The sequence below is a fragment of the Glycine max genome, chromosome 11 (genome assembly GCF_000004515.6).
Source record: "Glycine max cultivar Williams 82 chromosome 11, Glycine_max_v4.0, whole genome shotgun sequence".
Taxonomy (NCBI): Eukaryota; Viridiplantae; Streptophyta; class Magnoliopsida; order Fabales; family Fabaceae; genus Glycine; species Glycine max.
Genome location: NC_038247.2, coordinates 17571365 through 17642232, shown reverse-complemented (window position 1 = coordinate 17642232; position 70868 = coordinate 17571365). Strand labels below are relative to the sequence as shown.

The 70868-nt window shown below is 32.7% G+C and overlaps 9 protein-coding genes across 16 annotated transcripts; 5 read left to right on the top strand and 4 right to left on the bottom strand.

Annotated features, from left to right (window-relative positions):
- The first annotated feature begins 16996 nt into the window (after positions 1-16996).
- Positions 16997-19387, top strand: LOC100793738 (uncharacterized). 2 transcript variants are annotated; one of them, NM_001255513.3, is made up of 4 exons: positions 17036-17631; positions 17723-17807; positions 18986-19027; positions 19135-19387. In NM_001255513.3, the coding sequence occupies exons 1-4, from the start codon at positions 17128-17130 to the stop codon at positions 19206-19208; spliced, it is 705 nt and encodes a 234-aa protein (NP_001242442.2). In that variant the 5' UTR covers positions 17036-17127; the 3' UTR covers positions 19209-19387. The 2 variants fall into 2 exon arrangements, with proteins under 2 accessions (XP_006590305.1, NP_001242442.2); XM_006590242.4 differs by lacking the exon at positions 18986-19027 and having other exon boundaries at positions 16997-17631; positions 19135-19355.
- Positions 19388-28217: 8830 nt separating this feature from the next.
- On the top strand, positions 28218-35597 carry LOC100793198 (beta-galactosidase 8). Of its 3 annotated transcripts, none has more exons than XM_026124418.2 (19): positions 28218-28456; positions 28911-29006; positions 29370-29482; positions 29561-29627; positions 29708-29800; positions 30312-30455; positions 30620-30708; positions 30849-30954; positions 31051-31138; positions 31349-31467; positions 31949-32107; positions 32255-32457; positions 32545-32639; positions 33667-33776; positions 33895-34008; positions 34170-34271; positions 34536-34747; positions 34857-35187; positions 35301-35595. In XM_026124418.2, exons 2-19 carry the CDS (start codon positions 28911-28913, stop codon positions 35406-35408), a joined length of 2349 nt encoding a protein of 782 aa, XP_025980203.1. In that variant the 5' UTR covers positions 28218-28456; the 3' UTR covers positions 35409-35595. The 3 variants fall into 3 exon arrangements, with proteins under 3 accessions (XP_025980203.1, NP_001357951.1, XP_014619539.1); NM_001371022.1 differs by having other exon boundaries at positions 28219-28802; positions 35301-35597; XM_014764053.2 differs by lacking the exon at positions 28218-28456 and adding an exon at positions 28699-28833.
- A 959-nt stretch (positions 35598-36556) lies between these two features.
- On the top strand, positions 36557-37819 carry LOC100792674 (fasciclin-like arabinogalactan protein 12). Its single transcript, XM_003538164.5, has one exon. The coding sequence runs from the start codon at positions 36655-36657 to the stop codon at positions 37528-37530; it is 876 nt and encodes a 291-aa protein (XP_003538212.1). The 5' UTR covers positions 36557-36654; the 3' UTR covers positions 37531-37819.
- A 1506-nt stretch (positions 37820-39325) lies between these two features.
- LOC100817693 (uncharacterized) lies at positions 39326-41345 on the bottom strand. The gene is made up of 2 exons (XM_003539162.5): positions 40742-41345; positions 39326-40244 (listed from the first exon to the last, which is right to left on the bottom strand). The coding sequence occupies exons 1-2, from the start codon at positions 41211-41213 to the stop codon at positions 39505-39507; spliced, it is 1212 nt and encodes a 403-aa protein (XP_003539210.2). The 5' UTR covers positions 41214-41345; the 3' UTR covers positions 39326-39504.
- Positions 41346-47502: 6157 nt separating this feature from the next.
- On the bottom strand, positions 47503-49618 carry LOC100817164 (uncharacterized). The gene is made up of 2 exons (XM_003539161.5): positions 48914-49618; positions 47503-48406 (listed from the first exon to the last, which is right to left on the bottom strand). The coding sequence occupies exons 1-2, from the start codon at positions 49383-49385 to the stop codon at positions 47667-47669; spliced, it is 1212 nt and encodes a 403-aa protein (XP_003539209.1). The 5' UTR covers positions 49386-49618; the 3' UTR covers positions 47503-47666.
- A 1845-nt stretch (positions 49619-51463) lies between these two features.
- Positions 51464-57473, top strand: LOC100816625 (serine/threonine-protein kinase GRIK2). Of its 4 annotated transcripts, none has more exons than XM_006591082.4 (14): positions 51487-51865; positions 52054-52235; positions 52350-52732; positions 53372-53446; positions 53542-53586; positions 53729-53803; positions 54068-54097; positions 54197-54284; positions 54400-54524; positions 54766-54861; positions 56327-56393; positions 56487-56635; positions 56813-56891; positions 56973-57473. In XM_006591082.4, the coding sequence occupies exons 3-14, from the start codon at positions 52412-52414 to the stop codon at positions 57113-57115; spliced, it is 1293 nt and encodes a 430-aa protein (XP_006591145.1). In that variant the 5' UTR covers positions 51487-51865; positions 52054-52235; positions 52350-52411; the 3' UTR covers positions 57116-57473. The 4 variants fall into 4 exon arrangements, with proteins under 4 accessions (XP_006591148.1, XP_006591146.1, XP_006591145.1 ...); XM_006591084.4 differs by having other exon boundaries at positions 51489-51865; positions 56487-56602; XM_006591085.4 differs by lacking the exon at positions 54068-54097 and having other exon boundaries at positions 51464-51865; positions 56487-56602.
- A 5836-nt stretch (positions 57474-63309) lies between these two features.
- On the top strand, positions 63310-65596 carry LOC100792139 (F-box/kelch-repeat protein At5g60570). Of its 2 annotated transcripts, XM_041007030.1 has the most exons (3): positions 63310-63558; positions 63751-63804; positions 63891-65596. In XM_041007030.1, exon 3 carries the CDS (start codon positions 64116-64118, stop codon positions 65307-65309), a length of 1194 nt encoding a protein of 397 aa, XP_040862964.1. In that variant the 5' UTR covers positions 63310-63558; positions 63751-63804; positions 63891-64115; the 3' UTR covers positions 65310-65596. The 2 variants fall into 2 exon arrangements, with proteins under 2 accessions (XP_040862964.1, XP_040862963.1); XM_041007029.1 differs by having other exon boundaries at positions 63751-65596.
- Positions 65597-67385: 1789 nt separating this feature from the next.
- On the bottom strand, positions 67386-68693 carry LOC102662343 (uncharacterized). Its single transcript, XM_006591081.4, has 2 exons — positions 68537-68693; positions 67386-67913 (listed from the first exon to the last, which is right to left on the bottom strand). Exons 1-2 carry the CDS (start codon positions 68687-68689, stop codon positions 67602-67604), a joined length of 465 nt encoding a protein of 154 aa, XP_006591144.3. The 5' UTR covers positions 68690-68693; the 3' UTR covers positions 67386-67601.
- A 358-nt stretch (positions 68694-69051) lies between these two features.
- On the bottom strand, positions 69052-69708 carry LOC102665296 (F-box/FBD/LRR-repeat protein At5g22700-like). The gene has a single exon (XM_006591554.1). It carries the CDS (start codon positions 69706-69708, stop codon positions 69052-69054), a length of 657 nt encoding a protein of 218 aa, XP_006591617.1.
- Positions 69709-70868: the final 1160 nt, after the last annotated feature.

The following is a 70868-nucleotide window of genomic DNA, read 5'->3' as shown; positions in this document are numbered from 1 at the left end:
CATCGTAACTTTTTCTTTTCCCGCAGAAACTCAAAACTTTCTCAGTAAAATTACGATTTCGGATTCGTTAACCGTTAGATTGTTGTGAAATTTTGATATGTGGTTCGCGATTATTTATGCACATCTTCACCATTGGGATATGCAAAATAATGTTTGTGAAGGGAGAAATACTCATCACATATAGACAATAGAATGGAGGCTTCAATCCCTTCTTCTTCTCTCTAACGTTTGAAAACCCTATTAGAGCAATTAGAGAAAAAACTTGAGAAATCTCAGGAAATCACTAGAGATGATGTTATCACTGTCACAATACACACGTGAGCCTACTTAAAAGTAAGGGATGAGTTTATTGCATTTGGGGTTAGAATGAACATGTATAGGGATCCTTAGAGGATTAAATTGGGGTTTATTTTGGAATGTTTATTGAATTATAATTTTTTCCTGATTATAAATACAATATTGATGTCCTGATGCGAATTGGTTGATAAAATTGATTGTTCTTGGTGTTTTCGTTTTTTATACCTATGATTTGGATTAATTGATTTTGATATAATTGTGTGAAATTATTTGAGGGGTTTTACTCCCCATGTTGTGATAAACCTTTTGTATAAATTGTTGAGATTATGAAATGGTGATTCAAATTGTGAGTATGTGATAAATTGAATTTGTGATGAATGGTGAAATACATGTGTATTGAGATATATGTATTGAGTTGTGAGCTATGAACTGTGCAATCACACAATTTTAAGATCCTTTAAGGGCGACGAGTTTTTGCACGACGAGTATTGTGATGTGATCCAATGTGCGGACCCGACGAGTTTAATCACAGACGCGACGAGATAAAATTATTTTAAAAACAATTGAAGAGTCGTGTGTATTGCATAATTCATAGGTAAAGTGTATATGATTCATGAGGTGTGATAACATGTTAAATTGGGATTATACCATTGTAATTGAGATCGAGTGTATGTGATAAATTGAGTATGTATTGACTTGTAATATATATGTGCATTGAGATGTTGTGTTCATTGAGACGTTGTGTGCATTGAGTTATGAGTTATGAATTGTACAATCATAGGACTATAAGACCCTTTAAGGGCGACTAGTTAATGATAAGACCCTTTAAGGATGACGAGTTAATGATAAGACCATTTAAGGGTGACGAGTTAATACTAAGACCCTTTAAGGATGACAAGTTAATGCGCAATGAGTATTGTGATGGAAACCACTGTGGGGACCCGACGAGTTTAATCACAAGCGCGATGAGATAAAACTATTTTGAGAACAATTGAGGAATCGTGTGTTTTGTACAGTTCATAGATAGAGTCTATGTGCTAAAATGTTTTTTAGGTTGGACCTGAATCAGGAGGGAGAAGCTCTAACAGACTCTTCGAAATGTGGGCCTTGGGGGTAAATAAATCTGGTTTGAGTGTTCCTTTAAGCCTATGTTAATCCCATATAATTAGAGCATTCTCACAAAACAGCGTGACCCTGACTGGTCTCCCTATGATTTTACCTAGTGAGAGTGACCTGACTTGCTAATGTGTGGTTTGTCTTGTCATATACTCCTAGGCGCCCGACGAGGTTTTTCACTGACATGGTATCACATTGCATATAAGATGGAGTCTTAGTGTATATGTTGCATAATGCTTGTGTGTTGATCGATATTGATTGACTCGGTGATATTGTATTTTGATCCTTTAATATGTGAATGTTGTGAAAATGAATGAGACGTGGGGTGTTGTGATGTGATGTTGGGCGACAAAGTGGTGAAATGATGTGAGCTATGTTTAAGTAAATTTTATTTTATTTATATGATACTTATACCTATATGTTGTCTTGTTTCCCTCCATTAGTTAGGAAAGTGATAACTCTCTCCTCATGTATTGTTTGTGTTTGGATCATGTGATGATCTCGAACTTTGTATTTGTGGGAGTAGATGACTAAGTGAATTGCTTTAAGAAACCTTGTGTTGAAGAACGTCATGACACAATGCTCTGATAGGACATGACATTGAGGTATAGGTTTCTATATTAATTGCATTAAGTCTTGGACGACTTTGTTTTGAGCCGAGATGATTTTAGAATTTATTGGACAATTCATTTTATGATGTTAGAAAAGTGAATGTGAGTTTTTTATCCTTTTGAAAGACTTGTATTTAAATGTGTTTTAAAAACTTTTAATTAATTCTGATTTTTTATTCCTTTTATTATTAATACATATATGTGAGGGGTAAAAGACGTCACAATTTTCATCATGCTTCAAGTTTGTAAAAGGGGCATATTTGTAAGGACTCTAATATAGTCAAGTTAGTTTGAACAAAATAACAATACTAATATGTTAGATTGCATAGCTAGTTTATTTGGTTTAAGGAGTTTTTATCCTGGTTCATGCTAAGGTCTTAACCTTAAGTGATGATCAGTTGGTCCTTTCAGCTAGAGTTGCAGGTCTCAAGACAAAATGCTAGTCATGGCATGCATAAGACTATGCAAGTGCATGTATTGCCTTGATGTGATCACATGGGTGATGATAATGATGATTTTGAGCTCCCGAATTCCAGCTGTACCCACGTTGTGGACGTGGTAGTGATAGATGGAATTCCTAAAATAATATTTATACTTAAGCTTATTGTATTGACAAATGTGAATAAACAACTTTTAATTCTTAAATCGTCTATAACAAATTAAATTAATATAAAGGGAAGACTCTAATAAATTCTTGTAAATTTAATCACTTATCATCTTTAAAATAGTAATAGTAGATTATAAAAGAAAAATACTATTGAAAGAAAAAATAAGTGATATCTGAATATTTTATAATGAAAAAAATAATTTGAATGAACTACAAAATGATGAAAGGACCTAATTTCAATCCTAATTTAGCATTAGAAATTCAAATTTTTGTACTAGTTATTAATAGTCTCTTACATTTATAAGGTGCTTAATAACACAAGAATATTAATCTATTTTATTCAATAAAATTATGATGACACCATAAAAAATAAGAAATAACTATTTGTTTTTTTTTAACAAAAGAAACCAACTTAATGACAGTGCTCCTTTAAATTTAATTTATTTTTAAGATATTTTTTTTTAAAAAAAAAAAGCATCACTCAAATTAATTCTTAGTTTTCGTTGAATAATAAAAAAATTAGAAAAGGGTGACACACGTGCCACGCACCACATAGTAAGAATGATGACCAACCTTCCCGGAAACCACAATTCAATGGGATAGGCATTTTTGAACGACCCAATCTCCATTAATAATTTTTCCCACCAAATATTATTCATATATTAAAGAATAATAATATAATATATATTACACTGTTAATATAGATTTATAATATTTATATTAACAATTTAAATTTAATAAACAAATATTATATCACCAAAATATGCTAATATTATATTTTAATTTTTATTAATAAATGGTATTTTGTTAAGTGCTAGCAGCAAATTAGTGGTGTGCTTTAATATAAGATAAACCTAGCTAATAGGAGAAATGATTAATGGATCCAAAATCTGCAGATAAACCTGACTAATAGTAGTAATCTTTATAGACAAATAAATAAATAAATAAATAAAGTAATGTTTAGATATCCAACTTGATCATCAAGATTAAGATCCTACTTAGTACCATTCAAGATCTTTAATTGGCTGACTGACCTCGATCGTGTTTTTCTGTTTTTATGCCAAACACCTGGCACTCTAACACAATAAATGGAACAATAGTATTCAACACTTTCCATTATTCAAAGTAGGTACATATACATCGATCTATTGATGATCCACTAAGATAGGATTATTTTACTTTAATTAATAATTTTAAATTCAATTTTTGAATTTTTCTAGACAATAGATATTTAATATGCGTATGTGTTAAACATTTAATAATATACAGTGTGTATGTGTTAAGCATTTATCAACAGAGTTTTATTTTTTATAATGGTTGAAATTGGCTCAAGTATAAATAAGATTATATCTCATGTAAGAAAATGAGGTGCATCTGATTATCATGTTCGATTTAATCTACTGTAGAAAAATAATCATCTAACTTTATAAGCTTTATGACAAAATATTTAAAAATAAATAATTACTTCACTAAAAATATAATACCAAGGAAATATATAAGAATTAAATCTAACAAATTACGTGGATAAAAAAATAGCAAATCGCAATTTAGATGCCAAAGAATCGATGTACTACAACTATTGTATAAAAACAAGTGTGAAAATCAAGATATATTAATATTTATATTAAAGGATTCGATAATCACATTAAATAAACTCACGAGTCACGAGTTTTTTTAAATTTATGTGATTTTTTTATAGGTTTTTAATTTATGTGATAGTAAAAGTTAAACACAATTCAATTGTATAATCGTATGTTGCAATAAAAAAATTGTAGTATAATCGTAGGTTTGAATTATTTTACTTTGCTTGATGCAGACAAATTGTTACTTCGACAGACTAAGTAATTAATGCCAATGCCAATTGACTCAATATATCGATTTTTTTTAAAATTTTTACAGTGTAATATGTACCAAATATTTAATTATTTTTTATTAAGAAAAAGAGTAATAACTTATTCGAAATCTAGTCGAATTTTAAAAAAATCTCTATTTAAAAGTACATTTTGTTGGAAGAATTTAGATCATTTTCTCATAAATTCAGTATTTTAATCAAACTACATCCATTAAATTAATTAGAGACTCACTATTTTTAGAGACTTTTTTCTTTTAAATCATTTTTTTATTGGAGATAATATTTAAAGAACCCGAGCTTAATAAATAATTTCACTCAAATGAATCATGAATGCAATGTTAATTAGTTCGAACATTACATGTAAAATACAGAAATATATTGTAATTAATAGACGTTGATTTTAAAAATTAAAGGTAAAAGCTCACGTTCATTTCATTTTTAGTAAAGAAGAAAGAAAATAAATAAATAATATCAAATAAAATAAAAATAATGAGACAAAATAAAAAATTTAGTTGAAATATATTAATAATATTAATTTTTATATTATTATTTAATTATGAATTGATATATAAGTTTACATTATAAACTTGTGAAATAATTATTTAAAAACTTACGATACGATAATTGTTAATCAATTAATACTATTGTATAAGTTTTTAATTGATATTTTATCAAAATTAGTTTATTTGAAAATATACTATTTTATTTTGTGAATACAGTTTTTTGAAAATATACTATTATCTCAATATTAATAAATATATTATTGCTATCTGGATAATTATGGTTGTGTGACCGTGTGCCACGTATCTATCAGGCGATCACTCGCCACAATCACTCTCAACTTTTACAAGACGCCATCATTTCAATGGTTGACGTAACATAAAAACATCCCTATATGCCCAATTCTTCTTTTGTTTTATCTGTGTGGGAGAAGTTTTTACGTATCTTAATTACTATTTACATCTCAAATTAATTATCATCTTAAATAATATTAATATTTTATGATGAAGAAAAAATTATGAATAAATTAAAAATAATAATTTTATAAAATTAATCTTACTTTATTTTTTATACATATTTCTTTCTTTGAAAATAATATTATTTAAAACACAATTGGACATTAAATATCGACGCCTCTTTTTATTTGCTTGATTTATTACCTTATGAAAAATTAGTCTTTTTTCTAGACTCAAGCCCTATTGTGACACCAACATTTTTAAATTTTTTACTTCATTAATATATAAAAAATAAAAATAATAATTAATGATACACTAAAAAATTAAAATAATAGTTATTTTAAGATAATTTTTTATCTTATATGATAATTATAATAGAATGAATGGAGTAATAATTTAAAATTAATTCTATTAAAATTAGTTCTACTGAAAATAACGTGCCTTAAGCCTCATCATTAACAGAAGTTTACATGCTAAAACCAAAAGCAGCGGCTGAGTGAGTCAGAAAATATAACACCATGTGCAAGTGGAAAACACACACACGAAGAAGCTTACTAGAGAAACATTCTGGTGCAACCGTGCAAGCTAGCTTGTTTTGCTTGTCTTAAAAAAAGCAACTTAGCAAACCCCATTTAAGGTTTTTTTTTCCTTTTTAACTCTATCCTAAAGCATTTGCTTCAAGATAAGTAGTAGTAGTGGCTTAAGAAAACTTTTTGCCTTTAAATATAACAAGAAAAAAGCAACAAAAAGAGAATCATTTCCTTGTTGGTCGTGTTCGTTCTTTAGTCTTTACCCAAAAAGGCAATGAAAGCGACACAGATACTGTTGGTTGGTTTGCTTTGGTTCTTCTGCGTTTATGCACCTTCTTCATTTTGCGCAAATGTCACGTATGATCCTGACTGGTATCCCTGTGATTTTACTTAGTGAGAGTAACCTGACATACCCATGTTGTGATGTGTCTTGTTATGTACTCCTAAGCACTCCAGGGTAGTTTTTCACTGATATGGTACCACATTGCATATAGGCTTGAATCTTAGCATAACTGTTGCATACGGCTGCTAATTGTTTATTATGAAATTGATATGTTATTATGTCTTGATCGGAGTGTGTGACTCATGTGTAATGTGATTGATGATTGAAAAGTGAATTTTAAATGACAAAGTGGTGGAATTACGTGAGTTATGTTTAAGTAAGTTGTATCTCATTTATATGATATGTATATCTAATTGTCTTGTTTCTAGTTAGGAATGTGATAACTCACTCCCTGTGTGTTGTTTGTGTTTGGATCCTATGATAGTCTTGAACTTTGTGTTCGGTGGAGCAGATGACTAGGTAAATTGCTTTAAGGAACCTTGTGTTGAAGGACATCGGGACACGATGTTCTGATAGGATGTGACATTGGGGTATAGGTTTCTATATTAATTGTATGAAGTCTTAGGCAACCTTGTTTGAGCCAAGATAACTTTATTATTTATTTGGACAAGTTTGAATATGATGTAAAAGAAAGTTAATGTGAGTCTTTTACCCTATTGAAAGGATTTTATTTAAATGTGTTTTAAAAAATTTTAATTAATTATGATTTATTTTCCTTTTATTAGTACATATATGTATAGGGTAGAGGGTGTCACAACTTTCCTCCCTTGATCCAATCTGCTTCTACAAAAGCCTTATAACTGAAATTATTTGAACAACCAGCTAGAATAGATAGATGTACCTTGAGTCACGAGGAATGAAGGTAAGCTTTTCTCCTAGATTGGTCCAAACGGAATACACAAATAATAACAGCTTCCGTTTGATCTTTTGCAAAGGACTTAAGTGTGGTTGTAGCATAATCAATAACACCAACTCCATCATGTTTAATATCAACAACTATATTATCAAGCAATGCATCTAGTGAGCCAGAATGCACATTTATTTGTCCATTAAGAAGATACTTCTCTCCTATTAGATGGATGGGCTACAAAAAAGAAAAAATATGGAAGAAGATCCTCAAAAGAACCAAATATAATAATACATGAAGAAACTAAAAAATATTATTTTGTGAAGCTGCAATGTACTGACATATTTCGATGGACTATAATTGTTATACCTGAATTTTCAAATTCACATTAGACCCATCAGGCTAAGTCAGGTAACCATCAACATTATGAGTGGAGATAACATTGACCCAGTAGCCTTTTTGAACAAAAAGGATTCCTTCTAAGTCCTCAACACCGACATTTACATTTATGAAGCTCTGTTCCTAGCACCAATTATCTTTCAAGGTCACTGATTCAGGGGAACTATGTTTGACCTAAAACAAAATTATTACAGTGGGGAAAAAACAAGTGAATTAGAACTTTCTAGTAAAAAACTGATACTGAACCAGAAGTAGTGGAAAATTTAAAAGAAATTTGCAGGCAATAAAACTTAAAACTAAAGAAATTATACTTCAAAAACTATTGATAAAATGGGAATACAAAAACAAAATAGGCCAACCTCAAGCCTATATTTTCCAAGAATAACATCTGAAAACAAAAATTCACTACTCTTGGTGGTCAAGCTAATTGTCTTTCTCTCTTCATTATGTTTATCAGTTTGTCTCACCAGAGTAACGGATACAAATGGACCACATTTCTCCTTGCAGGATACGTCACCATGAATATTGACCAAAGCCTACAATCACAAAACACACAATTAGAGTAGAACAATTTAAATGTCAAGTTAAAAGATAAACCACATCAATCTATTTTAGAAGTTTAAGCTGATTGAAAACAGAAGAATCTCCAGCTTCTTGGCCTTGGTGGGGGTGTTGGCATTCAAGTTAGTGGCGACATTCGCTTTTGCAGCCTCTCAAGTCCTCACATCAAGCTGAATGAGACTCCTCGCCGCGAGTATCGCCTGCAACACCAAATCGTGTGAAGCGCACACGTACAAGCACCACATCACGAAGGAAGTGACGTCCTCACATTCTGAGTGAACGTTGCAGAATCTCCCATGGCAAGGGAATCCTCTCCCTTTTCCCTTCCATATCATCACGAATCTCAACCATGTTGGCGAAATTGTTGATTTCGCCATCGCGATTGAGCTCATTGTTGCAGGGGTAGCAAGAGGCGTCACCGACCCAAGCGACGACAAATTGGCAGAAGTGGAGTTTGGACTACACGAGCATGTGGGAGATCTGGGAGAAGGAGTGAAGCTGGGGTTCTAACCAAGGGTGGTGTGGTGAAGGTTAAGGCTAGGCTTTGGGGTTTGCAAAGGGGCTTTGAACCTCGTGAGGGACAATGGCTTCAGGGAGTGGATGCGAGAGAGGATGATGTCAGGGAGAAGGGGGACAAAGGAGAGGACTACCAAGTGGACGTGGGGGTCAGAGGAGAGGAAGGTGTCGTAGAGCCACTGGCGGAGGTGGTACATAGTCGTAATTGAATAAGAGTGAGAGTGAGAGGGAGAAGGAGATGGAGAGTGAGAAGTGAAAGACTAAAGGGCACTTACTTTTAAGACGATTTTTAGAAAATTGCCTTAGAATAACAACCATTCTAAGACAGTTTTCGCAGAACCATCTTCGAATGATAGTTTCGAAGACGATTTTTAAGAAACCCCGTATTTACAAAATTGACACCGCCTAATATACTAAGAAGGTTTTTGGGAAACCGTCATCATTTTGTCGTCATAAAAAATGTAATACCCTCTAGCTCGACATACATATAAATAAGAAAACATATAAAAAAAATGGAATTTAATTAAACCAATTTTATTCAAATCACGTAAACAAATTCATGTTGGTAAAGGGTCATATTCGCTTCACTATTAGCAAATAAAATTTATTAAAAACATATCCAGCTCAGAACAAGGTCATTCAAGTTTACAAAAGAACTCAAATTAAACAACGGAATAAAATAAAGTAAAAAAAAAAACATGTTCAGAACATCATGCAATTGAAATAAAAACTCATGTCTCAAATGTCACATCCTATCAGAGAATTGTGTCTCAGCGTCCTCTAGCACAAAGTTCTTTAAAGTCATCCACCTAATCATCTGTTTTCACCAACATAGGATTCAAGATCATCACAGGATCCAAACATAAATATCACATAGGGAGTGAGTCATTACATTCTTAAACAGGTAGATATAAAAAATTCACATTTATCTAATATAAGTATAATAAGCTAAACTTAACACAATTTGCATCATTTTATCACTCGTTGTGTAACATCACTTGTCCCAAAGATTTAATCACAAAATCACATTTCACACCTTCACATTAATCACATGTTCAGAACAACACATCTCAAGTACAACACAATGTCTCAAACTCACATAATTTATTACCCACCATCATGCAACGAGTCACAATAATCATTACATATGTGTTATGCAACAAATACACTAAGACTCAATCCTATATGCAATGTGATACCATGTCAATGAAAAAACTCGTCGAACGCTTAGGAGTACATGACAAGACAGACCACGCACTGTTAAATTAGGTCACTCTCACTAGATAAAATCATATGGAGACCAATCGAGGTCATGCTATTTTGCAAGAATGCTCCAATCATGTGGGATTGACACAGGCTTAAAGGAGCACTTAAACCGGGTGTATTTACCCCAAGGCCGAGACTCCGAAGAGTCCATTAGGGAATCTCCCTCCTAATTCAGGTTCAACCCAAAACAAAATTTAACACGTAGACTTTATCAATGAATTATACAAAATATACGACTCATCAATTGTTCTCAAAATAATTTTATCTCATCATGCATCAAAGTGATTAAACTTGTCGGGTTCCCATAGTGGTTCTCATCACAATATGTGTCGTGCATTAACTCGTTGTCCTTAAAGGGTCTTACAATCGTGTGATTGTATGGTTCATAGCTCACAACTCAATGCACACAACATCTCAATACAGATATATCTTACAATTCAGCACATACTCAAATTATCACATACACTCAATCTCAATCACAATGTTATGATCCCAAAACAACATGTCATCACACCTCGTGAAACATATACACATCACACAATATTAATATATACATGGCATAAACATGGACTTTACCTATGAACTATGAAATACACACAACTACTCAATAGTTTTCAAAATCATTTTAACTCGTCGCGTCTCAAAGTGATTCAACTCGTCGGATTCCCACAGTGGATCTCATCACAATACTTGTCACGCAAAAACTTATCACCCTTAAAGGTCTTACAATTGTGTGATTGCACACAACTAAATACATATAATATCTCAATACACATGTATCTCACAATTCATCACATATTCAATTTATCACTTAAACACAATTTCAATCACAATTTCATTATCTCAACATAACAATTTATCACACTAATTTAGTAAATCTTGTCCAACACAAATAAATTATACAAAAATTCTTCTCATAACATGGGAGAAAAATCCCTCAAACAATTTCACATAATCATATCAAAATCAAAAGAATCAAAATCATAGGTCAAAAACACGAAAACACCATGAACACTCAATTTTATCAATCAATTCACATTAGGACATCAATTGATATATCAAACACAATAATATTGTAATTATAATCATAAAAGAAGAATTATAATTCAATAAACACCCCTAAAATAGCGTTTAACTCATCTCTGCACATGATCATTTTAACCCCAATTGCGATAAACTCATCCCTTACCTCTAAGTGGGCTCACGTGTGTAGTCTGACAGCGATAGTGATGTCTCTCGTGGTTCCTTAGGATTCCTAAAGCTTTTCTTCTGGTTTCTCTACTAAGGTTTCCAAGTGTTAGAGAGCAGGAGAAGGAATTGAAACCTCAATTTTACTGTCTTCATGCAAGATCCATTTCTCACTCTACAAGCATTATTTCCTAAATCCCAATGGTGTGAATGTTCAAAAATGAGTTCCAAAAGTGTTTCTCAAATTTCACGATGATCCAACGATTAAAGAGTATGATCTCATAGTTTTATTGGACAAGTTTAAGTGTATTCGGGAAAGAGACAGGGTTTTGGGTGAGTGAAAAGGAAAAATGAATTTGAAAGAAAGAAAGGAAGAACCTAGAGACGTATCGTGTAAAAACTAACCTAATATGTCTCTATTTATAGCTAGGGTACTCTCAGCCTATTATTTACTCAATTTTTCTTTATTTTATTATTCTATAAAAAGAAGCTCTATTTTACTCTCTATCAAATGAATAAATAAAACATTCTTTTTATTTTCTACGAACATATATTTATTTTATTTAGCATAAAACCATTATTTTAATTAATAAAAATATTTCTCCTTATTTATTTAATTACAAAAACTTCATTTTTTTTCTAAAATTCTATTTATTTTTAAATAAAACACTTTTTAATTTATTTTACAAAAGTCCAGGTGTTACAACTCCACCCCCCTTAAAAGAAGTTTCGTCCTCGAAATTACACATCTAATTCTCAATTCCAAGTTGTGTGGCCAATTGAAGCGCTTTTCAGCGACTTCGACCACAAGACTCCTTTACACTTAATGACTTCTCTTCAATCTACTTTTTTTTGCGTATATAATTTACAAAATGATAATCTATAAGTTTTATATAATTTATGGACTTCTAATCTGTAAGTAACTTACGGATTGAGAATTTGTATTTTACTTACGGATTGACAATTCGTATGTTGCTTATGGATTGCCAATCCATATGATTCTTACAGATTACCAATCCATACAAACCTGGGATTGTCAATCCGTATGATTCTTATGGATTGTCAATCCGTAAGTAACACACAGATTGTCAATCCGTAAGTTTTATTTTTTAAATTTTTTTAAAAATTTGTTTTATTATTTTTTAAAACTAATTAATATTATTATTTAAAATAGATGTAAATACGTATAGTTTCATAATTCATTCGTATCTTTTAGGGGTTGTTTGTTTGTCATTGAATTTTTTTAATGTTTTGTTAAGATGACGAAGATCAGTGGATGCATGACAGTGTAATGTCTGAAGAAGTTAATATGAATGAAGAAAATGAAGAGGAACCTGGTGTGCATTAACAAGTTGATTGTTTTGATGTCTTCAATATTTCTCATGTATTAATATGTTTTATTGTTATTAAATAAGTAAATGAATGTCCTTTGAAGACTAAACTTCTATGCATTGTATTGTAGGTGTTTGCTACCCGTGATGATGTTTTGCATTAGGCTCGATTTGTTGCTTATGAAATTGATTTTGTGGCGGTGATTATGAGGTCAAACACATATACTGGTATTAAAGGAAGAACTTCATTTGTTTTAATTTGTTGTGAAATGAGTGGTCAGTAAAAGCCTAGGAAGAAAGATTTAGTAAGAACAGTTACTGGCAATAGAAAATGTGGGTGTCCCTTTAACCTGCGTGCGAAACCAATTGTGGGTGGCAAAGGATGGATGGTAAAGTTAATGTGTGGGAGTCACAATCATGAATTGACCAAGTCATTATTTGAACATCCATATGTTGGCCGATTGACTAAGGATTAGAAGATTATTATTGTTGATATGACATCCATATACCAATGCATATCAAGGCTGGTCTACATCAGTAGGTGCAGCTGCACGTGGTTCTGCCATAGTTGTTGTGACCATTAGCTACTAAGGAGGATCTTGTTCAATAAATGTTTCATCGTGCACCATGGGTGGATGTCTAGGAGGATTCCCAGGCTGTGTTGGACTCATGAAGGGACGAGATATCATGTAGAACCACTCCATGTATTATGTTCCACATTGTCCAGGTACAACACATAACTGACCTATCAGTGTAAGGTATTCAGAAAAATTGAATCCATTTATCATCAATATCTTCTATACATAGAGATGGAGCAATAGGGTGTGGAGGAATGGTTTGCACATACCCAAAATTTTGCACAACCCTCTATGGTTGGTGTATTACAATAAATGGGCCTCATCTGATATGTCAGGAAAATAAAGAGATCAGCTCAAATTCTCTGAATGCACAGTGATCACCATAAGAAATCCAACACATAGCATCAGACATCAATTTATCCAACCGATTACGATGTGTTGACACTAGTAATGCCTTCCCAAACTCCCAACGGGAAGCACGTGATTTCCTCTCATGATAATCTTCAGCAGCAATAGAAGAAGCAATGGTAGAAAAATGCTCGTAAATCCAACACTATACATATTTTAAAAACAAAAAAAAATCAAAACAATACTCAATATAAACTACAAAACTAAAAATAAATTATAAATACATGTAAAAGTGTGATATATCCTGCAAGTTGTCTGACGCTTCTCTTTGACGCATCATACAAATTCTCATACATATAGACCAGTGTAGCAGCTCCCCATGCATAGCTTTTAGTTTGGCTGAGGTCACAAAATGCATCCAAGAATACCACATGCACGTGTGTGGCACTCTTGTTAGCAAAGAGTGTCCAACCTACCAGATGCAAAAGATATGCTCGAGCTGCTATAGTCCACTGTGTTGCGTCACATTTGCTACGATAAATGTCTCGCATCCAGGATAGTCGAACATATAAATATGTCATTGTAATGTCTCAGCCCTTGCTTCTTCTAAACTAACTTCAAGCAAGTCAACTAATAGGTCCACGACTTCGTCCACTTGAATAGCCTCAAAACTATGGAAGGCGCTTGTAATTGGCAGATGTAGCAACGATGTCATATCATCCAGGGTGATAGTGACCTCTCCTACCAGAAGATGGAAACTACTAGTTTCCTTATGTCACCTCTTCGCAAAAGCATATATAAGTCCCCAATCACCAATGTCCAAGTAACATGCAGCCACTAAGCCTTCAATCTCTGAAGCAGGCCTACCAAATTTCTTTACCTTTCTTCCATGGAAGGATAACTTCAACTCAGCACGTTCCTGAAAATAAAAATTCAAATCATTTCAACAATAATAAGAAATAGTTATGAACATTATTATTTATTTAAAAATAAAAATATTGATAACTACTAAATTTAGGTTTTATTGATAGTCAAATCAGACAAGAATGATTATATTTTCTATATTTTCCTGTTGTTTTTAATAGAATAATGAAAATTTTAATGTCATTTTAATTCTTGACCAGCAAGATTCAAAAGAAGGGAAATTACAAGTGCTTTGGAGTTAAATTGATGCAGAACTTGAAGAAAAAGCCTTAAAGAAAAAGTTGAAGATTGAAACATCTCGCTTAGCGTGCAAGACAGGCCCAGAGCGAAGCGTCGCTCAACGACTAGCTCAAGCTTAGTGTGAAGAAGGCCCACAAAGAAACCGTTTAGCGCATTGCCCCCGTTAAACGCATGATCATTGCCATACCCACTAAACATAGTTGTTGCATTTGGCACGAGGCCGTGTGAATTTTAAGCTAACTAAGGCCTATAAAAGAAGTAGAAGCAAAGGAAATAGATACATTGAGACTCAGAGTTCTCTACTAAATACACCAAAAGCCTGAGCATCTCAAATAGGGGAAACCCTCTCTATAGCCATTTCTTCCCTCCCTATCCATCCCTATTCTTCTTCCATCCCCATCAACGTCTCAAGTGTAAAGCCTTTCATGACTATGAGAGGCTAAACCCCCCTTTGTTGGGAGCCTAACAGCCAAACTCATGTAATGTAAATCTTCCCTACTATATATTTAATGCAATTCCAGTTTTTATTATTCTTTTTTGTGCTTATTGTTATTGATTATAGTCTGATCACTCATACTCATGCATTTGTTTAGGACGTAGGCATTGGAAAGTGTTTATTTTCTAAAGAACTGGGAAAGAGCATCTAAATGAAATCATGTCTATGAATAGAATGAGTTTGTTTATCCTATTCATGCATCTTCATTCTTAATGCAATTTACTATTTTATCTTTGTAAAGGAATTTAGGAGAGAAAATAGATAAATTAAGCTCTTTCACTTGAGGAATTAGGGTTAGAGTATCAGAGGAGATGTGGGTAAAAACTAGAATAATATTAGATAGAAAAAAATTATTAACATTATATCTCAAGTAGTTTGGTATGCTAGGCTCCAATATATTTGCATTATGAATTCATCTTTCGCATTCAAAAGTTGTTTATTTTTCTTATCTTCTATTTTTCTCTTTATTTCACTTACAATTCCTTATCTCTTTTACTCTATCTATTGCTTAAAATTGGGTTTACACCAATCTAAGTACAAACAAAGTCCATGTGTACTCGACACTCAGACTTCCATTTTAACTTTACTACTTGTGACAATTTGGTACACTTGCTAATGAGTTAACAAATACCTCTCCATTCCAAACTGTTGCTGCCACATGATGAACATAGTCCATCAAAACTAATGTATCGTGGGGTCCGCCTGAAAAACCCTCAGCATCAGCAACTACATCATCAACAACTATCTCTTTAGGCTGTTTATGGATCTCGTCAACTGCATGATCCACATGCTTAACATCATTTGTACAACTTATCATTGCCTACATGCAAATGTTATGGGCCTTCACCGTTAAGGGGCTTCATCTGCATCACTACTAACTTCTCTCCCTAAGGCTCTTCTTATAACCCTCCATAAAGTCTGACCCAAACCTCTGATTCTAAGCATAATATACACATTTAAATAGTCATAACAATTAATGTCATCGTTCAAATAATACTTCAATCAATTACTATTTAATAATTCATAAATAAAAAATTTATTACTTTTATATATTCATAAATGAATATAGAAATTAGTTTTTAAATTTATAAAGTTGACATCACTAATTCTAGTAAACTTAAATTAATGACCAAAATCTAAGTACATTTTTTAACAAATTAGTATCTCAATACCTTTAAATATTTTTAAACAAATGAAAAAAAAATTAATTTTATACTTCCAAAGACTATTTATATAAATATTTAATACTATGAGTGTAATAATATATATACGACTATATCAATAAAAAAAATAAATTACTTAAATAGAAAATATAAATACACTACTTATATTTTATTATATATATATATATATATATAATATTTATATATTCATTTTTAAATAAACAAAATTCTTAAATGATTTATTAAAAACCAACTTAAAAAACAAATATAATTACTTAAATATAAACACATAAAAAATATACAACAATATTTATTTATTAAAAAATATTTTTACAAAAATTATTTTTTTAATTATAAAAAATTAATTCAATTATTATTTTAATAAATATTAATATATAAAAATAAATAAATTATATGGATTGACAATCCGTATATCTTATACGGATTCCCAATCCTTATTCACCATTGCTAAAACCAAAGGAACAAGAGAAAAATGAAGCAATTTATGGCGGCGAAAGACAACCTCAATGACGAGAGCACGAATTGACAAGGAGACATGAACAGAGACACGAACAGTCAAAAATCACATAAATTATGCAAATGGGAGGGGAAAGAAGATTAATGATACACATGAGGGAAAGGAGAGGGTCAGGGAGTACTTTTTAAAATTTTAAGTGAAAAACATTTTTATCACACTTAAAAATGTTCATGCACCAACAAATTCAAAAATGTTCATGCACCAACAAATTTGGTGAATGCACAAGAGAAGATGAAAAAAAAAAAAAACCCATTTTATTGAATTCACCAGGAGAAGATAAATCGGGCCCATGTTCGGCTATAAAATTTCGAATTTCGAACTTCGAACCGGGTATTGCGCACGCTTCTTCTTTGGAGACTGTTTCCGACAGAGGGTGAAACTGAAACTCCCGTGTCGGGGTGTTTACACTGCACTGTCACAATGACTTCCTCCAACTCTCCGAAACCTGAAAAGAAGATAACCAAAAACACAGAAATCTCCAAAACCCAAAAGAAGAAAACCAAAAACGCTGAAACCCCCAAAACCGAAAAGAAGAAAACCAAAAACGCTGAAACCCCCAAAACCGAAAAGAAGAAAACCAAAAACGCTGAAACCCCCAAAACCGAAAAGAAGAAAAACGCTGAAATCCCCAAAATCGAAAAGAAGAAAACCAAAAGCGCTGAAATCCCTCTAACCGATGGCAAAACGAAGAGGGATAGAGAAATCGCCAAAGAGGAGAACAAGAAGAAGACTAAGAAACCCAAGCTCAGCAATGGCACTTCAAAACAGCGAGACGAGGGATCCAAAAAGGGAGTAGCAGAAGGAAAAGGAGAAGAGGGGAAAATGAACGTGTTTCCGATGAATCGCATCAGAACGATGATTAAGGGCGAAGATCCCGATATGCGTGTTTCTCAGGAAGCATTGTTGGCCATCAACAACGCTGTGGTAGGTTTTCAATTCCTTGCGTCTTCTCCTCTTTTTCGATGCCTATATCCTTCTTCATTTTCCTTCATCGTTTGCCTTGTTTTCATTGCAGGAGAAGTTCCTTGAGCAATTCTCGCAGGAAGCTTATGCTTTTTGTGTTCGGGACCGCAAGAAATGCCTCAGCTACGATCACCTAGGTAATGTTTTATCCATAAGTGAGTTCAATGATATTCGAAATTGGGTCAATACTATAGTCTAGTAGTGTTTGCTGTAATGTAGTGTATAATTGTGAACCCTAGAAAGAACATAATTGCTGCCTGGGGAGTCTTTAAGCTCCATACGCAACGCGGGTGTGCGTCCTCTCGCAACACGGTTTCCACCTCATGTGTGTGCAAAGATTGGGTGGTGCAAATTGTGCCTTAGTCATGTGTAAGAAGAATCTAGAATCTCGGTTCCAATTGTGCCTTAGTCACGTGTAAGAAGAATCTAATGTCGATGCCAATTGTGCCTTAGTCACGTAACTGTTAGAAGAATCTAGAATGTCGGTTTCAATTGTGTCTCAGTCACTAGGAAGAATCCAGAATCTCAATGTCAATTGTGCTTTAGTCACTTGTAGGAAGAATCTAGAATCTCGGTGCCAATTGTGCGTTAGTCATGTGTAAGAAGAATATAGATCCCTATGTGCTAGGCTTGTGGCCCACAGGCTCTTTAAGCCCTAAAGCCGCATTGTAATGGACCGAGCCAATTATGATGGGCAGTTGGTCTAAAGACTCGATCGGTCTACAATTGTGGCTCGGCCCATATTAGGTTCTGGACTTGATGGAACCTTTCTTACATGGCCAGCTAGAGGTGGTCTGATTCTTCGCTGGATAGTCCATAATATATCAAGCACCTAGTCTGAAAGGAGCAGGAGGTTGCTACTCTCGGCTGGACAGTTCAATAACATTTTCTAGCTGCATGTTTTTCCAACATTGATGTTAATATCTATGTTTTGGGAACTCAAGGGTGTTTTTTTTTATATTAGTTGAAAATTTTGAAGCCTTGTGAGTTTTAGGCTTATAATTATAATTTGACCTTTTTTTCAATGTACTTTGAAGATGAACTGCTTGAGTAGAATTCATGATCATTTTGTTATTTAAACTCTTGAGGTGAGGGAGGTGAGACTTTGAAGTCTTAAGGTAGGGAATGACATACTGTTTTCGACCTGATACAGTGAGGCTATTAGTCTAGTACCCATGCCAAATCAAATTCATAACAGTAAATATGGAATTCTTTCCATGTAATGTGAATTAAGGAATTTGTTTGTGTCTCCTTACATGCTTGTTGAGTCTATTAAGTATTTTCCACTCATTGATTTGTCACCTTTTCTTGTCAGCACATGTTGTAAGTAAGCAAAGGAGATATGACTTTCTCTCTGGTAATTTTGTATCCCTGTTGCAATGTTATTCTATTCTTAAGTTTCCCTTTCCCTGCATTCACCTTACCCTACCTACAAGGTTTTTTACTTTGCTCTTCCTTGTTCAGATTTTGTTCCTGAGAGAGTGAAAGCTGAGGATGCATTAAGAGAGAGAAGTGCAGCAGGAACAGGAGGACACTAAAAAATCTAAAGTAAGCTAGTGGAGAATATAAACTTATACTTTTATTTAATCATGTAACATTTTTGTAATGGAAACATGCATCATGATGAGTAATGCTGTACTTTATGTTTCCATATTGTATTTATTTTAGTAATCCTATTGCCGTAAGTGTATATGATTTTTCAGTTTTTATGCATATGCTTGAATCTGCTTGGGGTAGAATGCAGCAGGTGTCAAATTCCTTCTTATGTTGAAAATCTGAAGTTAATTTACCCATGGATAGATATAAAACACTCTGAAATCATAACTATTGGATGGAATCAATGCTCAGGCTAATGGCTATGTTTGAATGCTTTTGAGTGGAGGGGAGCAGAGTGGAATGGAAGGGGGGTGGTAGTAGTGGAAGTAATGGGATGGTGGGAGAGTATTTCTCCTTATTTTGAATGTTTTAAGGAAAGAAAAGGAGGAGAACTTTCTTCCCCTTGCTTTAGAGTTGAAGTTAAATTTGGGGAATGAGATTTACTTCCCCTTAATTTAAAAAACCTTTTCCCTTTTCTTTCCCACCAGTTTGAGGGAGAGGATTTTGAGGCTGAGGAAAAAATGAAGTGAGAATTGCTCCACTCAACTCTCACTTGTTTGTTCTTCGTTCTTTTCCCCTCCTTAAAAAACAATTATTTTGGACTTTTGGTTACTTTCCTCTCCCAATTCTGTCTTTCACACATGGTGTTAATATTTTATGGCTTCCACCAATTTAGAAAATGATTTTTCAGTTGTGTTTTGGGATGCGATACATTCCTTTATTCTGCCTAATATTTGGATGGCTATACTATAGCCTAGCCATTTTGAGGGTAACAGCAAGACACTACTTTTGAGGACAGAATGAAATATATGATTTTTCTTTCTCTTTCTCAAATTGGCATATTGGACGACTGTACTACAGCATTTACAGGATTTTGTTTGTCTTCTGGAGGAGGTTGCCTAGCAACATTTTACTAAATGTTTGGATTTGAATGCCAACATCTCCAGTCATGTGGAAACAGTTACGCATATTCTTGCTTTTATGCAACTTAGGAAAGTCCCATTGCAAACTGCTGCCTCTTTCTGATGTTCATTTTTTGAGTTTAAAGCAAATTCTATTTATAGTTCTTAAACAGCAATTCATAATGGCTTCGAGCTCATTGGAGTTTCAAAATCCTCTAGCATAATTCTTCTTGTTTGGAATCCTTGATTTTCCAGTATTGGAAGTTCATTTTGCCCTTTTCATATTACCAGACGAAAATACATTTCTTTTAATTTTCTCTTTTATTCTCGAAAATTTCATCTTAGCTTGATAAATCAGAAATATCATGTACGTACAAAACACAACATTGTGATTAAACAGTCGGAGTCCAATGTATTGACTCAAATTTAGCTAGCAAACAAAGCTACGTTGATGTCCAACATACATGCACTGTGTTTCGGATTACGAGATTGTTAAATGTCAATGATGATGGCTGTCTCTATCAAATTTCTATAATGCAGAACAACTATTAACTTGAAGTGGAACTCTCAACTTACAAGCCGTGAGATAATCAAATAATTGTCTGTGAATGAGTTACACAACCAGCCTTGTATTGAATGGCCTGAAGACTAACTTGTGATGGATTAGGCCAATTCATTAGCCTGGCTTATATATATATATATAAATGGATTTATTTCGATAATTTTTATATTTTAAAAAGTGAGTAAATAGGTCAAATTGAATCAATTCGACCCAACTTAAAAATATGATAACTCATAATAGACAAAACTAAATGAGTTGAGCTAACCTATATTAACAATTATAAATGCTATGGTGTCTAGTGGAATGATCTTCTCTCGTGGGTAAGCTTCTTAATGACTCAATGGTTTTCATCATGATTCAAGTTTGTGATTGCGGAGAGGCATATTTGTAAGGACTCTAACAGTCAAGTTAGATTTGAACAAAATAACAATACTAGTATGTTAGATTGCAGGCAAATTTTCCACTTTAGGGTGCTTTTAAAAAGTATTTCCCAGAATAGGACTGTTCCTAAATAATTTTCCCAGGGGTGCAGTTTTTCTACGTAGCAGCCATGCATGGCGCCATTGGTGATGGCGCCTTCGACAGGGACGAGCCACGTGGCTGTGTCGCCACTGTGACTGGCGACAGCAGCGATGTCGCCACCTGCAATGGCGCTTTGGCCATGCAGGGTGGAGTCGCTGGTCAAACCAGCGCTTCCCTACGCGTTTGCTTTTTGCAGGTGCAGCTTTGCTTTTTGCAGGTGCAGCTTTTGCTGAAAACGCCAGCTCCTTTGGCGATTTAGGGTGAAAACGCCAGCTCCCTTGGCGATTTAGGGTCTTCAAATACCTATGTTTTTGTTCTTGCAACTGCTTCATTTCGTTTTTGTTGCAACTGCTTCATTTTCCTTTTCTTGCAAGTGCTTCAGAGGTTTCATTTTAAAGCTATTGTCCGTGCCTTTGAGCTTGTTTCTGTTTTGTTTTGGTGGACTTAGCTGTGAAAAAAACTGTGGTATGAAATTATTTTTAAGTTATTTTTCGTATATAGTATTTATTTATTTTAAAATTAAATTAACTTTTATATTTGATAGGCTTGTTTAAATGTGTGTTTAAATGTCAAAAATAAAAGAAAAATTGTGTAACAATATTAATTTGAAGACAATATTTTGAGTGAAAATAAAAATATTTTGAATATGAAATTTGTAATAATTTTTTAATTAGATTAGGTTGGTGTTGATAATTTGTACAGAACTCGCGTTTAATTGCTTCTATCTTTTCCTTCCGTGAACAATTTTCGTGAAATAAATTTATTTACATCTTTGTCAATAAATTTATTTGGTTATAACTTTTTTTTCCAAAATAATCATAGATGCTGATTAAATGTGTACATGAATTATTTGACACATTGACACAAAATAAAGTTTATATTGTGTATAAAATAAAGTTATTGGTGGGTAGGATTGGATTCTATAGCGTATCTTGGAGAGAAGAACTTGACATATTGACACAATTTAATCTTTTGGTTCAATGTTCATTCTTGCATCGTCCCATCGGATATGTCATATAAATGTGTTCTAGATTCAAAATTTGTTAGTGTGTTAAAAATTGATGAATGTTTGAACTTTGAATAAAAAAAATTTGTAGATTATATTTATTTGAAGTAAATATTTTGAGTAAGAATTTTTTTTAAGATGAAGTTGTAGTATTTTTTTAATTAGATTAAGTTGGTTTTTGGTGTGTTAAAAATTTATAAGCGTTCAACTTGAAAGTGTTAAATATTTTATTATATTTTTAGTAATTTTGTAATTAGCTGTTTCCATTTTAAAGCTATTAATGTTAAGATTAATTATTTATAATACTAACTTCGTTGATTAATTATTTATAATACTAACTTCGTTGATGAATTATTTAATTTTGTGTTAAAAATGACTATCTTGAAATTGTTCATTTTTTTTAAGTGTGTCTCATGAAATTAATTTGAAGTTAATTAAAAAATTTTAAAAGAGAAATTGAATGTAAAGTTCCAATAAAGAGATCTTTTGGGATTACACTTTAAAAGAGAAATCTGGTGTTTTTTGTGTTAAAAATGACTATCTTGTAATTTATTTGATGTGTTAAAATATTTTTTTTGTAGGTACAGGATGAATTCGGTTATAACGGTGTTGTATTTACGAAAAACTTAATTAAAATAAGAGAAATTTAAATGTATCATACAATCACAGAAATTTAAATGTATTATACAAAATAAATTAAATCACATCCAAAGACAATTTTACATAAATAATAAATTATATTTTTCTAATTTCAATAACAAAATATATTATACAAATAACCTAATTCATATATATTCTATAAATAAATTAAATTACATACAAAAATAAATTTCAATATATAAAATAATATTTATATTTTCGACTAAAAATTAAAATAATATATATACAAAATTAATAATTAAATTTTCGACTATAAACTAACGTAATATAAAAAACTAAAAAATAAAAACTAAAACAAAAGTAATACAAAAAATTAAATTCTAACCTAAAATTAATAATTTACACTACATAAAATTATTCTTAATCTATGAATAATTTACCATATACAAAATTAATGACTTTAAATAATTACGAGTAATATAATTTTATATACAAAATCAATAATTTTAAATACGAAAAACTATTATACTTTAAACATAACATTTTTTGTCTAATAATTACTAAAACTAAGGTAATATAAAATATTTCATTCTAATAAGAAATAAAAATTAATAATTTTCAGTACATACAATTTTTCTTAATCTATGATATTAAATATTTAAATTAAATGTAATCTACCATATACAACATTTAAATTAAAGCTAATCTAAAATTAATAAGTTATGCTACTTCAAATTATTTCTAATCTATTTTACAAAAAATTTCAACTAAACTTAATCTATCATATCAAAATTTAAACTATTCCTAATCTACCATATAAAATTAATAACTTAGAGTATGTAAAACTATTCCTAATTTGTCATATAAACCTAAATCTAATCTACCATATAACATTAACAATTAAAACTAAATTATACAAAATTATTCTCTTATCTTATACTACCTAAAACTATTTATTTATCAAAATATAATCTGGCATATAAACATCTACCTAAATAAAACATATAAAATATATTGAATATATAACTTACAAGCTTTTGGAAAATGGAAGAACACAAACTAAACAGCACCACCAGCTACCTTTCTCAACACAAGCAATCACCTTCAACACACAAATACACAAATTTTACAAGACAAGCAATCACCTTCAACACACAAATACACAAATTTTACAAGATGCGTGAGCTCCCTCTGCAGTTGGGTTTTTAAACCACTGAAGCTGAAAACGCAAGCCTCACTGGCGCCTCCCTCTCACTCAAATCGCTACCTCCAGTGGCGCCTTCCAGCTACGATCTGAGTAGCTGCAGGTGCTGCTGCAGACTATGCCTGCAGCTTGCAGGTGCTGAAGTCGCTGGTCAAACCAGCGCTCCCATGCACCCTTGGACGCGCCAATAGGAGCTGCGATATGCAGTCCTTTGTCGCCAGTCGCAGTGGCGACACAGCCACGTGGCTCGTCCCTGTCGAAGGCGCCATCACCAATGGCGCCATGCATGGCTGCTACGTAGAAAAACTGCACCCCTGGGGAAATTATTTAGGAACAACCCTATTCTGGGAAATACTTTCTAAAAGCACCCTAAAGTGGGAAATTTGCGGAGAGGCATATTTGTAAGGACTCTAACAGTCAAGTTAGATTTGAACAAAATAACAATACTAGTATGTTAGATTGCATAGGTAGTTTATGTGGTTTAAGGAGTTTTTATCCTGGTTCATTCTAAGGTCTTAGCCTTAAGTGATGATTAGTTGGTCCTTTCAGCTAGCGTTGCAGGTCTCAAGGCAAAATGCTATTCATGGCATGCATAAGACTATGCAAGTGCATGTATTGCCTTGATGTGACCACATGGGTGATGATAATGATGGTTTTGAGCTCCCGAATTCCAGTTGTACCCACGTTGAGGACTTGGTAGTGATAGATGGAATTCCTAATTAAGCTTATTCTATTGACAAATGTTAATAAATAACTTTTAATTCTTAAATTGTTTATAACAAAATTAAATTAATGTAAAGGGAAGACTAATAAATTCTTGTAAAAATTTAATTACTTATCATCTTTAAAATATTAATAATAGATTATAAAAGAAAAATACTATTGAAAAGAAAAATAAATAATATTTGAATATTTTATCTAACATGAAAAAAATAATTTGAATGGATTACAAAATGGTGAATGGGCCTAATTTCAATCCAAATTTAGCACTAGAAATTCAATTTTTTTAACTAGTTATCCAAAGTCTCTCACATTTAAAACATACTTGAATAACACACAAAAATCTAACTATTTGTTTTTTTTTTTTTTTATAAAACAAGAAACTTAAGATGACAGTGCTCCTTTAAATTTTATTTATTTTTAAGAGAATATTTTTTCTTAAAAAAAACATCACTCTCAAATTAATGCTTAGTTTTCGTTGAATAAAAAAAATTAGAAAAGCGTGATACACATACCACGCACCACATAGTAAGAATGATGCACCAACGTTCCCGGAAACTACAATTCAATGGAATAGGCATTTTTGAACGACCCAATCTCCATTAATACTTTTTTCCCACCAAATATTATTCATATATATATATATATATATATATATATATATATATATATATATATATCACTGTTAATATAGATTTATAATATTTATATTAACAATTTAAATTGAATAAACAAATATTATACCACCAAAATATGCTAATATTATATTTTAATTTTTATTAATAAATGATATTTTTTTAAGTGCCAGCAAATTATTGGTATGCTTTAATATAAGATAAACCTAGCTAATAGGAGAAATGATGAATGGATTCACAATCTGCAGATAGACCTGACTAATAGTAGTAATCTTTATAGAGAAATAAATAAATAAATAAAGTAATGTTTAGCCATTCAACTTGATATCAAGATTGTGATCCTACTTAGTACCATTCAAGATCTTTAATTGACTGACTGACCTCGATCGTGTTTTTCTGTGTCTTTATGCCAAACACCTGGCACTCTAAGACAATAAATAGCCCAATAGTATTCAACACTTTCCATTTATAAAAAGATTAAAGAAAGGTGAAAGAATTATTATTCAAAGTAGGTACATCAATCTATCGATGATCCACTAAGATAGGATTATTTTAGCTTAATTAATAATTTTAAATTTAATTTTTGGATTGTTCTAGACAATAAATATATAATATGTGGATGTGTTAAGCATTTAATAATATATAATGTGTATGTGTTAAGCATTTAATAACAGAGTTTTATTATTTATAATGGTTGAAATTGGCTCAAGTATAAATAAGATTATCTCTCGTGTAAGAAAATTAGGTGCATCTGATTATCATGTTCGATTTAATTTACTGTAGAAAAATAATCATTTAACTTTATAAGATTTATGAAAAAAGATTTAAAAATAAATAATTACTTCACTAAAAATATAATACCAAGGAAATATATAAGAATTAAATACAACAAATTATGTGGATAAAAAAATAGCAAATCGCAATTTAGATGCCAAAGAATCGATGTACTACAATTATTGTATAAAAATAAATGTGAAAATCAAGATATATTAATATTTATATTAAAGGATTCGATTATCACATTAAATAAACTCACGAGTCACGAGTTTTTTAAATTTGTTATTTTTTTTTATAGATTTTTAATTTATATGGCAGTAAAAGTTAAAACAATTCAATTGTATAATCGTATGTTGCAGTAAAAAAAAATTGTAGTAGTATAATCGTATGTTTGAATTATTTTACTTTGTTTGATGCAGACAAACTGTTACTTCGACAGACTAAGTAATTAATGCCAATGCCAATTGACTCAATCGAAAAATATTTTTATTTTTATTTTTACAGTGTAATATTTCCTAAATATTTAATTACTTTTTTTTAAAAAAAAACAGTAATAATTTATTCGAAATTTAGTTGCATTTAAGGTTTTTTTTATCTCTCTTTAAAAGTACATTTTGTTTTGTTGGGAGAATTCAGATCTTTCTCCCACAAATTCAACATGTGTTAATCAAATTACATCCATTAAATTAATTAGAGACTCGTCATTTTTAAAGACTTCTTCCTTTTAAATCATTTTTATTTATTGGAGATCATATTTAAAAAACCCAAGCTTAATAAATAATTTCACTCGGATCAATCATGAATGTAATGTTAATTAGTTCGAACATTACATGTAAAATACAAAAATATATTGTAATTAATAGACGTTGATTTTAAAAATTAAAGGTAAAAGCTCACGTTCATTTCATTTTTAGTAAAGAAAAAGAAAATAAATAAATAATGTCAAATAATAATAAAAATAATGAGACAAAATAAAATAAATAAAAAATTTAGTTGAAATATATTAATAATATTAATTTTTATAGTATTATTTAATTATGAATTGATATATAAGTTTACATTATAAACTTGCGAAATAATTATTTAAGAACTTACTATACGATAATTGTTAATCAATTAATACTAATGTATACGTTTTTTAATTGCTATTGTATCGAAATTAGTTTTTTTTGAAAAATATACTATTTTCTTTTGTGAATGCAATTTTTTGAAAATATACTATTATCTGAATACTAATAAATATATTATTGCTATCTGGATAATTATGGTCGTGTGCCACGTACCTATCAGGCGATCACTTGCGACAATCACTTCCAACTTTTAGATGACGTCATCATTTCAATGGTTGACGTAAGATAAAAACACCCCTATATGCCCAACTCTTCTCTTGTTTCATCTGTGTGGGAGAAATTTTTACATATCTTAATTACTATTTACGTCTCAAATTAATCATCATCTTAAATAATATTTTATAATGAAGAAAAAATTATAAGTAAATTAAAAATAATAATTTTATAAAAATATTGATAATTTTTTCTATTGGATCATTGGTTTATCACCTTATAAACAATTAGTTTTTTTGCTAGAGTTAACCCCATTGTTACACCAAAAATTTTAAATTTTGTAGTTCATCATTAATATATAAAAAATAATAATTAATGTGAAATTAAAAAAGTAAAATAATAATTATTTTAAGATAATTTTTTTCTTAATGATAATTATAATAGAATGAATGAAGTAATAATTTAAAATTAATTCTATTAAAATTAGTTCTAGTGAAAATAACGTGCCTTAAGCCTCATTATTAACTTCATTTAATCCAAAGTCCAAACAGAAGTTTACATGCTAAAACCAAAAGCAGCGGCTGAGTGAGTTAGGAAATATAACACCATGACCTGAGGAAGATGACCACGACATTGACACGTTTTAAATAATATAGTACACTATTTGCATGCGTGTCGTGCCCTTCGTTTCAATATGTAGAATAAATAGCGCCTCATTAGCACCTTAACTCTTCACTTCACTTGTCTCATAATAATTTGATTCTCTTCCCACTCTTCAAGTTTAACACAACTTCTTTTATTTCCACTCTATGGTTTTCACATAGCGGCCAAGCAACAACGTCTCACACTTACACGCATGTGCAAGTGGAAATTACACACACACACACACGAAGAAGCTTACTAGCCAAACATTCTGGTGCAACCGTGCAAGCTTGTTTTGCTTGTCTTGAAAAAAGCAACTTAGCAAACCCCATTTCAGGTTCTTTTTTCCTTTTTAACTCTATCCTAAAGCCTGGTTTAGCATTTGCTTCAAGATAAGTAGTAGTGGTGGCTTAAGAAAACTTTTTGCCTTTAAATATAACAAGAAAAAAAACAACAAAGAGGGAATCATTTCCTTGTTGGTCGTGTTCGTTCTTTAGTCTTTACCCAAAAAGGCAATGCGAGGGACACAGATACTGTTCGTTGGTTTGCTTTGGTTCTTCTGCGTTTATGCTCCTTCTTCGTTTTGCGCAAATGTCACGTATGACCACAGAGCATTGGTCATCGATGGCAAGCGCCGTGTCTTGGTCTCTGGTTCTATTCATTACCCTCGTAGCACTCCAGAGGTGTTGTTCATCACCCTCTCTCTGTGTCTGTGTAATGCACACTCCCTTTTCTCTTTAACCTTTGTCTTTGGAGTTTGGACTTAAAAGGGATAGCTTTTGTTGTTGCAGATGTGGCCAGACCTCATTCAGAAATCCAAAGATGGAGGACTTGATGTGATTGAGACTTATGTTTTCTGGAACTTACATGAACCAGTTCAAGGCCAGGTTCTGTTCTGTTCTGTTTTGTTTTGTTAATGTTACTATTAGTATTACCACTTTTGTATTGTTTCTGTCCTTCACTGTCTCTTCATTGTATTGTTTGTGTGTGTGTGTGTTCATTTTTCAAACAAGTAAAAAATATATCATCAATACCAAAAAATTAAAGAATGCAAGCTTAGGAAAATAAATTACCATTGTCTCACATCTTTGTCAGAGTTAATATGAACAGTGTAGTTAAATCTTAAAAAAGCAAGAATTTTTTAGAGGAGTATTTCTCAATGTATATCAGAAGGTATAAAATGGAAACAGCTTATAAAGATGGGGTCTTGTTATCAAATCAATGATGGATTATATAATTTGGTTTGGCAGTATAATTTTGAAGGAAGGGCAGATTTGGTTAAATTTGTGAAGGCAGTAGCAGCAGCAGGTCTATATGTGCATCTCCGGATTGGTCCATACGCATGTGCTGAATGGAACTACGGGTAAAATTTGATCCCTTTTTATGTATCTTTACACAAAAACGTTCATATCTGATCATGGCCTTTAACTTTTCTAAACAGTGGTTTCCCTCTTTGGCTACATTTTATTCCGGGTATTCAGTTCCGAACTGACAACAAACCATTCGAGGTAGTTATTCCTTTCCTTTCTCCATGTCTCATCTTGCTCCATCTGCTTCCTTCTATCATGTGAAATTGAATTGTCTTCAGGCAGAAATGAAGCGGTTCACTGTTAAGATTGTGGATATGATGAAGCAAGAGAGCCTCTATGCCTCACAAGGAGGACCCATTATTTTGTCTCAGGTTTTTCTTCATTTTTATTCAATACATGTCAATTTTATTTTTATGAGAATTTATGGTATCTAGATGTGGAAGCATAGTATAGACTGACAGTCTTGATTTCTTAATGGCCTACTCTGCCTACTTTTTAAATATTAAAATATTACTCCCTCCATTCCAAAACAAAACAATGATTTTTTAAGGTTGTGGCACACTAATTAAAAAGTATACCATTGATTCCAATTTAGACTAAAATACCCTCTATTTTTCAAACACTTTTGTCATAATTATCCCACTAACCACCACTAACAATACATTCTATTATCCATCAACTTATTTTTATGACAAATGTCTCTTTTCAATGCAAGTATTAATTGATCTTTTTAATTATGTCTAAGGATATTGTTGGAATAAATAATTTTAAAAAGCTAAAGGGCCTATTGTTTTGGAACAAAAACAAAAAGCTAAAAAGACCATTGTTTTGGAACAGGGAGTATGTAAACATGTAATACTAATATGTACTTTCCATTGCAAGGTTGAAAATGAGTATGGGAACATTGATGCGGCCTATGGTCCTGCTGCTAAATCCTACATCAAATGGGCAGCATCAATGGCAACATCTCTTGACACAGGGGTTCCTTGGGTAATGTGCCAACAGGCAGATGCTCCTGATCCAATTGTAAGTTTTCTCCTTTTAGATGTATTTATCGTGTGTTATGTATTTTATGTTTTGCTATATTGTCCATCTTCTTGATTCCTGAATAAAGAAAACTTACGATGCTGCTGTCTATTCTTATCCTACTTGATTGTCAATTTCATAATTTGTTATGTAACTACTCTCAGATTAACACGTGCAATGGATTTTACTGCGATCAATTCACACCAAATTCTAATGCAAAACCAAAAATGTGGACTGAGAATTGGAGTGGATGGTTAGTGTCCTTTTCTATATAAACCATTTAGTTATTTAAAGGTCACACTCAAAATATGATCTGATTGATTGTGTATCTATTTTCTCATTCAACTCTATTTCTATTTTTGCTGTAACATATTGAATTATATGAAACCGTAGGTTTCTTTCATTTGGTGGTGCTGTGCCTTACAGACCAGTAGAAGATCTTGCTTTTGCTGTGGCACGCTTTTACCAGCGAGGTGGAACTTTTCAAAATTACTATATGGTAACGTAAGCTTACATGTTGTTTAAGGCTTTAAGATATTCAAGATAGGAAACGAGCTGATGCCACAGCATATTTTGGTTTCTTGCTCGGAAACAGTACCACGGAGGCACTAATTTTGGCCGAACTACTGGTGGACCTTTCATTTCTACTAGTTATGATTATGATGCACCAATTGATCAGTATGGTATGCACTCTTTCAACCTTTATATCTCACATTAATTGTCGACTCTGTAGAATTATATAAACTGGTGAAGCTTGATTCCGAATGCGGTCAAGAAGATGAATAAACAGTATTGCAACTCGACATCATATGCTCATTTTATATTCAGAGGAGAAAAATTTCAGTGAAAATATTGTGTTTTTTTTTAATAAATATCTGAACTGCATGATGCAGGAATTATTAGACAGCCTAAATGGGGCCACCTTAAAGATGTGCATAAGGCCATAAAGCTTTGTGAAGAAGCCTTGATAGCAACTGATCCAACAATTACATCTCCTGGACCAAATATAGAGGTATGGATTTTCTTTCAGGGCCTAAATGTCTAATATTTTATCAAATTTTAAGTTTCTCTCTCAATAAATGCATTGAAAAGGGTGGAGATCCACGGGATCATTGTCAATCGGTCATAGGTTTCTCTGGTTATTGCCTCTTCCCAATTTCGTGAGTTAATACTTGTTTTATATGCTACTGTCTGATGGTGCTAGTCTTTTTATTGATTGCAGAAAAGTACCACTGTCTGGGGGTGCTAGTCTTTTCTTTTCTGGGTTAATACTTGTTTTATATGCGTTATAAAGTTTTAGTCTCTTCTCCGTATAAAATGTACACCATTTAGTGAACCATCCCATAAGCTCAATTGTTCGGGAAAGGAACAGGAACGGTTGGCGGCAAGGGTCAAACTCCTTAACACTTAGAGCGAATTATCTCAAAGGCTTAAGCTGTTGAGTGAGATGGATGGTTTAGTTACCTCTTTTAACATTTACTATTCAAATTCAGGCTGCAGTTTACAAGACAGGATCTATATGTGCTGCCTTCCTTGCCAACATTGCCACATCTGATGCAACAGTGACCTTTAATGGAAATTCATATCACTTGCCTGCATGGTCTGTGAGCATCTTACCAGACTGCAAGAATGTAGTGCTAAATACTGCAAAGGTTTGCCTCATCAACTTCCCAATCAAAACAGATAGTTCAATTGAATGAAGTTACTTTCAAAATCCATGTGATTAATCTACCTACAGTTTAGAACATTTCTTTCATTTGAAGAAGTAGCCTAACCTATAGTTCTTTGTGGTATGACAGATTAATTCTGCATCTATGATTTCAAGCTTCACAACTGAATCTTTCAAAGAAGAGGTTGGATCTTTGGATGATTCTGGCTCGGGATGGAGTTGGATTAGTGAGCCTATTGGTATTTCAAAGTCTGATTCATTTTCAAAATTTGGATTACTGGAGCAAATAAATACAACTGCTGATAAAAGTGATTACTTATGGTACTCGATAAGGTATACAGCCTACCTTCAAGGTTGAGAAAGCTTTTTTCTGACTTGCAATTTGCTTCTCCATGTTAATACTTCATTTTTTATCTGCAGCATTGATGTTGAAGGTGATTCTGGTTCTCAAACTGTCCTTCACATTGAATCCCTTGGTCATGCCCTTCATGCTTTCATAAATGGGAAGATTGCAGGTAAATAAATTTAAATCATTGACATATGATGATATGTCTGTTTATAATTTACATATTTTGGATGCCCCTATATGTTCTTGCTTTAATTCCTTGGCATTATTTTAAGGCCAAACAACCAAGGGGTCTAGCTCAGTTGGTTGAACAAGGTGCGTGAGTTGTTACAAACCCGTTGGTACCTCTACCAATAATAAAAAAGGTCTGACAAATAAGAAGTCATATATGCGTTATTAGAAAATGCTGCAAAATGAGGTCAGACTATGTTTGGGTTGGCATTATGCATGGTGGGTCTCCAAGTAGGATTTGCACTGTAAGAAACTTTGAAGGGAAAACACTATGCAGTCATGACAACAGAAAATAACAAAGGTGTTTGGTATATCTGTCTTCATGCTATGTGTAGTCACTGGCCAGTGGTCAGAGATGATGGATCAGTAACCTATGTAATGAACATAGTATTCTTGGCTGCTGATCCAAAAACTTTCATGCAAGTTTGCAGTCTTAAACATCTAAATGTATCTAGATCAAATCACTCAAATTAACCATAAAAGTTGGTATTCACCAGTTTTATCTGGAGCAGTTTAAAATATGTTACCAAATCCTGTGTTCATTAAATGTATAAAAGAGAAATTATTAAAATAATGTTTATTTTGTCCATTCCTTGGCAAGAAAAAATTTAGAGTAATAAAACATATACATCCAATTTCTACAACACTTTTTACAATTTATTTTTTCTTTCTATCTCTCTTCATCACATAACCCATTTTATCCAATACCTCTCTCTCTTCTCTTCCTATCTCTCTCTCTCTTAAGTTGTAAATTTTTTTGTATAAAATTGATGTATGAGTATCATTATCCCCAAAATTAATCCCTTTAAGGATATAGTAAATTAAAATCAAGGTTTATTAGAAATAGAGTAAGATCAACTAATCATGATTTTTCCTTCTTAAAATGTTCAATTGTTTCTTTATTTCAACGGAATATTTTGTGATTTACTAATAGTAATACTTATCATTATGGAGAACTTTTTCAGGGAGTGGAACTGGCAACAGTGGCAAAGCTAAAGTCAATGTGGACATCCCCGTCACACTAGTGGCTGGGAAGAATTCAATTGATCTCCTGAGTTTAACTGTGGGACTTCAGGTTTGTCTTTACATCTTATAAATGCATTGTCTTGTTAATCCCTCTTCATATAATTTCACTTTATCATCAATCATATTCTCATTACTACATCAACTAATGCAAAACTTATGTGCATCAGAACTATGGAGCTTTTTTTGACACATGGGGTGCAGGGATCACTGGTCCAGTGATACTGAAAGGTTTGAAGAATGGAAGCACTGTTGATCTCTCCTCCCAGCAGTGGACATATCAGGTTAGTCTCAGCTTAACTAAAGCCAGATATTTTCTTTCTCGTTTTGAGTTTTATTGATTCCATTAACTGAAGAGATACAACTGAAATATTGTAAAGTGGATTTCATTTTTCCTTTTTGATTGAAGTCATAGATATAATACACTGTATTTTTGTAAATTCAGGTTGGCCTTAAATATGAAGATTTAGGTCCATCTAATGGCAGTTCTGGACAGTGGAATTCACAATCTACCTTACCTACAAATCAATCCTTGATTTGGTACAAGGTAATCTTTAGTAAAATATTGCATCTATAGAAATTCTTGAGTTCTTAATTATATTCTCATTATTATAACTGCATAAGTGGACAATGTCTCTTTGCACTTATTTGGTTCCCTTTGTTGGTTTATGGAGTGTCCAATTTCGTGTTTACTCAACTGTGTATGCATCTGATATACTCACAATCACATACTACAAAGAAAATTAAGGGAATGCTATTATAGGAAAAAATGATTTTGCTGAAAACTAATGGTAAAAACATGTTGTATTAGACAAACTTTGTTGCTCCCTCTGGAAGTAATCCAGTTGCAATTGACTTCACGGGGATGGGAAAAGGTGAGGCTTGGGTGAATGGACAGAGCATTGGAAGGTACTGGCCTACATATGTTTCTCCGAATGGTGGTTGTACCGACTCATGCAATTATAGAGGGGCCTATAGTTCATCCAAATGTCTCAAGAACTGCGGAAAACCATCACAGACATTGTAAGTGTTAGATATTCTGCATGAGAAGTTGAAACTAGAAAGAAAACAATCCTGAATTGTTTGAAGGAAGTGAAGGCAATCTTGTTAGATACTAATTGAAATCCTGCAGATACCACATACCACGATCATGGTTACAACCAGATAGCAACACACTTGTATTGTTTGAGGAGAGTGGAGGCGACCCTACACAAATATCTTTCGCTACAAAACAGATAGGAAGCATGTGTTCACATGTATCTGAATCTCACCCTCCACCTGTTGACTTGTGGAATTCAGATAAAGGAAGAAAAGTAGGGCCTGTATTGTCACTGGAGTGCCCTTATCCTAATCAGTTGATCTCTTCCATTAAATTTGCAAGTTTTGGAACGCCTTATGGGACTTGTGGGAACTTCAAACATGGGCGGTGCAGAAGTAATAAGGCTCTATCCATTGTGCAGAAGGTGTTATCCTGATTCCTCTTAAATAAGAAGTTCATATATATGCCTTTTGTGTAGTTAATTTGACTTTTTTTTTCTTTCGGATTATACTGACTCTTATGAATATTAATTAACAGGCCTGCATTGGATCAAGTAGTTGTAGAATTGGAATATCAATTAATACATTCGGAGATCCATGTAAAGGAGTAACAAAAAGTTTAGCTGTTGAAGCTTCTTGTGCATAGACATGTTGCTTCAAGCCTTCCCACTTCCTAGCTGAAGAGCACTCTGCACTCCAAGTGTCTTAGACTCATTATTGAAGATGATCCCTGGTTAGTAGCCAATGTAAAATTCTATTCTGGTAGTAAACCAGGAAAAAATGTCAAACAAAACAGTGTATATTTAGTTAATAAAAAAGGAAGGTCTCACTAATACATGATGTGTGATAGTAGTTTGTTAAAGTAAGGTTTCTAACTCACTATACAAAAAATTGTTCTCCTACATGGCTACATCAAGTGAGTAAGAGGAGCAATGAACAATAGGGAAATTTCTGATAAGTGAAATTGGATTAATAAATTAATTTGTAACGGAAAGTTTTCCCAAAATAAAATTCATCATGTCGGTATTCCATGTAATCACCATTCATATTTACGAAATCGTGGGGCAACATGTTAGGCCTTTATTTGTCTGGATATATCACTAAGCTAGAATCCAAAATACAGGCATTTCAATAATTCGTTCAGGAAACTTTTATCATGAACTTCGATGATATCAGTAATCACCAAGTTCCTCGTTGGTAGCAAACCACTGTTACCAGAATGAAACCATTATGAGATTCCCTGCTCAAATCCCTTCCAATACATACAGTGATTCCATGCTCAAAATCTGGATGATAAATTCATAATTTTGTGTGAAATATATGCATGTCTTTGATATCAATAAACCTTCCATCTTCATCATCCTTGCCCACTAAGTATTACATCATTATGTATAAATATGTTTGGTTTTAGGAGTGTAGTTTCCATTTGACAAAAAAAAAAAAGTGGAATTTCCATAACCTATCAACAACTCTTTCCTTCACCTATCTTCACGGCAATAAAAGAAAAATAGAATAAAAAATTGTACTGCTTGATTACAAAGCTCTCAGCAAAAACACTACAATTCACAAAATCAATTGATTGCGATTGGACAATGGTGTGGCCTTCAATCATAAAAACACATTGCTCCCTGATTTCATCCGTTTATCATCATTGATGCAACATCTGAATATCCTTACCAGCTAGCAACTGTGTGTATGCTCACAAATCACAATTTAAGGTTTTAAAACAAAGCGTCTCACCTACCTATCATTGTCTCCCACACCCAGATTTTCTCTATAAAAGCCATCTCCACCATATCATCAATGCATCAAGTGCCCATTGCCAATACAAATCCTACCATTTCTACTCCTTTCCAAAAGAACCAGAGCCTTCATTTACCAAAACTAAAATCATGATGAAAAAGCAATGTCTCTTGTCCTTCTCACTAGCACTGCTAGTTTCATTTTTGTATTTCACCACCACTTTAGCCCAATTATCACCAGCTTCTGCCCCTCAAAAACCAGCCCAACCTACCCCTACAGCACCAGCTGCAGCTCCTAAACCATTGGTTCCCTCATTGCCACAGTCACCAAGTGATTCAACCCCTGACAGTACTCCAGCTGTTGACATTGTTGGAATCCTGAGGCAGGCAAAGTCATTCAACATCCTAATCCGCCTCATGAAAACCACCCAATTGATCAACCAACTCAATGCACAGCTCCTCACTACTAAATCAGGCGGCATTACCATTCTTGCACCCGATGACAGTTCCTTCTCAGAACTCAAAGCAGGCTTCCTCAACTCTCTTTCTGATGGACAGAAGCTCGAGCTCTTACAGTTCCATGTTCTTTCAGACTACGTGTCTAGCTCCAATTTTGATACTCTGACGAATCCAGTGAGAACACTTGCAGGGGCTAAGCCAGGAAAGGTGGAACTGAATGTGATAAGTTATGGTGGGAGTGTGAACATCTCAACAGGTGAGGTTAACACCACCATCACTGGCATTGTATATACTGATAAGCATCTTGCTATATATAAGGTGGGGAAGGTGCTTCTTCCTATGGATTTCTTTGCTGTGGCCAAGGCACCAGCAAAGGCACCTTCTCTGGCACCAGAACCTTCAGCAAAGGCTCCTAAAGCTGATAAGGATCCATTATCCCCAGATACCTCAGAATCTTCTCAAACTAATCCCACAACCGAGAACTCTGGCACAGTGAAAATCAATGTGCATGGAAAGTGGGTATCCCTTGTTTTTGGAATCATTCTCATGACTGTATTCTCATCATAAACCATTGCATACCATGTAGTTAATATTCAAGAGTGTTATGATTGTGAGAAAGGAGTGAGTACTGAGTGCTTTAGTGGTGAGTTTATCAGAGTGGATTAGGGATATGAGATTGTTGTATCCCTCTATGAATTTATTCTGAGGTATGCTATATATGATTGCTTCATATATTTTTTATGCACACTTCCACGGTGGTTGGTTCAATATTTTGCAATTTTATGATGTAATCTGAAGAAAAAAATCATCAAAACTCTGTCCCAAATTTAATAATAAAAATCAATAGTTTGTTAGCGTATTGCGGGTCATACTTCAATATTTATTTGCAAGTTTAGGCACTCGCTAGTTATAAAATGTTTTGGGTAATTAAAGGAGGTGGGAAAAAAGTATTCGGCCTATTTAAGCAAATAGTAGGTTGCATTTGTTTGAAATAGCTTAATAATTAAAGACATGTTTTTAGCGAGCTAATTACAGCAAGTTACGAGTTGACATCAATAAAGTTTGAAGGGAGTTTTTGGTTCCTAAAGTATAGTAATGCAAACATTAACGGATGCATAATTTGTTAGTGAACTCTAAGATATCTCCTCTAAATGGTTCAATTAAAATAACACATTAAAGCAAAACAAAATAACTTTTTTTTTAACCCAAAGGGTTGGTGCAATAATATCTGACCCAGGACAAAATAAAACTTTTTTCATACATTTCTCCAAATGCTTCTTTTTTATTTGATGTGAATACTCGACCCGTATACAGTGTCACCGCGCACCTCTCAAGTAACATTTGCATAAATACATGCATCCAGTTGTTGTATGATAAAACCTACGAATTACGATTAGAAAGAAAAATAGTTCCACACTTTCACATCTAGAACAACCTTAAAGATTTAAGAAAAAAAAATTAACAGATAGGCTGTGTCTTAATCTAGAACAACCTTATCGCTGAAGACCTAAGGCTGTCTAGGACCATGGAAGCATTCTACCTTACCTAAGAATCAACCCTTGTCTTGGTACAAGGTAGTCTTAATTGTTAAATTCTTAGTAATATATTGAAATTTAAGAAAATGATCTGCATGTCTCTTGTATTATGACTCTAAACTCCTCAAAATAGCCGGGCTAAAAATGCTTGTTTATTGTATTTCTTCCTCTACAAAAGGTATATTAGATAATTATCTCAATTAAAAAATCTCAAGTAATTTCTCAATGATCCTTCTATTGTTATGATCGTGTTAGACAAATCTTCTTGCACCTCTTTGGTTCACTTGGTGTAAGGTTAGAGCACGTATTGTCCAGCAATGTGCAGAATCTAATTTGAACCTAGTAGTATGTGTCTTGTACTATGTTACGTGTTTTTTTTTTTTCTTTGTACTGTACTATTGTACATGTATTTACTTGGTACAGAAACATTTTGGACATGTTGGCACTTAATAACTGCATATGGCTTCAGTTATTATTTATACCATTATCATGGAAAGACGAGGCTTGGATGAATGGAAAGCATTGGGCGATACTAGGCAGTAAGCAACATTTCTCTTCAATTGGTGGTATTTGTACCAACTCGTGCGTTTTAGGAGGGTGTTATATGATTCATCCAAATGTCTCAAGAACTTTCAATCTTTAATACTTTCTTGCTGTTATCAAGAAATTGAGAGCCTATTTGGACAAATTAAAAACCCCACCGAATAGCAGAGCAAGTAAAGTATTATTAGCATAACAAAAATGCATTCCGTCATTAATATGTTTGCTAGTGATAATTGCGGCTACTAGGGAGAATTGATGAATTGATCAAAGATGGATTGGAAGACTTAAAAAAATAATTCTACATATCTTTAATACACACCAATCAGTATAACTTTTTACGAAAAATGAAGATCATGGGCAACATTTTAGGCCCTTATTTCTCTGAATACATTAATAAAAAAACAGAATGCAAGATGTCAAATATTTGATCACTATAAAGTCTTATTTTTCAAGAGGCAGGATATCAGTACTGAGCAACTAGTCCTTCGGTGCTTGCTATTTCGGATGGCCTTTGGAACCTGCATAGGTTGCATGATGTAGAAAAGAGAGAAAGAGTCTGGTACTTGTTCTCCCCACCCATCATTGGCATAGGAACCCCTCTCTTAACAGGGCTAACATACCCTGGCCTATAAGTCTGACCTAAAACTCCTTCAAAGTTATCAGTACTTTTCTTAAACCTGAACTGTGTCTCCAAATGAGCAAAAGCATCATCTGATGGCAACTGGTAATTGTGAATCTTGTTTTCTTGCTCTCCAATTGGCTTCACACTAATATCCAACTCAACCAAGCCTGAAATTGTGACTCTCACGCTGTTGGTATCATCAGTTCTCTCCACAACCACTTCTCTTTCATCACCATTGGCCCTCCATTCAGCCTCTCCATCAGTGGGAATGTTGACTGGTTCATCATCCCATTTCACTATGAGAGAGTCAACCTTGTCATCCCAGTGAGACACTCTATTGGCTGCAATGACAAGAGTGTGTGTGTCAAACATGACAGCAAGTGCTTGCACCCATGTGTAGTCACGAGTCCTTCCTTGTGGTCGAGTACCAATGAAGTGAGCATTGATTTGGAACTCGTTATCAGAAACAATGGCAAAGTTTCCTCCTTTGGCACCGTGGAAGTAGAACATCACACCGTCGCCACCAACAAAGCGAGGATCATAACACAGAGATCCATACCCATCACAATTGGCTTTCCTAACTGCAAAACAAACTAACTAAACATGAGTACCAGTCTCACTTCTCAACCAATCAGAAATCATCTTAAAATGTGTTTTATAAAAGGCAACAAATTTAGAGTGTAAAGACACTTTACACTATCAATACATTTAAATTAAAACTTTACACTCTCATCAGAAATCATGAGGGCGAGCCCTGGTGCAGCGGTAAAGTTGTGCCTTGGTGACTTGTTGGTCATGGATTTGAATCCGGAAACAGCCTCTTTGCAAATGCAAGGGTAAGGCTGTGTACAACATCCATCCCCCATACCTTCGCATAGCGCGAAGTTTTTTTACTCTCATCAGAAATCATAAATTATAGCAGATATGACTTTTAAAATAGCTATTGTAAAAGTTAACAAACTTACCATACATACAATTTGGTTGTGACCAGATTACATTACACTCTCATTGCATAAACTATTTAAGCTTTTATATATTGAAAAATAGTATAGAAAAATTGAGGGTCCTTGGAACTTACCCTTGCAAGTGGCTTCACATGTGCTGCTGCTGCAGTCAATGAAACATGCCTTCTGCTTCTTGTTTTTCTTAGGCTTCCTGAATGCGCACTCGGATGGACACACAATGGTCTTAAACTCACAGGCAGTGTTTTTTCTGCAGAAGCCTCGTTCTTGACCTGTTGGCAGAGGTGACAGCTTGTCATAATTTGTGGCTTCACCTTGCTGCTTTTTTGCCTGTTTCTCTTTTTCCTTCTTCTCCTTTTCCTTTTCCTTTTTCTCCTTCTTCTCCCTCTTCTCCTTCTCCTTCTCCCTCTTCTCCCTCTCCTTTTCTTCCTTATCCTTACCCTTTCCATTACCATTACCATTACCATTGCCATTGCTATTGTTGCCATTACCATTTCCTTGACCTTGAGCAATGACAGCTTCCATAGCAAGAAGTAAGATGAGGATGGCCACCAAGATGCTCCACTTTCTTCCACCCATCTTCGCCATCTACAAATATTGTGCCTTTGTTTTGACTTTTTGTTTCTTTCCTCTGCTTTGATGATTTTCAAGTATTGCTTTAATGATGCAGAGGATAGTTGGAGAGAACATGAAGTGAAAGAGAATATTTATAATGAATCTGGCATGCAAATTGGCCCAAAAGTTCGGCTTAAGCTTTGCTGAAAGTTCGTCGTTGCTTAGTGGTGTGGTACGTGGACTACTCAATGCTGAATTGTTAAAGTACCAAAGAGATTTATTGATCAAGTAAACACAACACTGACTTGCTGTTAAAACATGTTAAATTCCTTCCTTCTATATGAATGTCCTAGCACGTTCTTTATTCCCTAAACATTGAAAGAAAAAAAAATCTCTAGGATCTACTGAAGACCTGGATTGTTCAAAAGGAAGACTTGCAATGGAAGATTATAGGCCTATTATTTTCATAGTGATTAGCTTCAATTCTAAGCTACACGTTATGACGTTAATTAATGTTATTATGGCTACGTTTATGCCATGTAACTGAAGGTAGTTTGTGACTTTTGCGCTTATTCGACGTTGAGAGAGAGAGCATTAGCTAGCAATCAATTTAGCTGTAGCAACGTGGGTGTCGAGTTGAGAAGAAGCATCTTTGATTGATGGCATTGGGGCTGGAACAGCACCACCTCTGACTTCTTTATATGCAAATCAACCCTTGCGTCTTACTCGTTCGTATATACTATATATTAGATGTTGGTCGAGTCGGCAAGGATAAAAGATTTCTTAAGCTTATAAAAAAAAAAATGACCAATTTCGTCCTGATTTTATACTCATGGTCAATTTAGTCTCTATATTATAGAAATGATTAACTTAGTCCACAATTGTGTAAATGAACTAACAATTTAATCCTACCGTCAAGTAATTTTTATTTCTGTTGATGTTTTTGGCAATGTGGTATGTGAAGGACAACATAACAAATCCAAATGGCCAAAGTGATCTCCACTTGTTAGGTCAGGTATCTGTGGACCAAATTATCAGTTTTATTTTAGGCACATAATAGTATCATGTGTCCTCCACACCAAATTCCTTCCTCAATTCCCTCTAGGGTTCTCTTTGTCGACATGTCGCCATATGTTGACGCTAAAGACAATTTTCGACGGTGACAACTCTTTTTCTTTTTTTCTCGTTTCTTCTCTCTCTTCTTTTGAAAGCATTTCATGATCTTTATTATTCATTTTTCACAAATAATGTTGTTGCCTATGCCTACAATTGTGCCATGTATGTGTTTAAATTTTCCCAATCTCAAGGACCCACAGAGATATAGTTTGGGAGCCAAAGGGTGGTGGCTTGCAATGGTAGGAGAACGAGAAGGAAGGGTAAAACAAGAAACATGTTGTTTGTAGGGGTGGCAAACCGGGTTTGCCCACCCCGCTCGGTTTGTCCCGTCTCCAACCCACCAAAAACAAGCCAACCCATCCCGCCCTGCATTTCATATATGGATTCAAAGTGTCAGTCCATCTCATTTTTGTCGGGTTGGCCCATTGATCCGTCAAAACTAAAATATTAAGAAAAGGCAAATTATAAATATATGTTAATTAATTTCTTTTATAAACATTAAATAATAAATACTTACTTAAAAAACTGAAAGTATTACCTTAAATTTGGAATAATAATATATTTAGACAAAAATGAACTAATTAAAAATTAATAAATATATGTATAAATACTAAATTATTTTTTAATGAAAAAGCGGGTTAGTAGGTTGGCTCGCTCTGCTTTTCTCCCAACCCATTTTTTAGTGGGTCAAAATGGGACGGGTTGACAGGTTGAAAACCCCAACCCAGCCTGCCAAAAATATAGGCCAAAATGGGTTGACTCGACGAGTCCAACCCATTTTGTCACCCCTAGTTGTTTGGTTCTGCACGTCAACGTTTATCGTTGAGGTGATGATGACGATGTCAATGGTGGTGATTCACAACAAGATGATCTACCGGAGCGTTGCTTGATGTGACATCCTCTAACCCGACATACATATTTATATAATATCATATATGAAAATGCGGAATTAATTAAAATGATTTTATTCAATAAACATAAAGGAACTCACGTGGATAAAAAATTCACATTCGCATTAATCACCAAATTAAAAACTTATCAAATAGGGGTATGAAAACATCTTTGGCCCAAAACAAGGTCATCCAATTTTTACAAAAGGAAACAAGTTAAGTAGCGAAATAACATAAAGTAACAAGTTCAAAACATTATGCAAATAATACAAAAACTCATGTCTCAATGTCACATTATATTAGAGCATTGTATTCCAGTGTCCTCTAGCATAAGGTTCTCCATAGTCATTCACCTAATCACCTGTTCCCATGAACACAAAGTTTGAAATCATCACATGATCCAAATACAAACAACACACAGAAAGTGAGTTATCACATTCCTAACTAATAGAGAGAAATAAAACAACATAGATATACATATCATATAAATGAAATACAGCTTACTTAAACACAACTCACGTCCTTCCACCACTTATCGTGTGACATCACATCTCAACACTACATGTCTCACACATTTTCACATCATTCACGTACTCAAGGATCAAAACACAATATCACTCGACCAATCAATATCGATCAATACACAAACTTTATGCAATAAATATACTAAGACTCAATCATATATACAATGTGGTACTATGTCAGTGAAAAACCTCGTTGGACGCCCAGGAGTGCATGACAAGACAGACCACACGCTAGTAAGTTGGGTCACCCTCACTAGGTAAAATCATAGGAAGACTAATCAGGGTCACATTGTTTTGCAAGAATGCTCCAACCATGTGGGATTGACACATGCTTAAAGGAGCACTCAAACCGAAGAGTCTGTTAGGGCCTCTCCCTCGTGATTCAAGTTCAACCCAAAAAATATTTTGCCACACAAACTCTATCTATGAACTGTACAAAACAAACGACTCATTAATTGTACTCAAAATAATTTTAACTCATCACGCTTCAAAGTGATTAAACTTGTCGGGTTCCCACAGTGGATCCCATAACAATACTTGACGCACATTAACTCATCACCCTTAAAGTGTCTTACAGTCGTGTAATTGTATGGTTCATAACTCACAACTCAATGCACACAACATCTCAATACACATGTATCTTACAATTCAACACATACTCAATTTATCACTTACACACAATCTCAATCATAATTTCATGATCCCAATATAATAATTTATCATGCTAATCTAGTATATCTTGTCCAAAACATAAATGATTTATACAAAATTGCTTCTCAGAACATCGGGAGTAAAATCCCTCAAACAATTTCACATAATCATATCAAAATCAAAGGAATCAAAATCATAGGTTCAAAAACACAAAAAAACACCAAGAACACTCAATTTTATCAACCAATTCGCATCAGGGCATCAATTGGTCCGTCAAACACATCAATCATGTAATTATAATCGTAAAGGAAGAATTATAATACAATAAACATTCTAAAATAAACTCCAATTTGATTATCTAAGAATCCCTATTTATGTTCATTCTAACCCCAATTGCAATAAACGCATCCTTTACATCTAAGTGGGCTCATATGTGTAGTCCGGAAGTGATAGCGTCATCTCTAGCGGTTCCCTAAGATTCCTCAAATTTTTCCTCTGGTTGTTCTGCTAGGGTTTCCAAGCGTTAAAGAGAATGAGAAGGGATTGGAGCCTCCATCCCACTGTCTGTGTGCAAGGAGTATTTCTCCCTCCAGATACATTCTTTCACATGCAAATTCCAACGGTGGAGATGTGCAAAAATGAGTTACAAACCTGGTGCTCAAATTTCACAATGATCCAACAATTATTGAGTTCGAGATCATAGTATTAGTGGGATAGGTTTGGATGTATGCGGGAAAAATAAAGGATTTTGAGAGAAGAAGAAGGAAAAATGAAGTTGAGAGAAAGAGAGAGCGTAGAGAAACATATCGTAAATGTAAAAATTGACCTAATATGTCTCTATTTATAGTTAGGGTATTCTCAACTTATTATTTACTCTATTTTTATTTATTTTATTATTTTATAAAAAGAAATTATATTTTACTCCCTATCAAGTGAATAAATAAAACATATTTTTTATTTTCTAAGAACATATATTTATTTTATCTACCTTAAAATTATTATTTTAATTAATAAAATGATTTCTCCTCATTTATTTAATTACAAAAATCTCATTATTTCCTAAAACTCTATTTATTTTTAAATAAAATCCTTTTTAATTTATTTTATGAAAAATGGGATATTACACTTGAAGTTTTGCTCATATCCTCCAATGGTGGAGAGAAGAAGGAGAGGGGAAACATTTGGTAAAGAGAAGTTTCACTAACATTTTAGTTCAGAACATTGTGCGCCAACATGGAACATCCCCTACATGCATGGATTTGACATGTCAGTAAAAACGTGCCATGTATGCACTCAATGTTAAAGGAAATGGAGATCACTTAATAGTATGACTAATTTGTCAGTACATTTACATAATCATAGACTAAACTGATCATTTCCATAGTACAAGGACTAAATTGACAACGAGTGTAAAATATAGGGACAAAATTAGTCATTTGTCCAAAAAAAATCTTAACAAACAAACCACATTGAATTACTTTTCTCTTTGGAACAATTTTGAAAACTTTGGCATTTTTTCTTAATATATCCCCCTTTTTATATTTATTGGGTTCAATTATTCCATGAGTCTCTCTATTTTTACTGAATTTTCAATTAAGTCCTTCAATTTTTTTAATTAGATCTCAAAATTTTATTTTTTTAAATAGGCCTTCTTGTCTAATTTTTCCACAAACACCTAATTAGAGATATAGAAAGTGGATTGTTGCTTTTGGAGTGTCGTATAAGCACAGCTGAGTCAATTGTGATAAATTTCTACTTAGTTTAAACCTTTATATGTTAATTCAACCCAAGTATTCTTTTATAAGTCTCTCACAATTGTTTGCCTAAAATTACTAAAGTACATTGTTGAGGATGTCAACAAACAAAGGTTCATAATACTTAATTACTACAATTAAGAGATGACAAAAGTCAAAGGCATGCATCAAAATTCAAATTAATTAGCATCACAAACAACTTAAAGATATGAATGCAAAAAATGTTTTCCTTCTGGATGAGTTCCTATAAGAGATGTTGATCGAGCAATTTCGAGAATCATGGACAAACTACAAGCAACAATTGATATACAAGCACAAGTAGGTGTCACTATCAAACCTGATCATACACATCATTATTAAAGACACCAAGTGAAAGAAGTGTTAAGTTGCAAGGGCAAAAGCTTTATTTTCTTGAACAAATATCGTCTAGGGCAAGTCAACTCACAAAAGGTACTATCAAAGATCTTAATCACAATAGGATAAATAAAAAGGAAAATAAAAGTAATAACTTCTCTTCTATTTCTAACCCCACCTACAAGAAAAATGGACTTTATTATGTTTAAGGAAACCTAAGTCATCACACACCTTTATGCAGGCATTGTGTGGCCAGAAAAAAAGGACAATTATCCTAAGCCTAACGCTAACCTAGAAAAAGGAAATGATGTTAATATGACCAATGTGAGCAAATGGGTGGTAGATTTTAGGGGTTATCTAAAACATCAATGTGAATAGAAATTGGTTTACCTCCTACATTCTTGTTGGGAAAGGAGAAAAATATGTTTACCTTGGTCATTCTTGGACTACTCTAGTTTTGTAAAATAGGAAAATTTCTTTTGAAGCTTACATATGGAAAGACCTTCTTTCTAGGTGACATGTTGTGTGTGTCCATGCCACCATTAAAGTTGATTTCGGTAGCACTGTTGAGAAATAGTAAGGTTAAAGTATCATTTGAATCTAATTAGGTTGTAATGAAAAAGAATATTTTTTTTATTAAATCAAGTACTTTTTACTAGAGATAATCATGTTCCAGTTGTGTAGAGTCATTAATTGAACAATTTATTTGTAGGAAAAGGTATCGTGATTAAGGACTTTTTGTATCTAAAGTTATTAATGAACCTACATCTTCTTCTCCGCTTTTGATTGATTCATATAATATATATATATGGCCTCCCTAATTGGACAAATTAAAATAACTCCATCACGCTGGGCCGGGATAACTAAGAGCATGTTTATGTAGGCGTTGGATCCGGTTGGCACACATTCCAAAGCAGCATTTTATGAGAAGCAATTACCCTCGTGCTTTTGCTTGAAGATGGTTTGAAGGCTGGGAACGGAGAAACAAACATGTTGTAAGTAGGAGATGGACTGGAAGACTAAAAAATGATTCTTTCATATCTTTAATACACGTTAATCACTATTACATTTTACAAAAGGTTGATCATGGGCAACATTTTAGGCCCTTATTTGTGTGGATACAATAAAAAGAAACCAAAATGCAAGATGTCAACAATGAGAACACTAAGAATGTCTTATTTTTCATGATGCATAATATCAGTACTGAGCAACTAGTCCTTCGGTGCTTGCTATCTCAGATGGCCTCTGGAACTTGCATAGGTTACATGATGTTGAAAACATAGAGAGAGTTTGGTACTTGTCCTCACCACCCATCATTGGCATAGGAACTCCTCTTTTGACAGGACTAACATACCCTGGCCTATAAGTCTGACCCAAAACTCCTTCAAAGTTATCAGTACTTTTCTTAAACCTGAACTGTGTCTCCAAATGAGCAAAAGCATCATCTGATGGCAACTGGTAATTGTGAACCTTGTTTTCTTGCTCTCTGATTGGCTTCACGCTAATGTCCATCTCAATCAAACCAGAAACTGTCACTCTCACACTGTTGGTATCGTCAGTTCTCTCCACAACCACTTCTCTTTCATCACCATTGGCCCTCCATTCAGCCTCTCCATCAGTGGGAATGTTGACTAGTTCATCATCCCACTTTACTATGAGAGAATCTACATTGTCATCCCAGTGAGACACTCTATTGGCTGCAATGGCAAGAGTGTGTGTGTCAAACATGACAGAGAGTGCTTGCACCCATGTGTAGTCTCGAGTCCTTCCTTTTGGTCGAGTACCAATGAAGTGAGCATTGATTTGGAACTCATCATCTGAAACAATGGCAAAGTTTCCTCCTTTGGCACCGTGGAAGTAGAACATCACTCCATCACCACCAACAAAGCGAGGATCATAACACAAAGCACCATATCCATCACAGTTGGCTTTTCTAACTGCCAAACAAACAAACAAACTCAACATCAGCTAGTTCATCTCTCACTCCTCAACCAATCAAAAATCAGAAGATGTATTTTTAAAAAAGTCAACCGATCATATAGTATAAAAATAGTTTTCTCTTATATTAATAAATTATATTGCATGTCTTTTGTAGAATTTAATTTATTATGTATTATTAGTGTAAAAAGTTTTAAATGTCAACTAATTAATAAGAAATCATAATAAATCTCACTTTATTATTAAAGTTAATAAATGTATTTATGATAATAACTTATGATTTGATAACATGAATTAATACAATAAATTTTTATCTGAGAAATAAAATTCTAACTAATCTGATCTAGAGATAAATAATGTCTGGATGAAAATTGAGGTTAAATAATATTTGAATGATTTAATGTTAACTTTAACACATTAACCAGTGAGTTAATTCTATTTACTCATCTTTAAATCAGAAGAAAGAGTATATTTGAAAAGAAAAATTGAGGGTCCTTGGAACTTACCCTTGCAAGTGGCTTCACATGTACTGCTGCTGCAGTCAATGAAACATGCCTTCTGCTTCTTGTTCTTCTTGGGTTTCCTGTATGCGCACTCGGATGGACACACAATGGTCTTAAACTCACAGGCAGTGTTTTTTCTGCAGAAGCCTCGTTCTTGACCTGTTGGCAAAGGTGACAGCTTGTCATAATTTGTGGCTTCACCCTGCTGCTTTTTTGCCTGTTTCTCTTTTTCCTTCTTCTCCTTTTCCTTTTCCTTTTTCTCCTTCTTCTCCCTCTTCTCCTTCTCCTTCTCCCTCTTCTCCCTCTCCTTCTCTTCCTTATCATTACCCTTGCCATTACCGTTACCATTACCATTGCCATTTCCATTGTTGCCATTACCATTTCCTTGACCTTGAGCAATGACAGCTTCCATAGCAAGAAGTAAGATGAAGATGGCCACCAAGATGCTCCACTTTCTTCCACCCATCTTCGCCATCTACAAATATTGTGCCTTTGTTTTGACTTTTTGTTTCTTTCCTCTGCTTTGATGATTTTCAAGTATTGCTTTAATGATGCAGAGGATAGTTGGAGAGGACATGAAGTGAAAGAGAATATTTATATAGAATCTGGCATGCAAATTGGCCCAGAAGTTCGCCTTAAGCTTTACTGCAATCCTTTTTCTAAACTCTTCAAAAGTTTGTGGTTGCTTAGTAGTACTGCAATGCATGGACTATTCAATGCTAAATTTTTAAAGTACCAAAGAGATTTATTGATCAAGTAAACACGTACAATACTAACTTACTATATTTGGAGTAGCACGTTCTTTTTGGCTAACGATAGAAAGAGAACTTCTGGGATCTACAGAAGACCTGGATTATTTAAATGGAAGACTTGCAATGGAAGTTTATAGGCTTGTTATTTTAGACACAAAAATTAAGCACCTATAGCTAGGCGCCAAAGGAAGCATGCATATAATGCCATATATCAACGTAACCTTTTAATTTTTTTACAAAATGGTCAGCTTCAATTCTAAGCTACACGTTAACGTTATGGTTACGTACGTTTATGTAATGTTGTTAAATTAAAGGTAGTTTGTGACTTAAGACTCGCGCTTAATTATTCGACGTTGAGAGAACAATATAAGCAATCAATTTTAATTAGCTGTAGCAACGAGGGTGTTGAGTTGATAAGAAGAATAAGAAGCTTTGGTCACCTTTGCTTTATAGAATTAGATGTTGGCTCAGTCGGTAAGGATAAATGGTTAGTGAAATTGATTCCTAAAATTATAAATAATAAAAAATTAATCCTTGAAATTATAAATATCATTTAATTTAGCCCATGTGTTATTAATTGATTTCATCTAACATCATTAAAAAGGTTGAATTTACAAATTAACTGCGTGGTGACAATCAACTAAGCACACAATCCAAATGCGGTTGCCATGTGTCACAAGGAAGAAAATGATAAAAACATTGAGTAAATATTGTTGTCCTTCGTCCATTAATTTTGCATTAGTTTAATCTAATCTATCCATTGAAGAAAAATAGCTAGGGTCACGTATTCCCTACATATTTATACAATCTCGCACAGCTTGATTTTACTAGTTTCTTTTTGGCATTTTTTAAATAAGTATATTAGAAAATAATGCAACGTAAATGAGCGGAGGAAGAATAAAAATATAAAGAGAAAATCGATTATTGCTTTATCAATATTTTTTTCATTTTCATTTCGATGTAACAACCATATGTCCATATGTGTATGTTTCAATAATTAAGCGTTTTTAACGATGTTCGATGACATCAACTAATAATGAAGGGGCTCTATTAATCAATTAATTAGTGATTTATAAATGATAATCACATTTGAGCCAATAAAATCATTACCGAGGACCCGAATATCATTAATACTTTTGATTTAATCGGAACAATTTTATATTAATTCAGGTGTTTAGTGATTTTCAAACCTAATATAACCCAAGTTTACTCCTAAAAATTATAATTATTTATGGTAGTTAAAATAGGAGATATTTTGAAGAAAAAAACTTCAAAAATATTTAATTAAAGTATTTTAATTAATTTTGTAAAAAAATATTTAATTCTTAAATTAAAATATTTCAAATGTACTATGAAACACTTTTTTTTCATCAATTATGGACTATGAAATTAAATACTTAAATCAGCTACTTAGAACATTTAGAATGAAATATTTATATGAGTTATTTAATTTTAAATAATGTTTTTTAATTTTTTTTTTCACTAAAACATATGATACGATGTGGAGTTGTTTATATAAATATTATTTTTATATAAATAATTATTTTTTATTAATATTATATCATAAATAATATATTTTTAAATATTATAATACTTGCAAAATTAATTTAAATATTTATTTAACAATCTTAATAAATAATATATTTTTAAATATTATAATACTTACAAAATTAATTTAAATATTTAGTTAACAATCTTAATATTACAGTGATTTTTTATTTAAAATACTTAAATTTATATAAAATTATGAGATGTACAACAATTATGATAAACAGCATGATCTTACGAGATTGTTTCAGTTTATTGATAAAGAAAATAGGCAATTTCTTCTTCTTCCTGTGTGGCGGTTCTAAAATATTCCTTTTTTGTGTTTTTTTTTTTTTCTCTCTCTCTTCACTGAACACTCGTTACACTTGTCTCCTCGTCAATTCCACTTCATCGTCCCTATTCAATATTCATCACTCACCTTTCAATTTTTTCCCTTTTTTAATTGAATTAATAATTAATTAATTTCTTCCATCTAGGGTTTTCAATTAGGATCCCGAATTACGATTCGGTTCTCATTTTCGTTTTTGCCTATTGAATTTACGACTTAGGGTTTATTGGTCTCTGAAAAACCTTCGTTTCGCGCTAGAAATCTAGGTTTTTTGGAGCTGGGGTGACAGGGCTATCCCACTTTGTCGTTCCCGCCCACAAAAAGGAGGTAACTTTACGAACATCCGAATGCTTATGTTGTTTTCGTCATTATCAAAGGTTCTATGTAAAAAAAAAAGTATCAATTTTATTTTCTCCCATCGTCACCCTTTTATCTTTTTTAATTAATTTCTATGTTTTTGTTTTTTGTTTTTCTATTGTTAAAATTTTACCCTGTTCGCTTTTCATGCCAAAAAGGTCAACGTAAGCTGCTAGATTGTTATAAACTGGAGTTGCTATCATCACGATGTTGGATGTGAATTGTAGTAGCGGGTTTTATATCTCTAGTTGTCTTCTCCACTTGGCTGAATGGCACCCATTGGAATAGCAACGTTGAGTAGGGCTTGAATTGGAGCCCTTTTTTCTTCCTCTTAAATCAAGTAAGAACCTTAGCTTAAGTGTTTCTATCTGTTTGATAGGATGGTTGATTTTGAAGATTTGATATTTTATTGTTGTTGGCATAGTAAATTTATTTTTTTCTTTCTTTTTTGTAGATTTTTTAATTTTTAGGTTGAGAGATACTATACATCAATCAAATTTAGGATTCAAGCTTCAGATGCTCAATAAGACTCTCTCTTTTGCCATGGGGTGCTGTAGTTGCTTCGGGTTCATCAGGACACCTAACCGTCAAAGTCAAAGGTCTAAGCCTGCCACTAACAATAATAATCTCTGCCAGGAGCCTCTTCTAGATGATGACATTGAAGATGAAGAGGGTGAGCATTTGTACAATGATGAGGTTACTAACACTAGTGGAGATGAAGGCGAGGAGGAAACTCGTCCCAAGCGATCGGAAGAAATTTTGAACTTGAGAGTAGAAAATGACATGATTTGTACACGGTTTCCTGTTAAGGAGACTCACAAACTTGTGCGCACCGAGGTAATTGTTTTGTGGGATTACTTTATAGTTTTTGCTGTAAGGGTGATGTTGAATTTTTTTTTATGTAAAGGCAAACATTGAGACTAGGTGGGCTAGTGGTATTTGATATGTTGAATGACCTTGATGATTCTTGTAGTATATTATGAGTGAAAATTGCTCTCATTGTGTTTTAAGTACTTTATGGTTTCCAGATATTCCCTCTCTTAATGATATGATGTGTTTATTATGAGCTGCAATATAAATTTATGATATTTATTTACTTTAAATACAAAAGGAACTAATATAATTTTTCAACGAAATGCTACATGTCAAAGTAAGTTTGGGTTAAATGTTTATATCTGACATACATCATTTTTAGTGATAGAATGAAGTTGTGGCTGAACATTTAAAATGCCTTGGGTCATTGCTGTCTACTCAGTTTGTGTTCCCTTCTTCTTTACTTGTAACCATAAATTATCAGTTTATATCAACCATATAAGTCTTGGAATGATTTGTATATATCTCTCTCACACACAGAAATAAGTTACTTGCCTATTCCTATCTGAATGTTATTTTGTATTCAAGAAACACTTCTCTTTGTGATGAATATCTTTTCTCTCAGAACTTAGAAGTCTTGTTGAACTTTTAGTTTCCTTTCAGGATGAAAATGGGAACAAGATGATAAATGAGTATATTCGTGAGTGTAAAATTGGTTCTGGTAGCTATGGGAAAGTGGTGAGTGTAGTATTCATGGTACTTAACTGGTTAACTACTTTTTCTGTCTCAGTGAAAACAATTTTCCTGAGCCTCTTTCCTTACATGCATGACAGGCTCTTTATCAAAGCTCTGTCGATGGAAAGAATTATGCAATTAAGGTAAGGAAACATTTTGGTGTCGGTAGGCAGATTACTGTAGGAAACATGGCCTTATTTGATACTGGGTTTTTTATGTTCTAATAGTTATCAAGATAATAGTGCATTTCATCATTTATTGAGCTGAAAATCTTTTGACTTGAAGGCCTTTCATAAATCTCATTTACTGAAGCTTCGAGTTTCACCCTCAGAAACTGCCATGACTGACGTACTACGCGAGGTATATTTCTTCTTCATATCCTTGATTTTCACAGTCTGAACTCTGAACTGGAAATATGATTAAAACATATGTTAAATTTTATCAAATACATTGTATATTTCCTCATATCTGCCACTTTATGTTTTTACTCTTCATGTGACATCTATTTTTATTCTGACTCTGTTTGCAATGTAGCATCCATTTAGTCATTTTTAGAAAGTACACAATTTTTTATTTTACAAAATGTGTACCTCCCATTTTCTGAAAGGAAATTCTTTTGCATAGGTTTTTCAGCTTATTTTGCTTCCTGGTTTGGTATGTATGATAAACGATGTTTTCTGACATTATTTGTTTTAGCTATTGTGCTAATGTCCCTATAATATGTTAAAATGCCAATACCAATTTCTTTTTCAGGTTCTCATTATGAAAATGCTGGAACATCCTAATATAGTCGATCTCATTGAGGTGATTGATGACCCACAGTCAGATAACTTCTACATGGGTACTGATTCTTTAGTGATTGACTACTACTCCTGTCATTTATATCTGTATTTGAGTTTAAGTGAAGAAGAATACCTTTGAAGTTCCATGCTTGACTGCTGATTTTTCTTGTACAGTACTTGAATATGTGGAAGGAAAATGGATATGCGAGGGTTCAGGTACCACTTGTGGCTTAGGTGAAGAGACTGCTAGGAGATACTTGCGTGATATAGTTTCTGGATTAACATATCTCCATGCTCATGTAATATTTCTCTACCTATCAATTTGTGCTTAATATTAACTAAGATTCTCTCTCTCTCACACAAACACAGTTTTTGCATATAAATGGCTATATATGATGATCTTCTTGCTAAACAAAAAGCAAAAAATTGTTAGATGTCATATCATTTATATTAGATGCTCAAACTCTTATTTATGAATGTGCTATTGTGCTTTATAATAGTTTAATCAATTTTGTGATTTTTTTCTCTCTGGAAAAGCAGAATATTGTTCATCTGGATATTAAGCCAGATAATCTGTTGATTACTCGTCATGGTACAGTAAAGATAGGGGATTTCAGTGTCAGCCAGGCTTTTGAGGTAATGTAATTACTGAGCCCAAATGAAAATTTGATTACTTAAAATGAATATCAAAGCTCATAGTCTACATAGGCATTAGTGTTTCTTCAACTGCAACATGGGAAACTTTTCTCTCTGGGAAAACCGAAATTAGCTAGTGTCAAGGCATAGGAACTCATGGTTTTTCCTAAAAGTGATTAGTCGATCATCAATCATATAATACATTTTGACCTAATTAGTTGACATATCGATATAGAATTTAAGTGGGAAAGAGAAAGAGGGGACGAGAGAAGAATAACTGGAGAGGGAGTATGTTTGGTTGAGTGTAGAAGGTGTGGGACCCACCCTATTTCCTCTCCATTTCTCTCCTCCCTCCCTCTACCAAACACACTCAGAGAGAGAGAAAGAGAGATCAATGAGTTGTGCACTGCACTATTGTTTCAGTCTGTCTAAAATGTACAACAGCTATGCTCATTTATAGGCAGAACCCAACAGCTCACAGTTATAAAATCTTAACTAACAATAGTGATATGGCCACAAATTAGGATTATCATATCTAAATCTTGAACTATTTAATTCATCATATGTCTTTGTCTTTTCTTATTTTATTAATTAGGGTAATTTTTAGATAAGATTCTCACTCTAACTAAAACGTGTGTTAGTTTAGGAGGGGCTCTGTCAAGGACAGTCTGTTTTTTGCTTTCACTATAGGTTGAAAGAAGTCTTCCGTGTCTAGGCCTGTGACTAAATCCTACGCTAAGGTTCATAACTAATAGCTGCCTAACTAACCAACTAACATTATTTTCTTATTTATATTTACAAATTACATATGTCAGGCAAGCATCTAGATAGGGATGTTGGTAGCATTGGATGGGTGTTAGGGATGATTTACCTGTTCTATCTTTTGATCCTTCAACAACTGTTTTGTGTCATCCAATTCATTCGTAGTTTCCAATAGCTTCAACCACCAACTTGAAGCTTCTTTAACTGCACATTGAACGAAATTCCACTCCTAAAGGACATTGTTCTATCCACTAAATGGTTCTTGCCATTGCTTCTTTTACCACAAGCATAATTTAAGCTTGTTTTTCTCTTGGCCTTTTTCTAATTTTTAGGCTATTTATGGACTTTTAAAAAAGTAGTAAATCCGTGTGGTCCTAGACACTTTTGGCCTTCTTGGGAGTAACCAAAAGTGAGTTTTTTTGCACCTATTCATCCTCCTCTTCCTCATCATCATTTTCCCCAAACCTCAGCCAATTATGAGTTTTTTTTCTTCTCACGGCCTTCCTTGATCTAGTTCCCTACTCTGGGAGGATTTTTCTTACAAGAATTTACATATCCCCTTTCACATTTGGCGTCTACTAGCTCTAGTAAGGATAGAAGATTAGAACCCTACATCTGATCTGAATTGGGTCATTCGGATCTTGTCCTAATTCATTCTTTCTTCCTAACTTTTACAACAAACTTTAACAGTTTCATTTTGCAGGATGATAAAGATGAGCTTCGTCGATCACCTGGCACTCCTGTTTTCACTGCACCAGAGTGTATTTTAGGTGGTTATTTTCTTTTCAAGCTTGTAAGATACTATTGCTGTGGAGTTGACGTACAGGTTCTCACTGCTGTTTTGTGTCTGGATATGTTTTTAGGTGTGAAATATGGTGGTAAAGCTGCAGACACGTGGGCAGTAGGAGTTACTTTATACTGTATGATATTGGGTGAATACCCTTTTCTTGGAGACACACTTCAAGATACATATGACAAAGTAAGAAATACACACTCAGACATATATGACAAAGTAAGAAAAACATGCATGTTTTTATTATAATTACAACAAAAATGTCATTCTGTTTTCAAAAGTTCTCACTTTACTAAGTTTCGTAACTTTTTCACCCGGATATTATACTTGATTTGGCATTCATATTTTCTGGTGCCTATATCACAATCTTAGCTTGCTATTTTCTTCCTGATCCAGATAGTCAATAATCCTTTAGTACTCCCCAACGATATGAATCCCCCATTGAAGAACTTAATAGAAGGCCTACTTTCCAAAGGTATTCATGACATTCCGCATTTTTGTCATATCACATGACTACATTTTCCATGTTAATGTAGTTAAATTTCAAAATTTGCAGACCCAAGATTAAGGATGTCTTTAAGTGATGTTGCGGAAGATAGCTGGGTTATTGGAGATGATGGGCCAATTCCTGATTACCTTTGTTGGTGCAAAATGAAGAGCTTGGGAATTGAGGACAATGATGAGAGCAATACTGACTAAATTTTTTTAGTTTGCATTTATGTACAGTGGAAAAGCTGTGATTTTTTTTCTTTGTTAGACTCTTTGCTGGTATTTTATGATTAGAGGCAGTCTTAAAGGAATCTCAAAATTTAAGAAAATATAGTTCATGTAGGCATGATAAGTAGCAGAGGCAGAAGAATGTTTTTTTATTTGTTTTGTGAAAGAATTTGGTGTCTAGAAGTAGAAACTGAGAGAAAGGCCTTGTATAAGGATCCTTACACGCATGAAATGAATTTTGAGCTCTAGCTTCTAGGCATAGATATTCTTAATTCTTAGTTTAAACTTTGTATGTATCATCTCAATTAAGAAATGGCAACCCCAAATGTTTTCACTGTCATGAAACAATATTGTGCTTCAAAGATGCTGTTAGTTCTGATTACATTATTGTTTATCATTAATAATTAATCAAGGGTAGCAATGAGCACTAGCAGCTTTATAAATTCTGATTCTGTGTCACGTGGGATAAAGCAACTAGCATGTTCTTATTCTATATGCTTTTAATGATAAAGAGTGAAAAGCACCAACCAAAAGATGTATCTGTCGCCATCGCTGTTATTATTATTATCTAGACTTTTTTCCCTCATGTGCATGTGCCTCATCCTTATTCCACAGAAACTGACAAAAGAGGGATACATTTTGGTTTCATAATATCATCGTCGGCTATCAGGAGCGATGTTTTTTATACTTGTATTTTGCTTCAAACTCTCTAATTGGAGATACTTTATAAATGTTGGCGCACTCAAACCAATTTCATACAATGACTGGTAAATATGTTCTAAAAGATACCTTTCATAAACTCATCAAAATTTTCATTTCAAGTAATTAATCAAATTCTCCATGTCTGTCTAGCCAGCCTGTGCATGCAAGAAAAATCGTACTATAAGGAAAAGGCAGAGAGAATTGCATTTGAAGTAAAGTTTGGTACTAATTGGAAAAGGCGAAAAACTCTATTTGGTATTATGATGAAAGTTCCCTCAGAAAATAAACTGTAAACTTTCAAGAATAAACTTTGTGAAGTGTAAACCTACAAGAACAAAATGTACTTCCTACAAATAAAAACATTTTTATAAATAATTTATTTTTAAAAAATATATTTCTTTCGGGACAAATATTTTAAAAAATAATTGTATAAATAAAATCTATTAAACAAACCTATATTGTATTTAGATAATACAAAAGAATCAATGACTCTGCAGAATAATAATAATAATAATAATGGTAATGGTATGAAAAAGTAGAAATAATTATGTTATTTTACCTTCACCATAAAATAATAATTGAAAAATCTCATTATAAAAATAATCTAAACACATTATTAGAGTATTTTCTAAATATTAAAAAAGGACTTATTTTTAGTACTATGAGAATACATGTGTTCAGTCAATTTTATTTTTTTAATATTAACTATAATGTAATATTATTCTAAATTTGTGTCGCATACCCTTACCTGGTGAGTGGTGAATTTGTGTACTAGGTGGCATGGTTGTGGAAGGGCAAAAAGTACAGCGAAGAAGGGACCACGTGGCGCAGTGAGTGACTGACTAACTAACAGGAGATTACTGTGGGGGATGGGATATGCCATAAACAACAAACACTCTGAAATCTGAATCTGAATAAAACCATCATCAATTTTTCTGACACAGCATGAGAGGCACTACTACAAAAGAAAGAACCACCCGTCCCAAATATCATCTTGATAAATAATTCTTCAATTCAATCACGTACTACCCAATAAAGCTTTCCTTTCATTGAGTGCAATGCTTGTAGTATTAATTACTTGCATGTGGATGGATCCATTGAGCCAATAACAACCCATTAATTCTAAATTAGAGCAACTCCACTTCACTAGCTAGCAAAAGAATACATATATTTCGTCATTATCTTTTGAAAATATAATATTTAAAATTGGTACTACGCGTTTAAAAAATAAGCATTTGCATACAAGTGGTGCAAAAAGAAAATTGTTTATCAGTGCATACAGTGTCAAATACCACATCCACATGTGACCAAAGCAAGTAAACATAATCCCCAAAGCCTAATTAGTTGTTCTATGTGACCTCGATCTCTTCAAAACAAAGCATATAAAAACTACTTAAAAATTTGAGAGCAACAAATATATCTAAGCTTTATTTACTTCGGTAAATTTCGTCTTCAAAATAACTTTTTATTATTTTATGAAATAGGCTTTTTTAATTTTACTATCTAAATTATTATTTTATCAATTTTAACACTCCCATATTTTTTATATTTGATTTTAATATTTGATGTTGTCAATGAAAATATGTTAAGTAATGATATGATATTGTCACAAACTAATGAAATAGTACGTCATCAGTCTTATATCATTTAACGAATCTTTAATAATGATTGGTATTTAAATTAAATATAAAAAAATGTGAGATGCTAAAAAAAAAATAATTTAGATAATAAAATCAAAATAATCTTATAGGTAGTAAAAGGTTATTTAACCCATTTGTAAAACTCCATTCTATTTGGCATGGATTGGAATGGAGAGTACAGAAATAAGAAAAATATAGAAAGAAAAAAATGACAAATGATGTGAAGAGAAAATTAAAAATAGATTTATAGTAGTAATTATAATAATTATTTTTATTATTATTTCAATGAACTTTTTCCAAATAAAATGGTTGCAGGCAATAATAATAACTGTCGCAGGAAAAGCATTTGATATCGACGAGAGGAAAGCTGAGGAGACAATGAACCTAATGCACATTATTAATTTTATTCATATAGCTAAGAGTGTTGGATTCAGATTTTTTTTTTAATAGGGACAATAAATAGTTTAATATTTTTTCAAATAAAAAATATTTTATAAGCCTTATTAAAAGTAATAATAATAAATTAAAAATAATAAAATTTAAAAGAATAAAGTGAGTAAAATTAATGTTAATTTTTTTTATCTTTCACAATTATTCATATTTATTTTATTAAAAAATTATTTTGTGGGAGTAATATTTATTTTTTATGGGAAAAAATATATATTCAATATTCAACTAAAAATATTTACTTTGTAGGAGTAATTGTTCCATCACCCTCCATGTAAATCCGCCACTACTAGCAGCTTTATTATTTCAACGTCATACTATATAATGAGGGGAACGTGTCTCTCTAAATTTTTTTAAATAATAAAAAGATAGAAGTTAATTACAGTTAAAAAAAGCGATAGAACAAAAAAAACTAATTGATATGCATAATTAAAAAGGATTAATTATTATTACTATTTTAATATTATTAAAAATAAGGATAAAATTGTCTAAAAAATATGAAGACAAAAAACAGTTACACAAATTTGTATTTTCTTTATATATTGGTATAGATGTAATATAGAGTTTTATCTTATGAATGGAGTTGAATTTATTGAAGGAGTTAGTATTATATAAGAAAATGATATTTCAACACCTAAAATGTTAATGTAATGAACATAAAGTGAGAGAGAAAAAAAATAAAGAAAGACATAAATATTAGTATAAATGGTATAATATAATAGAAAGAGAAAAATGCATTAAAAAAAATCCCACCACTTCAAGGGTCTTTTTGAAAATATTTTTATTTCAAAATGTTAGAAAATTAATTTAACATTGCATTTCAATTTACATGTGTCTGGATTTGACAATATATGTTTATGTTTAGCGTTGACCCTCAGCATGGTTAAGGTGGGTCACTGTCTAGGGGTCCTATTTAGAGGGGCATCAAATTTGTTTATTTAGTCTATATATGTATTAAATATTTATATAATATTATAATTTAATAATGTCAATGTGAATCTAAAGAATTATTTATGTTAAAGTTGGATGGTAAAGAGGGATAAGTTATGAGCATAAAAGAACAATAAAATAAACAAAAAAAATTATTCATTCATAATTATTGAAATATTGTCTATCTTAATTTTTTTATAAAATTTATTAATAATTTATCTATAATCAAAATTATTTAAAGTAACGATAACACGAATAGTTGATATTATTTAAAAGTTGTTATCAGTAATAATGAATAATTAATAATTCGCATAAAATTATTTAAAGCAAAATATAATCAATGTATCTATCTTATGACATAATAGATCACAAAGAAAATTTTAACATTTTCAATTTTGATAAATTGATTTTAAAATAAGTAAAAATGTCAAATTTCTATTTATAATCTACTATGTCACAAGATAGATAAATTGATTTTACTTTATTATAAATGATTTTATACGAATTATTAACTATTCATGTTATTGTTGATAACAATTATTAGAATAATATCAATTATTTATGTTATTGTTACTTTAAATAACATTGATTATAAATAGTTTATTAATGAATTTTGCAACAAAAATAATTTAAAATAGACAATATTTTAATAATTATGAGGTCATAATTTTTTTAGTTTTCCCATGTCATAAAAAATCTCAAGATTGACCTAACTCTCATATTCTCATCCATGATATCTTGAGAGGGTCGCACCATATTAGCTTTCACTTACTGGTCATTGTCTATTCTCCACAAACACCTTTCATTCACTATTTTAGGGTTTGGAGATTGATTTTAGTCTAATAATTACGAGTTATACAATAATTTTAATGATTTTATTGAATACTAATTGTGAGTTGTAAAACATTGAAGCAATAAAGACTACTTAGTGATGTATAAAACTTAAAAACAAAGAAACAAGATTAAATTACTATTTTTGATGTATTTTTATGTTGCAAGTTGAAAAGGTGGTAATATATTTTTTTAATTACTCAATCAAATAATCTAACTCAACTGTTGGATTAGGTTACATTGCTAAAAGAAAAAAGATAAATCTAATCCAATCCAATTAAGTTTAATTGGGTCACGTTGAATATTAGATAAAATTTAATCCAATTCAAGTCTACTTACACCATAGTGTTTACCCATAAGAATCTTCCATAAGTATTTCATTTATTCTTTTCCAAAAAAAAAAAAAATACTCACTATAAGTTTAACTCTTTAACAAAATAGTATATAATAACTATCAAGTTAAAATATATTTTTTGCTCTCACAAATATAGATATATTGAGAATTTATCTATGCAAGTATTTTTTGTTATCATAAACTTAAAATGTGTTGCTTTTTGGTCGCCCGAAGCAAGGTTTGGGTATTCGAGCTTAAGTCATTGTTTTTTTTTTTTCTGCATTGATTATATGTGTAATTGATATAAAAAAATATTATATTTACATTAATTATATACATAATCAATATAAAAATTCATCATCCTAAGTTTAAATTTATGCAAACCTATTATTAGGCTAAAAGAATCTCACATTTTGTAAGGATGAATTTTAAATGTTTTTATATTTATAATAACGAAAAACACATTTTTATCTAACTACGGTATAAACCATTTTTTTTTCTGTACATAATACCAAAGCAAATTTTTAATCCACCCATAAATCAAAATTAATCTAAGAAAGAAAAACCCTGCAACATCACAAGACAGTTCAAAATACAAAATATAGTCAAATATTAAATAATTTGAGTTCAACTAATTTTCATATAACATGTGTTTTTTTGTTTTTTTATTTATTATTATCATTATTATTGTTATATAGAATTTGTCCAAAACCAGTTAATTTCAAACAATATTAGTATAATTTATCCGTAAATGCAGCAATCCCAGCACCAATTGAGGAAATTTTATTGGTAACACATAGGGCATAGGGGTGTTGAAATTCAAACCAATTAAAGATAAAATTTGAAAATCGAATCAAATCAATTTTTTTTATTTGTTTGGATAATTTTTTTCTCAAATCAATTATTTGGTTCTGATTGAGATTTGTTTTTAAGATCGAACTAAACTGCACTACTTTAGTGTTATCATCCATTTCGTGTATATCACTTAGATTCCCAGTGTTTTATCATTTTCTTTTTTAGATGACTATTTAAAGGTATATTTAATTTAAAATAGATGAAAATTTAACAAATTTTTATTATAGAAAATTTAATATATTAATAAATTTTATAGAATGTTATCAACAATTTTTTAATATAATTTAATTTAAAAGGTAAAAAATATATAAATTTTAAAAAATAGTATTATAGTAAATCAAACTAAATCAAAATATAAATTTAATTTGATTCAAATTTTATTTTTAAATAAAAACCCAACATATAATTTATAAGTCTGATACGAGTAAATTTTTTTCGAAGAATAATGCATCCAAACCGAGCCGGCACAACCTTAGTTTCACGCTCGCATATTATATGGTTAGTGTTAGTACTTCGTAGCACCCCTTTTCTGTGTCCCAACTTGTAAGTTACTCCATCTAACGCACCGCTTTGACCCTTTCTTCCCGTCGCCGGTTGCCGGCATAACATGTTTTGACGGCGCATGAATTCCATCGAATCATGCGGCGCTTCCGTACCAGAGATCCGGTCGTTCTCCGCACTTTCAGGTATTCCCCCTTTTTTTTCCTCGTCGATTTTTTTCTTCTTCTTTTGATTTGGATCCGGAACCGGTTCTTGCTTCTTCGATTGGATCACAGCATACCCTTTATCTCAAAATTTGATTTTTCTTTCTGGGGTTCGGGGATTTCCGTTGCATGCAAGTTAGTTCCATTTTTCATTTGTTCGTTATGAATTTGCAGATGATTCTGTCTCTGAAGCCGGAAATCAGATAACGAGAAATTCCTTATTTTCTGGTATTGCCGGAATTTCAAATCTTTGTTCCTGATTCTTTTGCAATTGGTGCCATAACTCTATTTGTTGTATCTCTCTTTTTTATGAGGTTATGGTTTTCCAGTTGATGTACCAAATGGGTGTATGTCCAGTGAAGGGATGATTATTTAGTATAAGGTGATTACAGATTTTAATTGGAAGTCATAGATTTGATGGAAAGCATACAGATATAGAGATTAGTGGCATGCACTTGTTGGGATGTACTTTGTGGGTGTGGGTTGCTTATGAAGGGATTGTGAAGGTTTTTGTTGGGATTCACTGAAGGTTTATTGACATGACAAAGAAAATACGTTTGGATTGTTCCTTGCAGGAGGATGAAGAGAAAGTGAATAATAGCTTTGTTGAATTGGATACAAGGGAAGGAGTGAATGATGGTTTTCCTAGAGTTGGACCAAATGATTCGCTTCTTCCTGGTCTTTTTGATGATGTTGCGCTGAATTGTCTTGCTTGGGTTAATAGATCGGATTATGCTTCACTAGCATGTATAAATAAAAGGTACAACTTGCTGATTAGGAGCGGGTATCTATTTGAGTTGAGGAAGAAGTTGGGGATTGTGGAGCTAGAGCATTTGGTTTATTTGGTTTGTGATCCAAGAGGGTGGGAGGTGTTTGACCCCAAGAGGAATAGATGGATAACATTACCTAAGATACCTTGTGATGAGTGCTTTAATCATGCAGACAAGGAGTCCTTGGCTGTGGGGAGTGAATTGTTGGTTTTTGGTCGGGAAATGATGGATTTTGCCATTTGGAAGTACAGCTTGATTTCTCGTGGTTGGGTTAAGTGTAAGGAGATGAACCATCCTCGCTGCTTGTTCGGATCTGGCAGTCTTGGTTCAATTGCTATTGTTGCTGGTGGAAGTGATAAATATGGAAATGTTCTTGAATCAGCAGAGTTGTATGACTCAAATTCAGGTACATGGAAACTATTGCCAAACATGCATACACCACGAAGATTGTGCTCTGGCTTTTTTATGGATGGAAAATTCTATGTGATTGGTGGCATGTCAAGTCCTACGGTTTCATTGACTTGTGGGGAGGAGTATGACCTTAAGACGAGAAACTGGCGGAAAATAGAGCGTATGTATCCATATGTTAATGGGGCTGCTCAGGCACCTCCACTTGTGGCAGTTGTGGATAACCAGTTGTATGCGGTTGAGCATCTAACCAACATGGTGAGGAAATATGACAAGGAAAGGAACACCTGGAGTGAATTGGGAAGGCTTCCAGTACGTGCCGATTCTTCTAATGGATGGGGCCTGGCTTTCAAGGCTTGTGGAGAGAAACTTCTGGTTGTGAGTGGACAAAGGAGTCCAGAAGGTGAAGCTGTTGTACTGAATTCATGGTGTCCTAGGACAGGAGTCAGGAATGGAACCATAGATTGGCAAGTACTTGGTGTGAAGGAGCATGTTGGGGTGTTTGTGTACAATTGTGCTGTTATGGGATGGTTTGGTGAAGTGCTTTTAGATTGACTCAGTAGAAGATTTGCTGGTATCTACAATCTGACATAGCTTTGAGGGGTGCTTCCGTGTTGATTCATCTCATTTACCAAGTTAATTGTCCCTGGGATAGCCTTCCCTTGATGAGAATTGGGGTTTCTACCTTTGGCATCTGTATTTGGATGTGTTTCTCATTTTCATGTTCCATAATTTTTATTTGCTTTTGAGATTACTTAGTAGGCTTACACAGATATGTTCTGTTATCTTTTTCCTTATCCAACTATGTAAACCAATAAATCATAAAGTTTTATTTTTTTTAATACTTCAATCCTTATTCTTTGCTTTAGTGTATGGTATATTAGTATATCTGTCTAAACTTATAATCTGTGCGTATGCCTAGTGGAATAGTGTTTGAGGGGGTGGGGTTACTCTAGAGTTTGAAACCAAGTTTCTAAGTTTCGGGATATGGGTTGTGGACTATAAATAATGCACTAAGTTGAATGATAGATTGCTTCTCATATTAGGCCAATAATATTAGATAGCTGCCAAAAGTAAATGAGGTCCCCTCAGTTCTATGATGTCTTTTTATGAATTGTCCAGAGTTCCAGCTGTACTTCCTTGATTGAGATACTGTTTTCATCTTCCTGTATTTGTTTAGTTATACAACTTGAGCTAGAAATGAATCTCCTCATTTAACGAGCTAGTTTAACTGAGAGACTGGGACCATCCTTTATTACCTTGATTAACTAATTTAAAATTCATAAGAGAAGGCTCATTGCAATGGCCACTCTATTGAGTAATAATACTTTACACTTTACTCATACTCTACATAATTAGTTACTGGTTGATACTTGGGCCATAATGTATGAACACATACTCCCCCTTTTCTCTCATAAGAGGAAAAAAGATTTTACAAATACCTCCTAGTTATATATTATATTCGCTATTTGTGATCGCAGAATGTGATTACTTTGGTTCAATCTACATCTGCTTTGTGGTCAATCCTTTTTCTTTTTTACTTCATTTTTCTTTTCACCTTGACCTAAGCGTATTATATTAGCCATATTGTTGGGAATACATGGATGTCTGTTTCTGATAAGTGATTTGGAATCTTTTTGTATTGCATGTCTGTGCATTTATTCCCTAGAACCTAAATGATATTTCTACCAATTAAGATGTTTGGTTTTTAGGTGAAAAAGTACTTTTGAGGCAAAAGTAATTTTGCCAAAAGATTAGGATCTCTGTATTTGTTTTATTTTACTTTTATTCATTGAATTTGCATTGAAATGCACGCACAATATTTATAATTTCAATCCCAACATGCACTAAGCTAAAGAGGATTCGACAACAACCTATCAATTTTCTTGGACTTCAAATGCACAAAAAGAAAAATGTGAAGGAAAATAAATCATTGTTACAAGTTCAATTTAATTGATTCAGAAAAAAAAAAAGTTTAATTTAACTTTTAAATGGCCAATTCTTGTATTTACATGGCTCTTTAACCTGCTGTATGTCTCTAAAACGGCTTGCAATTCTGACTCATTTCGTTTTGCTTTTACACTGATAAAACTGTGACAACAAAATGTAGAACGTCTCGTATTTTCAAAGAAAAGGCCAATGCTTGACGAAGATTGTACCGGTAGATATATACATCAAGTTGGCTAACACCTAACGTGAAGAAAATTCATATTAGCATGTTAGAAATAAAATCCTTTTTTGCTTGATGATGGAGTAGGACCACTGCCACTTTGCACCGACCATTCCTTTTGCTGTATGTTTCTTTTCCAGGTGGAGATTCCCCCAAAAAAAGTCACATGAGTATCATAGAGTCAACCAACATTTTTCCATCCGATAAAATCACTACTCCTTCAGTTAAAAAAATGTTGTTAGTTAAAAACTATGTTTCATTCACTGTTTAACTTTTCCTAAAAAATAAACTTACTATCTGGTAGGTACAACTTTGTGGAAGAGCAGAGGAGGGGATTTCAATAAAAAAAAAATTGTCAAACCGTATAACATATATATGATGCATGTAGCCAAAACTAATTTTAGTCCCAACCTTGCCCACAAAACAGGAAATATCAGTAAGAGGAATGAAATGGAGGCAAATTATTCAATCAAATTAAGCTTGAAGAGTCTCAAAGGGTCTCTCTGAGATTCCCAGCAGAAACAAACAGAAGCATAAAAGTACCAACCACTCTTGATCACAAAATGTTTTGACCAGAGCAAGCAACTAAAAAGTCTGAAGGAAGTTTTTTAGAAAACTAGCATAGCATCATAAAATCTCAAAAGAAGCCTCCAATCCATTGGTCACTGCCTCTGCCATCAGAGTACAATCAACTGAGTTAAAGGAGACAGATGTGGTTTGAGAGAATCAGCAAGCCATTTGGTGGTCTCACGCCTCATTTCTCTATACTCAGCCCTGACATCAGGTGACCTATCCACATGCATTGAAGACAAGGGATCCACAACAACCCTGTTGAGATTAGGAGCCTTCTCAAATATGTTGATAAGCAACTCCATTTGACTAGGGTCTCTTCTGTATCCTGACACTTCCAGCTCCCTCAGGTTTAGATACTCATGTTCCATATTGGCCTTCCACTTCTCCTTCACTTCCCTCAGATCGTTCCTTTGGAACTGCCAAATCACAGATACATTCACAATTCTAACTTTGATTGAGATCAACAACATATATGCACATACATGCTAGGAATGCATATGTCAAATTCATACATGATGATCCGGGTCGGCCAAGGGCAAAACAACTGAAACTCTCTTAGTCTCTAATTATAAGATTATTTCAATTAATTCACGTTTTTTAAGAAAAATAATTATTTAATTAATTACATTAAATTTTTTAATTATTTGTACTATCATTTTAAAATTATCTTTTTTTTTCTCTCTATCCACTTAATTATTTTCTCATTAATGTTTGAAAAATGAATAATTAAATAAAGACACATAGGAAAAAATAATTAATAGATGTAAAGATTAAAAAATGATGGACAAACAAATTCTAAAAATGATATTATAATAGGGACAAGATGAGTATTTGTTATTAAGTTGTATAGATTAAAAAAATCTGACTAAAAAAATCACATATATTAATAAAAAAAATCCAACATAGCTTCTTGATTAAAAAAAAATCTCTTATAATTTGTTTTAAGTGTCACTCACTATTGTTGGACTGACCTAATTCAACATATATACATTCAGGGAATGCATGCATGATCAACATACACAATTCTTTGCGTACGTACCTTAATCTTAAGCACGCGTACTGAAGGGAATGAACTTAGTAAATAAACATGATGATCAAGCGACGCTCCACTCCTGTGAGGAATTCGAATTTCCAGCTGCTTCACATTATCAAACACAGGCATGCCTTCAATAAAACCCTGAGAGTGGATCATGACATGAAACATATTATTCAGTACTAAAACAAAATTTGACACATGAATGGAAACAAAGCATAAAAATGCAATCTACTTAATCACTGACCGGATACGGCATGGACAATTCCAATTTCAGAACATTGATCTGCACCAATTAATACTTCATAAAAATCAACACGGCCAATGTCAGATTGCAGGAAACTACAAAAGATTCCTCCAAAGGAAGCTTCCACGAGGCTTGGAATGTTTTGAAACTTGAACTTTCCGAATTCTCCTAGGTACCTTAATGTTTGGAGATTTTGAGCAGAGATGTAAAGATCCATAATGTGGCAATCAACCAACTCCAAATGCTTCAGTCTCAGTGCCTCACCCTGAACTTTCTAGCGCACGAGGTGTTTTGATTTTATCACACGTATTGTTTCAAGCAATGGACAAGATGCTAGAAAACCCTCAATGACTTCACCACTCACGTCCACAGAAGACAAACGCAGGTTACATAGTGACTTCATTTCATAACCCCTGGATGGAAAAACATTGTGAATAGTGAGCTCACTCATTTTATAGATTGGTACTGAGAAGTGATATGAGAAATCCAAGTCCAACGTTTGAACATCCTTCTCAGCAGCATACTTAACCCATTCAGCTGCCCTCCAAGGGTCACCCAAATCCATGCAGATTCTCAGTCCTTGCATGGATGAGCTTTTCAGTGATTTCATCACTTTTGACATATGGGTCATGAACCTTTCCCACTCACTTACAAAAACATTGCATTTAGTCAAGATTCCAACATGTTCTCGGCGCAAGTGAAAATTCCTACGTGACTGCTCAAATTCCAAGACCCCAGAGAAAAAGGTCCAGTTATGTCTCCATTTAGTTCCAAGCACGCTAGACCTAACAGCTTCTTTCATTGTCAACCGAGAAAGAATGTTCCCTAAGATATCATCTGGCATAGTGCTTATGATGTCCCTGTTCTCAAATCTGTTTCTTGCATTCATGTTTCTTGATCCTTGTACTGCGATTATCATCCCCTGCGTCATTTTCTCCCTGTGTATATTCAGTTTTTTAAAATATATATATATATTGTCAACCTTAACCAATTCAATTAATTCGTCCAAAACATTTTTCCATGTAACTCGACCTCTATGTAGCCTCATCAAGTGAAGCTCACTATAGGCCCCAAGATTTTGTGATCACTTGTAAGAAACTTACCAATAAACAACCAATATGAGATTTCTGAATCAAACTGTAGAATGTGTTTTTTAAAATTAAAAATTAAATTTATAAAACGTTTTTCTTGCTTTTGATAATAAATATAAAACTGCTTTAAAATTGAATTAAAAATAAGTTTATGTTTATTTTGTAGAACATATTTTATTTTATAAATTATATTTGAAAACAAAAAATAGAAACTCGCAAAGGAAATTGATTTGGTAAGTTGACATGTCAGCTTACTAAATAATAAAAATAATAAATAAATTTTAATAATATTATTAAAATAAACAAATTAAGTCATTAAAACATTTTAAATAAAATTCAAACTAAAAAAACCATAAAACGCTAAAGTGGATAGTTCCCAACTGAATAGTAGTTTGTTGTCCACGCAAATCAAAGTAAATAAATACTAAAACAAACAATATTTTTTTATTATTATATTATAAGTGTCAACTATTTATCAACTTTATGGGTAAATAGTTTGTATAATAAAATCTAATTAGCCACCTTTTAATGTAGATTTTTCTCTCAAGTATATTTTTTATTCATATAGCTTGAATTCAAAATATTTCTTAAAAAAACCTAAATTTAATTTCACTCAAACTTTTACATTTTGAATAGTACTATATGAATTTCAATTCAAATCTTTTAAATTTCATGTATGAATTAGTAGTAATATTATCTTTTCTCCCTTTCTCTCAACTAATTAGTTGAAGAAAAATCTACGATAGTTTTTATAAAACAAAGAAAAAACTAAGGAACACACGAAAGAGTATAAAACATACCTGTGAAGAGTTCTTGACTCGAAAGAGAAATTGATTGATATTGAAATTCTTTGTCTCTCAATAAAAAATGGCCTATAAGAAAAAAAAAATAATAGAGAAAACTCAAATATATATAACAATGAAAAACCGATTTCTTTATATGACAGATTAGAATGATTAAGAAGACAAAACATCAAATAATATATTTGACCTGTAATATT

Coding starts and splice junctions, on each gene's coding strand:
- LOC102665296 (XM_006591554.1), bottom strand. CDS start 69,708: ATGACGCAGGGGATGATAATCGCAGTACAAGGATCAAGAAACATGAAT.
- LOC100817693 (XM_003539162.5), bottom strand. CDS start 41,213: ATGGCGAAGATGGGTGGAAGAAAGTGGAGCATCTTGGTGGCCATCCTC. Junction 40,245..40,741: donor ATGTGAAGCCACTTGCAAGG/GTAAGTTCCAAG, acceptor TTTGTTTTGCAG/TTAGGAAAGCCAATTGTGAT.
- LOC100793198 (NM_001371022.1), top strand. CDS start 28,635: ATGCGAGGGACACAGATACTGTTCGTTGGTTTGCTTTGGTTCTTCTGC. Junction 29,007..29,369: donor ATGAACCAGTTCAAGGCCAG/GTTCTGTTCTGT, acceptor TTGGTTTGGCAG/TATAATTTTGAAGGAAGGGC. Junction 31,468..31,948: donor CTCCTGGACCAAATATAGAG/GTATGGATTTTC, acceptor ATTCAAATTCAG/GCTGCAGTTTACAAGACAGG.
- LOC100792674 (XM_003538164.5), top strand. CDS start 36,655: ATGATGAAAAAGCAATGTCTCTTGTCCTTCTCACTAGCACTGCTAGTT.
- LOC100792139 (XM_041007030.1), top strand. CDS start 64,116: ATGACAAAGAAAATACGTTTGGATTGTTCCTTGCAGGAGGATGAAGAG.
- LOC102662343 (XM_006591081.4), bottom strand. CDS start 68,689: ATGATCCACTCTCAGGGTTTTATTGAAGGCATGCCTGTGTTTGATAAT. Junction 67,914..68,536: donor TACGCGTGCTTAAGATTAAG/GTACGTACGCAA, acceptor GTGATTTGGCAG/TTCCAAAGGAACGATCTGAG.
- LOC100817164 (XM_003539161.5), bottom strand. CDS start 49,385: ATGGCGAAGATGGGTGGAAGAAAGTGGAGCATCTTGGTGGCCATCTTC. Junction 48,407..48,913: donor ATGTGAAGCCACTTGCAAGG/GTAAGTTCCAAG, acceptor TTTGTTTGGCAG/TTAGAAAAGCCAACTGTGAT.
- LOC100793738 (NM_001255513.3), top strand. CDS start 17,128: ATGACTTCCTCCAACTCTCCGAAACCTGAAAAGAAGATAACCAAAAAC. Junction 17,808..18,985: donor CCTCAGCTACGATCACCTAG/GTAATGTTTTAT, acceptor TTTTCTTGTCAG/CACATGTTGTAAGTAAGCAA. Junction 19,028..19,134: donor GAGATATGACTTTCTCTCTG/GTAATTTTGTAT, acceptor TTCCTTGTTCAG/ATTTTGTTCCTGAGAGAGTG.
- LOC100816625 (XM_006591082.4), top strand. CDS start 52,412: ATGCTCAATAAGACTCTCTCTTTTGCCATGGGGTGCTGTAGTTGCTTC. Junction 54,098..54,196: donor TTATTTTGCTTCCTGGTTTG/GTATGTATGATA, acceptor TTTCTTTTTCAG/GTTCTCATTATGAAAATGCT. Junction 54,525..54,765: donor TAACATATCTCCATGCTCAT/GTAATATTTCTC, acceptor CTGGAAAAGCAG/AATATTGTTCATCTGGATAT.